Source organism: Nannobrachium achirus (assembly GCF_963921795.1).
Source record: "Nannobrachium achirus genome assembly, chromosome: 22".
NCBI lineage: Eukaryota > Metazoa > Chordata > Actinopteri > Myctophiformes > Myctophidae > Nannobrachium > Nannobrachium achirus.
Window position 1 is genome coordinate 35,038,086 of NC_137829.1, and position 72,089 is coordinate 35,110,174.

The following is a 72,089-nucleotide window of genomic DNA, read 5'->3' on the forward strand; positions in this document are numbered from 1 at the left end:
ATACTCTAGGAAGAGATTGGGAAGCCTGCATGAGGTGAAATTACACACCTGTTGGATTTTTGTGTAATTACTGTAGAGTACCTGGGAGCACGTACAGGCCAACTGTACGTGCATAGCTTTAGAATTCCAGTTGAGTTAAAGTTAAAAGTGCAGTGCTGACACAGCCCTGTTGACATGCGATAACGAGCATTTATCATGATTTCCTCCAAGTTTGTGTTTTACAATAACTTTGAGTTTAGTGTATACTTGCAGAATAACTAGGGGCATTTTCAGGCCACCCGTCCTGGTTAGTGTGGTTGAATCGAACCTTGCTGCGTTTAGCCGCTAAGCTTGCAAATTTGGGAAGACAACTTACATGTCGCAGTGGTTGGCTAATTGGTCCTTGCATCTCAAACCTTTGCGAGTAGAGCTCTGTTGCCCTGCTGGTTAAAAAAAACACCAGAAAACAGCATATAATGTTTGCTGGTTTTAGCTGGTTTTAGCAAGTCTTTGGCTGGTTTTGCTGGTTTACCAGGCTGGACAAACTGGTCAAGCCATCTTGCTGGTTTGGTTGGTCACTCAGTAAAGCTAAGCTGTAGTCTACTGGTCAAGCTGGTTGGCCAGCTGGCTGGCTGGGATGACCAGCATAGCCTGAATAAAGCCTGACAGGTTGCTGTGTACAAGTGTGTGTGGCACTGTATGTGTTTAAATATTAGGTAGGTGTGTAAGGATTGAGGAATGCTCTTTAAGATCTAAATAACTGCCTCAAACAGCAACCAGCAAGCAGGCAACATACCAGCCCAGTGGCCTTGTGGTTAGAGTGTCTGCCCTGAGAGTCTGAGACTTGGAGGTCGGAGTTCGATCGGGTCATACCAAAGACTAAAAATGGGACCCAATGCCTCCCTGCTTGGCACTCAGCATCAAGGGTTGGATTGGGGGGTTAGATCACCACTACTGATTCCCCGAGCGTGGCACGGCTGCAGCTCACCGCTCCAAGAGATGGATCAAATGTGGAGAACAAATCTCGCAATACAGCAATGTATGTGACAAATAGTACTGTAGGAATCTTAATCTATAGTATCAAAGAAATCGATAATTGCCTGATTGCCTTTGGGAATTAGATTTTCCAGAACTTACTGCTTTTGAATCTAGTCTTGCCGTTCAAAGACCTGATCGCCCGGAGGAAGTAGCTGTTATTATGGCTGTTCTGCCCCTGGCCTTCTGGATGTGGAGCAACCTGCCATGTGGTAGTATGTATCTAACCTTAAATAAAGTTATTGTATCAAACACATGTCTAACCTTTACTAAAGACAATTCATTAAAACCATGCCTAACCGTGTTTCCACCCCATGCCTCCTCTCCCCTCTGACCCTCATGCTCTCCTCTCGTTTACTGTCTCACCTCCTTCCTTAATTGGTTGCGTCTCAGGTCCATTACATCCTCATTTCCTACACTTCTATCCTTTCCTTGTATATGTTAGTCCTGTACAGTAGGAAACGAGAAGAGGAGAGAGGAAAGGAGGAACATTTGTTTAGAGATGTGGGACGGCAATTCCGCTGAAGTGTCTTGTCGTGTGACGTCCATTTCTGATGACAACTTCACAGATGATAGGCCAACTCCCTTGTAGGGGCGTTCTATTCTCAGCTAGAGGGGCGGGATCATCACACGTCATGCTGTTCAGCGTGTGTGATATTTTTTCGCAGCGACAATCGAGAAAGCCCCACCCTGCCAGGGTGTGATTGGCTGAAAGACTTGCATGCAGCAGTCCAACGCACTACAGTCCCTTTGAGCCGCATTTGGGCAGTATTTGAAATACATGTATTTGAAATACATGTATTTGAAATACATGTATTTGAAATACGTATTTGAAATACTTTTTTTGTATTTTGGAATACGTATTTGAAATACAAACAAAAAGTATTTCAAATAGTATTTCAAAATACAAAAAAGTATTTCAAATACGTATTTCAAAATACAAAAAAGTATTTTGTATTTTCAAATTTCAAGTATTTCAAATACTGCCCATCTCAGAAGCAGTCTCCTGGTCAATATTTACTATTCTGTCCATAACGGCACGTAACTCGGCGGCGCTGAGTCGGCTCATGCACCGGCTGCACCGTTCGTCACGGCGACTCGCTTGCTACCGCTCACTCGCCGGTGACTCACAAGGCTCAACGGCGCCTGAGACGGCGCGCCTCCACCATGGATAATAATTTAATAATAATAATAAGTTATAACTTTTTCAGCGCAAAAAGAAAGTTGTCCGCGGTGGCGGAAAAAAGTGGCACTAACGGGATGCGAACCCGGGGTGCACGGATTGGAAGCACAGTGTCTAGTCCACAATAAATAAGAGACTTGACACAAGGAAAAAGATGGCTGACCAAATTCTACTTCCTGTAGGAGCTAGGATGTAGGAGATAGGACAGATCAGAATAAGGACCTGCAATGCAGCCCTTGTGTCTTCGTCAGCCATTTCTCTACTTTCTTCTTCTCCTCTCCAACAGCTCACAGCTCCCCCCTCTTCTCTTCCATCCCCTCCACCATGTCATCCCCTGTCCTTATCTTCTCCCTCCCAGGGGTGTCAATTGGGTATGGCAAGGGTATGCAGCTGCCATACCCTGGGTCCAGGGGGGGAAATAAAAGTTACTTTTAAATATAAATCCATGAATGTCTCTTTGTCTATCTGTTCTGGTTATTATATTGTTAAATTACAGTAAAATAACTACAAATGCAAAATTTAACAAAATGGTAACTTTAACAAGGTATTATAATTATATTCTCCACTCTTGTATTCTCCCCATCTTGACAAAATGGTATATATTCCCAGGTTCCGCAGGTCAGCTGCACAGGTGCAATTCATTATTGTTAATTGTGGCACGTTTACTAACATGCCAAGTTTAGCTGCACTTGAACAACCGTTCCAGGCTGCCATATCCAGCCCAAGAAACCGTAGAAACGGGGGGAAAAATAGAATGTACATCTTAAAATAAATGTATCATGCCTGTTGCTAAGGTATGGCAACATGACTGGTGCTTCGTGCGCGTGCAAGACACCAGTCATGTTGCCATACCTTAGCTTTTTCTGAACTGACGCCACTGCTCCATACCCTCCTCCTCTTCTCCCCTCCTCCCCTCCACCCATCCACTCTCAGGTCTGTTCTTTTCTTTTTCGGTTATACCACCTCATGCTTCCCCCGTGGGAACGATGCACGACTGCTACAAACAGAAGCCTGAGGAGAAAGACAGCCTGGCACCTTGCTCTTTTTATTCGCTGACACGTTAGTGTCCTTTCAAAGCAGCACTACATATGTACATGCAGTGTTGGAAAAAGTACTAATTTTTTTTTGTGAAAGTATCAATACTGCAAAGTAGAAATACCCTTTTACAAGTAAAAGTCCAGAATTCTAAATGTACTTGAGTAAAAGTACAAACGTATTGGCATTAAATGTACATTTAAATTAAAAGTAGTCACTAGTCATTATGCAGAATGTCTCATTTCACAGGTTTCAAATGTATAAAAGGTTTTTGAAAATAGCTGATCTACAAGCTCACAATGTGTTGCATCGCGAGGCATTGTGAGCTTGTAGAGCTATTTTCAAATGGCCGAAATGTATATACTGTAGGGCTGAAGTGGTTAATGTATGTTTTGTAATAATAATCAAAATCTAAAAAGTAACTAGTAGTAACTAAAGTATAGTAACTAAAGATTTCTAATAATTATAGTGGAGTAAAAAGTACAATATTTGACACTGAGATGTAGGGGAGTAAAAGTAAAAGTATAAAAAAATGTAAATACTCCAGTAAAGTACCTCAAACCTGTACTTACAGTAAGTACAGTACTTAAGTAAATGTACTTAGTTACTTTACACTCTGTGTATGTATGCATGCATGCATGCATGCATGCACATTCCTTCTCTCTTTCTCTCTAACACACACACACACACACACACACACACACACACACACACACACACACACACACACACACACACACACACACACACACACACACACACACACACACACACACACACACACACACACATGAACCATTTCGTGTTTCTGTTCATATTAGTCCCTCTTATAATTTGAAAGATACAAAACTAAAAGTGGGTTGACCCACATACTGTAACATTTTAGTTTTCCAAGATATTGGGAAACACAAAAGTCATTGTTCCCTTGTAGTCCAGACACATACTGTATAGGCTATCAAATGCAAAAATGTCATCAGAAGTCATCAGAACTATGACTTCAGTGTATTGATGCATTGATGACACCCTTATCGCAGGTTGTGCGGGTGGGTCAACCCCACCCACGGTAGTTGATAAATACGTAATATTTTCAGATCAGGTGGTTCTGGTATAGTCTCTGATAATGGGTCGAATTTAAAATAAAACAACCCCCCCATCACTACTCCACACCACTTTTTCACAGGATGATCAAAGATGGACCTGATCAGCAGGAGTGTCCTCAATACTGGTGCCTCAATACTGGTGCATAGATTTGATTCAACAATCAAAATACATTTGGCATACAGTTAGTATTAGGTCTTCTTTATTTATGGTGTATTGATGATCTCTTTAATTTAACCAAACAGAAAACAACTTAACTTGCATCTAAACCACCCTGGGCCTCATTCAAACTAATCTGTCCCATGGGTCAAAATCCTTACGACAGTGATTGGATTTGAATACGAGTGTAAGGGCTTCATTTAGATGTAGAGGACGCCGAGCTTCTGAGTTTAAAACGCTTGTGGGAATGAATTAATGGACAGTGAAATAGATAGCCCAATAAATGTGACCACAACACCCCTATTTTAGCTGAACTTCATGGCTCCCAGTTGAGTTTAGAATATATTTTAAGGAGCTTTTATTATTCGTTTATAAATCTCTACCCGGGCTGGCCCCTTCATATCTACCTGAGCCTTTGGACTCCAGCCAGAGCATTGAGGCCTGCCAAGAAGCTGCTCTTGTCCATTGAGGCCTTTAAGTCTCTTTTCAATGGCCTTTGATAACACAGAGCTTTATTTTTAGACAGATCCCAATATCATTATTGATATTGGGATCTTGTCTATATTCAGTATTATTCTTTTGGAAAACCTGCTGTGTTTAACTAATAAATATGAGGCCTGCCTTTGTAAAGATCAACACACATGCACTCATGCACATAAGCGTGTAGCCTACATCCAAATAGGCTGTACACACACACACACACACACACACACACACACACACACACACACACACACACACACACACACACACACACACACACACACACACACACATCCATTTGTAGGCCTATATGAAAATCAAACACACACACACACACACACACACACACACACACACACACACACACACACACACACACACACACACACACACACACACATGCACAGCACGCAAAGACTCATACACTAGGGTAACTCTTCGGTATTTACTGTAACTCGTCCCAATGAGGGAGAATGAGATTATATTCTCTTCAGTTTCAGGGCTTTCAGCATGCTTGCCATGATGATAGGGTGCACTGTCGTTGTCTGACAGCCTTGGCTCTGCCCGTCTTTAAGTGCACAGACCTGACCCTGTCTTCTGCTGGTGGGACCCTCTGCCGGGGCGAAGGAGAATGATCGATGATTTGTCGTCAGGATGGCGCTGTGTGGCAGCAGGACCGTCCAGCTGGCCTCGCTCCCGCGGATAGCGTCCCTGTCACAGAGACGCACACCGACAGACGCCCCTCACCTCTCCGTGGACAACCCATTGTCCCGGAAGGTGAGAAAAATGTCCATGTTTCTTTTTTTGGAAAGCTGGGGTTATGAATTCCTACTGTCAGGTGTTTACCGTAGATTATTTACCCCATCGCTGGTGGCGGTTTCGGCAATGATGGATGACCACCGCCGCTGAGGATGAAGAAGCCGCCATCTGTACTCAGTGCTTACTTTGTCAGTGAATGAAAAGCCTTCAGAGAGAGCTGCACATTAACCACATGAACCCCAGCCTCCATATCCTAGGGGGGAGAACATTTGGCAAAAAAAAAAAACTCTGCTTCTGTGTACAAAAGTCCACACCATCTCCTTGTCTACGTTCAGGTCCAGGAAGCGGCTGTTTTCCTGGCACCACTGCAACACTTCCTTCAGATGAGCCCCCTCACTAGTTGCCATTTGAGATCAAGCCTACCACCACCTTGTCGCACACCTGGGGCTTCCCACTCTAAGGTTGAGGGGGTTTGAGAGGTGTGGTTGCACACCCTGGCCACCTGGGGTCTGGCAGGTAAGATGTCCAGGACCCAGTCACACACCGCAGGGTTCCAGTCCCAGTTCAGCCAGCCTATGGTGTTAAAGGCAGAGCTGTCGTCAGTAACAGCTTAACATATCTCCCCTCCCAGTTGAGAAGGAATGATAAATAATTTAAACAGCTAGTGGATCTGTAGTATGGAGGCATTTTAGGGCCAAAAGTTTTGATTGTGAAAAAATAAGAATTGAACCCGAATTTTGATCTTGAAGGCAAACTGCAGGGTGCTAGGAGAAGACTTTAGTCTTTTTACTAGCCTGCTCTCCATTCAGACATGCTGCCATTCAGACGTTGACTTCTAATTGTCTGAGTGGCAACAATTCCATAGAAGATAGGGTAACCCCTCAGCACTTCAGGAACACTGGGTGGTAGTCATTCGTTCCTCTTGGGTTGGGTATTTTATAGGTTATTCAGTATTCGTGTGAGCAGCAATTAGCCCTCTCTAACTCCTCGCTGTCGTTGATTTATCCATTTGTAACTCAGAGAGTGTACGTTTGTACAAAATTGATTGATTATTATTGATGTTACAGTGTAAGATTGGATCACCATGCGCCAGGGAAACAAGCGAAGCCCCTGATATCACATTACAGGATGAATGTGATTATGGCCCATGCACAGCCTTCCCCATTGTGTTGTGATCTGAACTGCAGTCTCCTGCAGGCTGTCTTATCTCCTGACACTTGCCAGATAAAGATGTTCGGAATATGACTTGTCAATTCAACAGCGAACATATACGGCTAAAAATAAGCAGTGAAAAGCGGTGATAAAGTGAACAGGGTACTTAAGGGAGCACTTCACCTATTTCCAACCATATCTTCGTGTAATTGTTCCTCACTGATGCTCATTAGTGACGCCAATATTTCCATCTGTTCGCTCGCCGTCTCATTGGTGGGCTGTGGACAGTTCAGAGACCTGCCTACAAATGACATCATCATTGGTGATTCCGAGCTAAATATAAACTACAACTTTTCTCTTCCTGGAAAGTTGGCATGCTGAAATAGAAGTTTGTTCTTTTGTTCTTGTATTAAAATAATTGAAAAATATGTTTCATTTCACTTGTTTGAAATGTCCAAACCTGCCTTTCCGATGATCTTCAGGTTCTTCAACTGTTCACTGCCTTCCTCTGACTGAGACACAGAACGAGTAGACAGAAATAATACCATAGTATGGTATCTTATTATGAAACACTAGTGAGGAGGACCAATTATGAAGATATAAACATTGAAAATTGGTGAAGCATTTTTCTCTGTGCGGTGAGTTAATTGCAGCTGACAACATGGCCGTACACTCTGAGAGTCCATTTGTAATAAAAACATTTATGAATATAGTATGTACGGTGTGTAGGCCTACTGTGCATGTATTTATTTGCATGCAATTCGGGTGTTTAGTGGCGCCTGGCATGCATGTGCGTTTGTTATGACTGTGGCATGTACAGGAAGGCCGCATAAGTTTGTGCTCATTGCATACATATTTTATGCACACATATATTATATACATATTTATATTAAAGCTGCATTCCACAATTTCCTGGCTTGGCTGGGGAGATAATATTGTGCTTATCAGCCTCATGCAGTAATAATTACCAACCAGTAGGTGTCCTATACCCAATGCCAGGGTCTAAATATCCACCTCTGTGCCTTATTATATTGTATTAACACTAGAGGTTCGCGGGCCTTCGGCCCGCTCACATCTAGTTAAAAAAAAAAAAAGTAAAAAAAAATTGGGGGGGAACTATTGTGGTGGAACTATTGTGCCGCAGCGCACGTTTCCGGTCTGCATGCAGAGGCCCGAGTTTCCAGAGTTTCCTGAGTTTAGATGAATTAGATTTGATTAAAAACAATACAAAATCGGATCGCCAATCCACCGAGCATAAGTGCCCCAAAGATGCTTCCGGTCTGTGTCCACTTCCTGGTTCGTTTACGTCCTTGTTACACAACACTGCTCCTAGCTCAGCAACGCTAGCATGGATCAAGATGGGGTCTTTTGTAATCGCAAACGGACCGGATCGTGCATGATCTGTGTACCATCTTGCACGATGGACACCCACGTTAAAAGGTAAGAAAATCATCGTTTTTTTTATTATTATTATTTCAACGCATTAAAAAACATTAAAAGTAATCATGAATAAAAAAAGATCTACGATTATTCATGAAGTAATTCATGAATAAATAAAAGATACAATCTAAGAAATAACGTAAATTAGAAAACAAATGATTAAGATGTGGTGACAATAGATCTACAAGCTCTCAACGCTGTTGTGAGCATGTAGATCTGCTATTTTCACTATAGTTTGGTTCCCGCGGCAATCGTCAAATTTCTCTTTTGGGTCTCGAGCCAAATTGTTTGGGAACCAAGTAACCACTGCTCTATTCTGCCATACGGTTGGTTTAAAATAAGGTTTTATTCATTAAAGCAGTTTGCGGATTGCAGCTTTAAGTATTTACATCTACTTAAACCCATAAGCGGGCTCTCAGAGGAGCCCGGTGATACAGGGTGATGGATTATGAATATCCTCGTTGTCGGGTGGAAACCTTGTACGTCCAAAAGCGTTCGTTTTGCATTTATCGTTTAAAAAAGAACTAAACTAGTGAAAACAGCCGATCTACAAGCACACAACGCCTCGCGGTGCGAGGCGATTTGTGCTTGTAGATCTGCTGTTTTCACTACCTTTGTGCGACGGCCTTGTGTGATGAAGCAGGGCTTTGCCTTGTGAAAAAACGTACACATTTGAAACTTGGAGATACGAGGTTTCTGCCCGACAGACAGTGACGATATCCAGCCTCAGCCAACGCCACTCAAAAAGGCCACCGTCTGCAGCAGGGGGGCGTCGCACACAGGTGAGAGGGACAACGAGGCCACGCTCATTATCCATTCCTTCACACACACACACGCGCGCGCGCGCGCGCGCACGCACGCGCGCACGCACGCACTGCTTTCTCTCTCTCTCTCTCTCTCTCTCTCTCTCTCTCATTCTCTCCCTTACTCCCTCTCCCATCATTTATTTATCCTTGCCCGACCTCAATTACGGCGCAAATGGTCCAGCGGGGGCAGGGAGCAGGGCCGGGGTGAACCCGGGGTTGGCCCCCGCTAATGAACGACGGAGAGAGAGAGAGAGAGAGAGAGAGAGAGCGAGAGAGAGAGAGAGAGAGAGAGAGAGAGAGAGAGAGAGCCCCTCATGTTTATTTCCAGCCCTCACCCAGAGCAGGGCCCGGGGGTCCCGAGAGAGAGAGACAGAGAGAGAGAGAGAGAGAGAGAGAGAGAGAGAGATTATAGGCTGGAGAATGATAATGAGGTCTTTGTAGTTTTAATATACCTTACTTCCTCACTATCCTCACTCCCTCCATACCTCCCTCCCTCTTTCCATTCTTTTCCTTCCCTTCTTCCGACCCTAAATCTCTCCCCTCCTCCCTCCATCCATCGGTCCGCCTTGCTCCCTTTACTGTCTCTTCCGCCACTTAACTGCGGCCGCATTCTTCCTCCCTTCCCACATAGACATCAAAAGTGGACTTGAGCCCCTGCCCTTCCATCAGTCTGTAAAAGTGCCCTCTCCAGACCACGAATGCAGTTTTTACTATGGTGAAAGAAATGCAGATGCCCTCTTTCCATGCCATACCTGAACTTGAAGGCAGCATTCAAGAGAATTGACTTGTCCAAACTCTCCTGAACTTGAATGCTGCATCTTATGTTGAAAGAATTGCCCTGTGTAGAAATCCATGTCGTTACGCTGCGCTGCGCGTTGTGAGCTTGGAGGTCAGCTATTTTCGATATTTTCACCAAAAGGCCCTTTTAAGACATTTCAGCCCCTGCTTCTCTAACATTCTCTGCACATCCCTGCCTCCCACAACCCCCCCCCCCCCCCTCTCAGAGAGTAACAGAGAGAGAGAGAGAGAGAGAGAGAGAGAGAGAGGGAGAAAGAGAGAGAGACATGTCATGTAGCGGTGAAGATGACGGCTGTGTGACGGGTGCTCCACTGCTCCAGTCCCCTGAAGGGGAGAGTGGGCAGACAGATGGGAGCCATGAATCAAGTCCCCCCCACCTCCCCTGGAAACGAGTGCCATTTTGGAGCCGCATACAGTAACGACCGCCTCGGCTTTCCCCGCCAGAGGCCCCGTCCGTGTCTCACGAGCCATCTTCAGCCAGATTCATACTCATGGTCCTATCATAGTACAGTCTGCAGTAAGAAAGGCATCACCACGGTGTAGTCTTTTAAAGTCAGAAAACTACAACATTACATCATTCGCCACGGTGAAGGGCTATCACCACGAACCCCGACATCTCTCCTCTGGTTTTACCTTCAGACATCTCCCCATCACCCCGTTCACTGATTGGTCGATCTAGACCAATCAGTTTCAGAGGCACAGAGGAAGCGGTGATAGGTCTTCACCGTGACTATGATGGCCTCCACTTGTTTCCACGTTTTTAGGTGATAGCTTATCACCTTAAAGTTGAGGTGATAGCTCTTCACTGCGGACTATGATAAAGCCTTTAGTTGTGCAACGGTGTCGTCGGAGCATAACATTTTTTGCAACATCTGCAAACCCCTACATCCTTTACTGAACCTGAATCTTTTAAGGCTTTGACAGTAATGGCAACAAGCAGGACAGTTTGCATTGAAACTTCTGTTCAATTAAGCACGCGCAGCTAAGACCTTGTCACAGTTTGTGGTGAGTGTCCACATGTCTATGAAGCCTGCTGCACACCTGTGTACCCTGCAGCGTGGACATTTCTTAACTGACAAAACGCTGGCTGAACCAGCTGTGTCCCAAAAGCATTTACACATTCAAAAGGATGAGCGGCGTCCAAGTAAGGTTTTCCAAAACTAAATGTCCATCATTTGAAGGGGAACATTTGTAGCAGGCCTTAATAGGCTCAGATTGGTGGCAAATTATGAGCATCTGTTGAAGTTACGAGCCAACCTTAAGCTAACATTTCCCTTTGAAGATGGAATAATCAGCATTTTGACCAAACAATATCTGACTGAAGAACTGACGATCGAATTGATCTGGCCGCAGCTTGTAGTCAACAGGTCTGAGGCCTGATCAACTGCGTTGCCTGAGTGAGAATACCTGCTACTGCAACACATGTAGCCTATATATACAGTACGTACATACAGTATGAACATCAAAATTATAAATGTTTAACAAGCAACATCATGTCCTTTTATTGCCGGATGGTCGAAGGACGGAGACTATGTTTTCGCCCCTGTCCGTCCGTCTGTCCGTCCGTCCGTCCGTCCGTCTGTCCATCCTTCTGTGAACAGCTAATCTCCGGCACTGTTTGAGCGATTGGCATGAAACTTTGCACCCACCCACACTCTCTGGCATTGGAGGCCAAAACCTCTGCCCAAAGTATTTCACACCGGCCTGTTATAGTGCTGCTATGGAGATTGTTGAAATTCAATGTGACATTGAATAAAAATGTAAGAGAAGATATCTGTATCAATTTATTTCATATCCCTGTGAGTTTTAATTTGTAAAAAAATAAAAGTGGAATCTTTGATTCTATTTAACATTTTGGCATTTTTACAAAATGTTTTCCTAATACTTTGGCATTGATAACACAGATATCCATATTGATTATTTAGACTACAAGCATTCTAGTATTGATGGTTAATTGTCTGAAAATTTACATTAACATGAATCCAACATAAACTGTAATGTGTAAAAAGAGATAAATTACACAACACTGATTATAGTGCTGTCAAACTAGTATACATGTACCATATGACACAATGACTACATCATCTGCATATATCTGGGCATGAACACATCTGGTAGGTCATTGACATACAAAGAGAACTAAATGGGACCCAGTATTGAACCCTGTGGGACCCCAACAGGGCAGGTGAGATAGGGGATTTAACACCATTAGTACAGACAAAATGTTGTTCTCTTTTACATTGACAAGGTTAAACCACTGTATAGCCTCATAAGAAAATGTAAAATGAATTAATTTGGACAACCTGATGGCTGGCTGTTTTGTGCCAAAGTACAAAAGTATCCAGAAAGAGCGAATACACTTCCTGGTACCGACACTTGGTAATGGTCCGGCACCTGCCGCGGCAGTGTCGCGGTAGCCGCCGGTGCCGGGAATTGTATTCACTGTCCCTCAACTTCTGGGCAGAGACAATTATCTCTGGGCCGGAAGTCAGCCCAGCTCAGAATCTGAGTGGCAGGAAGTTGCACTAGTATGGGTAACCAGAGGCAAAAATGGAGGAGGTTACCAAATATATTTAATTTATGAAGACAGCTCAACATCATTGGATCCACTAGAGTGCGACATGGTACACAAATCCTACAAAAAGCCTCCTAAGTGGGCGCCGGCTCTGACGGCAAATCTCGCGCACGTCCTGTTTACTGGTGCTATAGATCCCGCGAGAGTGTGTTGCTGGGACAGCTAAAGAGCAATAATAAAGTTGATTCTCTCCTTTGTTGTGTCGCTGAAAAAAGACACTATAGTATGACAATTTTGTTAATATTATGTGGCTTTTGAAGATCGGGTCCAATATTTAGTTCAGTGACCATAGCTTCTGAACTATTATTTTGCTCTGTGTTCACGTTAGCTCTCTCATTGTAAATGAATAGACTCCAAACATGCTTCCGCCTCCTAAAAAGGTATCCACCTACGTCATGCAGAAACGGGAAGTACGGGTCTGTTCCGCCCTCTTGCTATCGCCCTCTTGGAGGTAACCTCCAAGCCCACGTATCGAGGCAAATCCTCCAAGACAATGGGGGAGTGGTGCTAGTGAGGAGTCCAGTGATGTCATCAGTGATGTCACTGATTCTGATTCTGATTGGTGTAGTTAGTGTAGTTGAGTTCAATGGGGGAGTGGTGCAAGTGGTAGAGCTTTACATGACGTTGAGGCAACCACTCTTGCAATTTCCAATTACATCTTTTCTAGTTGCTATTGTTATTGTTATTGTTGTTGTGATTGTGTCAGACATCATTCCTCATCGAGCTAAGATAACTGATCCAGGGTCAGCTGGCCAATTTCTCGTCTCCTTACTGACCTATGCAATGTCATCTCGTGTCGCCAAAGGATAGAATGGCAAAGTGAAAGGCAGGGTTAGATGTAAATGCAGAGACAGGGAAAGGTTTTAGCCATGGGAGATGATGATGATGATGTCAGTAGAAGGGGTTCATTTCTGACATGAGTGTTTTTTTTTTATTGCACTAAAGTTTTGTTCAGCACTTTTACATCAAAACACAGAAGCCACACAAATACAAGGAAATTGTGCGTAATTCCATTCAGCTAATGCCTTTGGTAAATGAGGTGGAACGTGGCGCGGAATGCAGCTTCATACAGTAAAGTTTGGGGAATATGTAATGAGATCCAGCTGTGAATGTCATTAGTGGCATTTTTTGCGTATATGTGCACATCCTTGGTGATATGTTATTATCGCTGGCCGTGTGTGTGTGTGTGTGTGTGTGTGTGTGTGTGTGTGTGTGTGTGTGTGTGTGTGTGTGTGTGTGTGTGTGTGTGTGTGTGTGTGTGTGTGTGTGTGTGTGTTTGTTCGCATGTACATGCCTGCACGACTGCGTGCACCACGTGCATGTGCTTATGGATGTGATCTGTGTAGGCACACTGTAGGCAAGTCTGCTAGTACCGTATGCGTGAGCTTGTGTATGTACAATATCTCCAGTGTGTACAGGTACTGTACTGTATGTATCTGCGTGTTGGTACGTATCTGCTGGGATACATACATACGTACCGTAATTGCTGGACTATAAACTGCACCTGAGCCACACCAGCTAAATTTAGAACAAAAAACAAATGTGTACATATACACATACATATATACTTGACTATAAGCAGCAGGTGTCCTTCCTGCTTCCTGCAAGAGCGCCCCTGGTGGCTGTTAGCTGTAAAAATCTATAGATTAGACGCATCGTTGTATAGGCCGCAGGTTTCAAAACATGGGAAAAAGGTCACAGCCTATAGTCCGGCAATTACGGGTAGTATGTTTGCTGTGTGCATACAGTATGACAGTGTCTCAGTGAGCATATTTCTGTTCCATTTCATCAGTCTGGCTATGTCATCGTTCTACCTGTCTATACATCTATCTATCTGCCTGTGTGTTTCTAGGCAGTATCAAAAGCCAAACGACCAGGCTACTGGAACCTATGCTTCCAAATAAAAGAACAATGCCCTGTTGCCATTGTCAGTCCTGGTGACATAGACTGTCACACAGGCATTATCACTTTATGTATAATTTGTCGCTGTTTGGTAGAAACCACGTATGTCCAAAACCGTTACTTTTCAGAAATGGAAAAAATGACCTGTGTTCCAATGGATCCAGTGTTATGATTTAGTCACAATAATGATACTTTTGATCGGTTCAATATTTATAAAACCCCCAATTGACCACCTTCACTTTCGAAATGTTTCAAAGATAGCATAAATAGCAAAGCTAACAAAGCGGTACATCGCAAAGGGTTATGAGCTTGTAGATCAGCTATTCTCACTACCTTTGCACAACACTCATGTTCGATGAAGTACAGCATTCATTTACAAAAATCGAAACAAAAAAAGCTAGAAATATGGAGATACAAGGTTTTTGCCCAACAGTAACTATATGACTATGAATACATTACATTTCTGTTGCATCATCGCTATATAAGTGTTGTCTTGAGACTGTGATATTGTGCCTAATTTGTATCTCCTTTTTCTTTTTTTTCCCTTCTTTTTTTTGCACACACACCATAGGCTATATTTTATACTGTTATCCTGTTATCTGACCTTATTCTTTGTTTCTTTCTCAATTCTATTCTCAACAATATTACGTAACTGCAAATCATTGGAGCTGGCAGAGAAAACTTTTTCAACCACTCTTTTTACACCTGTAAACGTGTGATGTGACAATAAACTTGAACTTGAAGTTGACGTTAGGCACACTGCACCCCAGCGTCCTCTGCATGTGTACAGTCAGAAGTCTTGATGCCGCTGTGAGGACAGTCGAAGATGTTGGTCTCTGTCCCTCTGCATCGCAGATCATCCAGCAAGATATCACCTCTTCCTGAAAAGTGAATGAAATCCCCATCAAACAATGTCTTGATTGTTAGGGTCAAGTCAAATCAAGACACAATGTCATTGGTACATATTTTAATAACCGTTTCTACTGAATCTGTACTGTATATAGGCTACACGTGATTTTTAGTTTTGTACAGATCTCATCAAGTAATCTACCTAAGGACAGACCTCATCACTGAACAAGAACTGAATCCTGTTTCTCTCCAATTGCATATCGTCACCGTCAGGTGGAAACCTTCTCCAGAAAACTGAAGATAGCTGATCTACAAGCTTGTAGATATTTTCACTACTCTGTGTGACTCTCTTGTATGATGAAGTAGGCAGTAGGCAGGCATCAATTCACGTCAAGGTATGAAGTTACGGTAAAATACAGAGATAAGAGGCTTCTTAACTCATTTCTAGCCGATCCCGAGTATACTCGTGAAAAATACTCAAGTATTTAGAGTGCCGATCCCGAGTATACTCGCGAAAAATACTGTATATAGAGTAACGCCGGTTCTCCTACCCAATAGCCTGGCGGAAGGTCCTGGCACGATCGGCCTCGCCGATTCATCATCATCACGGATCCACGTGCACAAAATAGTAATCCCATAACATGGAGGCCGACGGGGAATCTCATCTTTAATGTCCATTTTCTCCAAACAACACTTTTAAAGCCAAGGATGGCATTAGATTCTCGCTACAAAAACATAACAACAAAGGCATCGATCGGCCATTTTAGAAACCACATGGTGTGACGACCGCTCCCGTTGTATGACGTCATGACGTCAACCCGGAAGTATTTACGCAATGGACTTCTGGCCTTCAAAATAAGACAATGGAGCGTAATGGAGCCCTGCGAGCGGCACGCTACACATTTAACCCGTTCATGTCTGGAGCACTAAATGGGTTAAAAACACTGATATACAGTATTTCCCCACTGCTCTATCCTGCTGTCTGTATCAATCAGGCTGGGACCCAACAAGTGGCTCTTGGGATGTTCCGAAAGTGTTGTTTTGAAGGTGATGCAAAATCACATCTCAATGTGAAAGCGCTTGAGAACCACCGTCAGTTCAGTATATTAACACATTCATCAGACCCACTTCTAGCCCGTGACCGTGACCAACTTCAGAAGCGGCAGTAGAGGCTACTGTACATGCACAGCATACATTGTGAAGAGAAGTTGGGTCTCTTTTCACTTCCTTCACAGGTGTTACCAATACTAATGAAGGCTCTGTTCCATTCTGGTCAAACAGAGTCAGGGTGCTGATATTGTGCATGTTGGCTCTCTGCCTGGAAACACTCTGCTACGCCAGTGGGTCTCGAAGTGTGGTCCATGGACCCTCATGGTTCCTTGGGGGTTCCAAATGACCCCTTAAAAGGTGTATAACTTGTACAAATGGACCCTTATGGCTGGGTCAAATTCCATTTGAGTTATGGTGGTCCTTGAAATAAAATGTTTGAGAACCACTGTGCTACATGAAATGGAACAGAGCCTTCATTAGTATCATTGGTAACACCTTTGAAGGAAACGAGAAGAGACCCAACTTCTCTCCAATATGGCAGTCTAGGTGTGTAGTGAAGGGGTCTTCAACGTTTTCAGGCCACGGACCCCTTAGTTGAGAGAGAGATGAAGCAGGGACCCCCACAACCCATAGATACCATATAGTTTCATCGTTTGACAGCACAATCATCAGTGTATTTTGGATTCATGTCAATTTGTGTTTTTTTTTTTTACCGTTAATACTTAATAAACTTGACCTTTCACTGTGTACTTAGTCTGCTCTTTTTCCCCTCTACACCAAACCTCTTTGCCTCAACGCCTCGTAGCGCGAGGCGTTGTGAGCTTGTAGATCTGCAATTTTTGGCTAAAGTTCTCAGAGTATGGAATAATTCAATGATTAATATAAAAGAGAAGAAGAAAAAAAGCTTCTATCACACAAAGATTTGGAGGACCCCCTGTAGTAACTCTGAGGACCCCCTAGGGGTCCCGGACCCCCTGTTGAAGACCCCTGATGCAGTGTATTAGCGGAGTTTAAGGTCCTCACCGGCAACCTGAGAGGTGAAGACCGTCGTGACCCTCGTGAAGCCCAGCATCCTGCAGACCACCGCGCCGTCCAGGGTGTCCCAGCTGTCGTCACACACCGTCCCCCACGCCCCGTTGTGCTTCAGCTCCACTCGGCCCCGAGATGAAGACCCCCCGGCCAGACGCACATTGAGCTCTGCTTTGAGAGAGGTAGGTAGTAATGTCTGTTTAGCGTTACATGGTTTCAGTGTTGTAAAAAGTACTCACATTTTATACTTAAGTAAAAGTATATCAATACAGCAATATAGAACTACTCCATTACAAGTAAAAGTCCTGAATTCAAAATGTACTTGAGTAAAAGTATGAAAGTATTGGCATCAAAATTAGTAAAAGTACAAAATGTTTGAAAATAGCAGATCTACAAGCTCACAACCGCGACGCGTTGTGAGCTTGTAGATCGGCTATTTTCAAATAGCCACGGGATAAAATAAGGCTAAAGTGGTTAATATATGTTTTTTTTATATATTATAATGTATAACTGCAAAGTAACTAGTAGCTAAGGTTTTCAAAAAGCGAAGTAAAAGTACAATATTTGGATCTGAGATGTAGTGGAGTAGAAGTAAAAGTATTAGAAATTGGAAATACTCAAGTAAGGTACAGATACCTCAAAATTGTACTTAAGTACAGTACTTAAGTAAAAGTACTTAGTTACTTTACACCACTGCATGGTTTGAAGAAATGTATAAAAGGAAACTTGTGAAAAGAAAGGCTTTGTGTAAGTTGATTGTGCGCGCGTGTGTGTGTGTGTGTGTGTGTGTGTGTGTGTGTGTGTGTGTGTGTGTGTGTGTGTGTGTGTGTGTGTGTGTGTGTGTGTGTGTGTGTGTGTGTGAGACATTTACCTTGTGCCTCTCCCCTGTCACCCTTCAGGCCTGGGACTCCAGCGGGTCCAGGGGGTCCTGTGATGAAGGAACAGAGATACAGAGATTCATTGTCATGTCATTATAATGTAGGTAAAAGGAAAACACATTGTGAGGTTGTAAATTTGCTACTTTTGCTGTTTAACGAAGAATATACTGTAGGGCTTAAGAGGTTGACAAGATGCACACATACAACTGTACATGGAAGCAAGACAGCACACAGACAGGGCTGCACATGTACGCACACACAACTATGCACGTACACACACACACACACACACACACACACACACACACACACACACACACACACACACACACACACACACACACACACACACACACACACACACGTGCATGTACGGTATAAGCCACTTCTGCACCCTTGCACAATAACGTTATAATAACAGAGAAAGGCTTTTGTAGTATGTACTGCAGAAGACTCACCTGCATCTCCCTTTAATCCAGGAGGTCCACTTGAGCCTAAACAAAACAAGACAAGACAAGACACCAAAGAAAAGTATTTGAAAAGTCATGCACCTGTGGTTTGAGGGCAGTAACATTAGTGTATCGGCAGTGAGTCAGAAAAGGTGGGTCTCATGAAACCTACTGTAGGTACAAACCCACCACAAGAACACTGGCTTTTATTGTATATAATTTATAAAAAGCAATATAGGCCTATAGGCAATAAATATATTCATAATGTGTCAAAACTCTATGTGCTGTGGACTTATAAATAGGCTATTTTGTTCAGAGGGAAAACATGAGGAGACCAAGTATAGACCCTAAGTAAGCAAGCCTTGCCGAGCCTTGTGACCCATAGGGCAGGAGCATATCTCCTGATAATGTAGCATGAGGCAGCTTGATGTACAAGTACTCCCCATGGACATGACGTTAGTATGTCACACTCGATGCCGAGTGCCAAGCAGGGAGGCATTGAGTCCCGTTTTTATAGTGTTTGGTATGACCTTGCCGGGGAATCGAACCCCCAACGTCTGAGTCTCAGAGCAGACACTCTAACCACAAGGCTACTAAGCTACAGTAGTCTAGTGTAGAACTCTGGTCAACTGAAAATTTACAAAATACTGACATGATACTGACATATGATACTGGCCGTGATACTGGCCGTGATACTGACCGTGATACTGACATGATACTGTCATGATACTGACCATGATACTGACCTGATACTGACCTGATACTGACATGATACTGACATGATACTGACCATGATACTGACATGATACTGACATGATACTGACCATGATACTGACATGATACTGACATGATACTGACATGATACTGACCATGATACTGACATGATACTGACCATGATATACTGACATGATACTGACATGATACTGACCATGATACTGACATGATACTGACATGATACTGACATGATAATGACCATGATACTGACATGATACTGACCATGATACTGACATGATACTGACATGATACTGACCATGATACTGACATGATACTGACCATGATATACTGACATGATACTGACATGATACTGACATGGTACTGACATGATACTGACATGATACTGACATGATACTGACATGATACTGACCATGATACTGACATGATACTGACCTCATGATACTGACACGATACTGACATGATACTGACCATAATACTGACATGATACTGACCATGATACTGACCATGATAATGATCGTGATACTGACCATGATACTAACATGGCACTACTGACCATGATACTGACATGATACTGACCATGATACTAACATGATACTGGCCATGATAATGACCATGATACTAACATGATACTGACCATGATACTAACATGATACTGACCATGATACTAACATGATACTGGCCATGATACTAACATGATACTGGCCATGATAATGGCCATGATACTAACATGATACTGACCATGATACTAACATGATACTGACCATGATACTAACATGATACTGGCCATGATAATGACCATGATACTAACATGATACTGACCATGATACTAACATGATACTGACCATGATACTAACATGATATTGGCCATGATAATGACCATGATACTAACACGATACTGACCATGATACTAACATGATACTGACCATGATACTAACATGATACTGACCATGATACTAACATGATACTGACCATGATACAAACATGATACTGACCATGATACTAACATGATACTGACCATGATACTAACATGATACTGGCCATGATAATGACCATGATACTAACATGATACTGACCATGATACTAACATGATACTGGCCATGATAATGACCATGATACTAACATGATACTGACCATGATACTAACATGATACTGACCATGATACTAACATGATACTAACATAATACTGACCATGATACTGACCATGATACATACTGACCATGATACTAACATGACACTACTGGCCATGATACTAACATGATACTGACATGATTTTAACCATGATACCGACCTGATACTGACAATAATACTGACCATGATACTTACATACTGACCATCATACTGGCATGACACTGACCATCATTCATTGTTTTGTTTAATTACTTCCAATTGCACTCGTTATCCTCCATGAATTCAATCCTGATCAAATTGGAACCTGAAAATGTATACCTGAAAATGTATAAGTCTATGGGTCAGTGTTTGTTTAGACTTACCTGCAGGGCCCACTATGCCAGGTGGTCCAACAATTCCGTTGTCTCCTTTGGGGCCAGGGGCACCAGGCACTCCTTGGCGAAGACAATAATGAAAAATATCACGTAGAAGCACAGAACATACTTGATACAAGCAGCTACACATAGTATGCTTATACTAACACACAGACACGCACAGTAGGGCATTCACGAATAGTCCTCAAAGTATTCCAATAGTCGAATATTCGACATGACTGGCCAAACGGTCAAATATTAAGTCAGCAAGAAGCGAACATTGTGAAAATAGCCGAGCCGATCTACATGCTCACAACGCCTCGCGCTGCGAGGCGTTGTGAGCATGTAGATCTGCTATTTTCACAATATTTATCTGCGGAACCGAGTCACATTAAATGTAATACCTACAATTCCAAGTGCTTGTCAGGGTGGGATGCCCAGTTCAAACATGTTTATTTTGGGGGTTACTGCCTAAAAAGGTTTGAGAACCCCTGGAATAGAGCATTAACAAATTCATCCACCAGGGGCATTGACAACTCATTCTTATGACTTCCTATCTAGCCAAGCTTTATAAACTATGTATATTTTTAAAGCGAAAACAAAAAAAAAACAAAAAAAAGCGAATATTCGACTTCGGTGACCAACGTCGAATAGTGACTTTGATATTAGAATATTCGAATATTTGGTGAATGCCCTAACACACAGCCACGCACAGATGCTCACACACACACGCGCACACGCACGCGCACACGCACACGCACACACACACACACACACACACACACACACACACACACACACACACGTATGCACACACACACACACCCCTACAGTAAATGCTTATTTTCTACCTGGGAAACCAGGAGCTCCCTTTTCGCCTATGGACCCATCTCTTCCAGGAGGCCCCTGGAAACCTGGTTTACACAAGACAAAGGAAATAAATGTTCAATATTTATAACACATGAATTAGATCAACTGATTATTTATGTATTATTGTACATAATAAATGATGCTGCAGTTCATCCCAAGTTAGAGTGGTTCCCATGACTTCACAGTATACAATCCCTTTTATGCCCATACATGGAAATCCCTATCTGACCCAGCCACACAGATATGGGCCATGTCTTGGCCATCTGGCCAGTGATGTATATCGATGACATCAGGGATCTTCATATATGGGCATAAAAGGGATTCTGGGGAATAACCATATATGGACTTTTACATAGGTGATGTCACCTGTGATATCAACTGTGATGTGTCAAGGGAACCACAGTGGCAGGCGTGACCTTCAGAGATACATGGATACGTGGACAAGATGTGCCGGATGTGTCATCACAGTGACATCAGAGCATGATGTCAGAGCAGCAAACCCATAGGCCGTAAAAATGTGTACACACACGGAGACAAGCTGTGACATTTCTCATGGTAAACTTAGACGCTTAAGGGCGACAAGTGAGCTCACCCTAAAGGGCAAGGTCGTGCCGTGTCTTGGCCATCTGGCCAGTGATGTATATGTATATCGGACCAGTTACCCATATATGGAGACCCCTGGTACCCTTAATGGAGATCTATGTACTGTATATGGAGACAGGCTGTGTGACCCCAAACATGCTCACTCGGTTATTCGTTATGTGAAAGTGACGTCTATAACATCTGACATCATACATACAATCCCTTTTATGCCCATATATGGAGATCCCTGTCGGTAGAACCAGCCACACACATATGGGCTGTCTTGACTCTTGGCCATCTGGGACATTCTGCATATTGAGCACTTTTTTTTGGTATTAAAGGAATATCATTCCAGACTTTTACTTGTAACAGATTATTTCTACATTGCCGTATTGATACTTTTACTTAAGTAAAATATTTGAGTACTTTTTCCACCACTGATGATAGCATAATACATACACTGTGAGGTCTATGTGAGCTTTTAGATTGGCTATTTCCGGCACAGGGACACCGGCACACAAGGGCGTGTGAATCAGTTTGAAGCCAGATCTGGGTCAAAGATGAGATCAGATAGGGGTGGGCGATATGGAAAAATACAATATCACGATATTCTTCCAAGCTGTACCACGATACACAATTCTTTTTCATGTTGGTTTTTATGTTACTTATTGTTATTTTTCAAGTTACTTACAAACACCTAAAAGGTAACAAAACCTAAAAGAGAAAGGAGTAACAGACCATTTAGACCAGTGGTCCTCAAAGTGGGGTCCAGGGACTAAATTGACCCTTACAAGTACATAAGTATGTCAGAGTTAAGGGGGAGACCTTGACATTTTAAGAACTACTGATTTAGATCAAAATGTAGGTTTAAATGAATTCTGCAATGAATCTCTGTATTAACAATTCAACAGGATTTTTTATCAGGCTCCCTCGTTGTATCACAATATTTACGATATCTCTGAAAAGGAATATTGTGGAGACATTGTATCGTCTCAATGATACTTATCACCATATATCGCCCACCCCTAACATCAGACAAGCATCATTCACTGCCTGGAAGAAAGTCTCACCTGGTGTCCCAGCGTCTCCCTTGTCTCCCTTTGCACCTGGTCCCTGGTCACCTGGACGTCCTGGCTGGCCTGGTGCTCCAGGAGGACCCTCGGGACCTGCATGGATACAAGCACACATAAACAAACAGACAGACATTCAAAGGCCTCTTTTGACTAAGAAGAAGTGCAACCCCCCCATTATAACCAGAAACAGGGAGGTACTTCATTAAAAAATAAAATAAAGAAACTAATTAACCCATTTAGAACGGGTACACATTATGTTGTATTGTTTTATGCTTTAACTATTGAAAAAAGCTCACAGCGCGGCTATTTTTTTTATCGTGAAAATTACAATTTTGACTCGATTCTATAAGTGTCTTTTGAATCCTTCTAAGGTTTTTTGAAAAACCCTATGTTTCTATGTCAGCAATCTGGGCAGCCATCGTCAAAGAAAAGGTCCTTTTCACTCAACTGGAGCTCAGTTAGTCTGTTCTTGAGAGACTACTATGTCAGTGGTTCTCAAACTTTTTCATGTGAAGGACCCCCAAAATTATATGCATTTGGCCACGGACGCGCATCTCAAAATATTTAGTTCCAGGGACCACCCAGAAGCTAAATTTGAGTTACAAACGTTCGCTTTGAAAATACATATATTCAAAGATTTGCACACATTTTCATGACTTTTTCAAAAATAGCAGATCTACAAGCTCGCAGCACGGCACTCGGTGCCGCGCTGTGAGCTTGTATATCTGCTATTTTTTAAATGGTTAATGGTTAATGGTTAAAGCATTCAATAATTATAGGCCTAATTAAAAGAAAGAAGAAAAGACATTTGTACAACTCCCTGAGATTGGAAACCGAGACAGAAACAAATCCAGAACCTGTGAAAATGCGTTAGATGGCACAACAAGGTTCACTTAGTTCTTGTAGTCGAAATGAGCCAAAAGGGAGCGTCAGCTAAATTCAGAAAATGTCCAAAGTACTGTAATAATAATTAGTATGAAAGCATTAATCAGCAATATAATATTGGCATTGATGGAAGTGAAACTCTGTGGTTTCACAACATTGATCAGCTGACATACAACGAGACTTTTCCAGAACCGCAACAGCTGCCACAGGACGTGAAACTATAAAATATTACACAATTCAACATAGTCCAACCTTTAGTCACTCAGGATGAGGTTGCTGTTATTAACATGCTTATTATGAACAGAAAGTAATATGATTTTTACACACAGACAGACAGAGAGGTGGACGGATGGACGAACTGACAGACGGACGGACAGATGAATGATTACATTATAGACCTTCTTGCATACATTTTTGCATGAATTGAGAAAAGAATAATATTGTCGGTATTCACACATGTTGCTCAAACAAAATAATCTCCAGACTAATCTCAGAATTAGTCAGTACTGAGTAGTGATAGGCGCGGCAGAGGGAGAGCAGAGCCCAGGATTACATAGGCAATTGGCACTGGGTGAAAAAATCACACTTGTGTGAACTGAGCGGTGGAGGCTGTGTGTGTGTGTGTGTGTGTGTGTGTGTGTGTGTGTGTGTGTGTGTGCGTGCGTGCGTGCGTGCGTGCGTGCGTGCGTGCGTGCGTGCGTGCGTGCGTGTGTGCGTGTGTGTGAATGTGAGTCTGAACAACAGCGCCCCTCCCTTAACATGTGTGGTCAGATGTTAAGGGAGGCAGGCTACAGACACGGACGCATACATACCCACACACACGGCCACGTATAGGAGCGTTGTGACCACCGCTCAAAAATGGGTTACAAAATTGTGGGATAAAAATTAAGGAATAAAAGAATTAGTCAGTACTGACAAAGGCTAATTAAAGAAAGAAAGTAAAAAAGCAGTAACAGCTTCAAATACCACAGTTTAGATGTTAAGAAAGAGTTGAGATATTGTTCTTGTAGAACAAAACATGAAATGAAACTCTTTGGTTTATTTTAACCACAGACCATATTTTATGCATGAATCAAAAACATTATGGGAAAATGTATTTAAAATATAGCACAGGGTAGGCCTACCACTGGATGAACAGGCAAGCAGACATTTGTACAGTATACAGCAAGGGTCTTCAACCCCTAGGGGGTCCTCAGAGTTACTACAGAGGGTCCTCCAAATATTTGTGTGATAGAAAGAAGGGATAAAAAAAAAACTCCTTTTTAGCCAAATTCTTAACCAGATTCTGAGAACTTAAGCCAAAAATAGCAGATCTACAAGCTCACAACGAGCTTGTAGATCTGCTATTTTCTGCAAAGAGGTTTGGTGCAGTGGGGAGAAGTAGTGACAGTTCAAGTGGTTAAATATCTGAAAACACAAATTGACATGAATCCAAAATACATGATTGTGCTGCTCAAACAATGAAACGATATGGAATCTATGACATGGTTGTGGGGGTCCCTGCTTAATCTCTCTCTCAACTAAGGGGTCCTTGGCATGAAAACGTTGAAGACCCCTGGTATACAGTGTGTACAGTGTGTAAGCTTCACTCTGGTGGTTAGATTATCTGTGCAAAATATTCATGATTCATCTGCTCTTAAGTAGGAGATGTAGCCCTGCGGTGCAGCACAGCACTTTTAATAGTGTACTCTAAGGAAGTTTAAGGGAAAAGCATTTATTCTTTCGACTTTATGAAGCGAAGACAGGATAGCCAGCCAAGCGGCAGAGAACTATTTCAACAACCCATCACCACGCACGTGGCGGACATGTCCGCGGTGGAAGCTGTTTTTCACCGCTCGTTTTTCAGCAATGAAAAATGCAAAGTCTGGGAGCTAAGTTCAGCCTATCTAATATGAATCTGGGGGCATATTTTATATGGATGTGACAGGAGCACGGCGCGCGTGTGCCGAAGCCCCCGCGCACGTTTCTGCACCGCAACGGGCGAGGTGAAAAGGGTGTGCTCGGAATGAAATGGAGCTCATATTGGGTATATTTCATGCGTGATTGCCTGTCTCAGACAGAGGCTGCCGCCTCTTTCAGTGTGGCAGTAATGTTGCCCTGCTGGTCATGGTGAAAAAAAAAACAGGTATCGTCAAATAACAGGATTCACACAGGTTTCCAAAGGTCACATTACGGCATATTTCAAACAACTTCCATGTAGATGAGTCACTGTCAAATTCATTGTGTTAATTTAACTCTGAGTGTAACAGGTGGATTAAATTACATTTGTTAAACACTGAAGATTCATTCTGTGATCTGGTGTTTTCCAGAATCTACCGTAAGTGTTTCAATTAAAAAAGATGCAGCTCTGTTTTTGAGCAGGGCTCTTGGAAGGAGCTAAGCTCCAACATCTGACTTTGTCCGGGCTCTGAAGCGTGGCCTACATCTGGCCTACATCTTGGCACAAAGCGCTCAAAGTTTGTTGTACGCCCAGGGTCACATTGGCCAAGCTTCGCATGGCGCTTAATTAAATTAACTCATATAGCACCGCTCACTTCACACTAGGTGTGATTTTTATTACGCTAGACTCAACTCTAGCATAATAAAAACACTCTAGAGTGACGGTCACAATACTTCTGTGGTTTTGTTTCAAACTGAATCCTGTGAGACTAAATGACAACGGCGCTACCAGAGTTGTCATCAGAGACTACTAAAATGGATGTTAGATAAAAAGACTTTAACATTAAACAGCTGTTGACGGAATTTCCAGCAAAGACAAAACAAAAAGAATTTGAATTGCACACACTTACCAGCTGCCCCATCAGGTCCTGGGGGTCCAGGGTCTCCACGTTGACCTGAAATGTTTTGTTCAATTACTGTTAATTATAGAGCTCCATTTACAATGAAAGAAAGCTGTGGGCACTGGGGGCGTATTCTCTCCTCTGTGTCATCAGTGCCCACACCCTAGGTGGGGTTGGCGAAATGGCCTTTCTGTGTGGAGTTTGCATGTTCTCCCCGTATTCCCTATAGGTTAAATACCCTCACAAAAACATGCAGTAATCCTGGTCTCTATAATGCCTCCCCCTGGCCAGCTGGTGCGCCTGATGGAGGGGAAAGGAACTCGTTGGAATGACGTGTTCCTTCCACGCGCTACGTCCTACCAGGGAAACTCCGCTCTGTCAGGTGATAAGAAGCGGCCTGCTCACTCCTCATGTACTGAAGGAAGCATGAGCTCAGGTCGGGGCTCTCCCCAGGCTGGCAGAGGGTAAAGGTAGTTCCCAGGATTACAGCTTAGGCATTGGCATTGGGTGAAAAATGCGTTACAAAATCGTGGGATAAAAATGTACGGGAAAAAAAGGTTTCAACATTCTTTAAAAGATATATGATCTACAAGTTTGCAACACATTGTGTCCTATCCTATTTTTGAACAGCCAAAGCATCAAATAGGGCAAGGGTAGGCAAGCTGCTGCCCTTCCCAGTTGCTTGGGCAAAGAAGTATGTAAAGGAATAAGAGGTTTCCTTTGTCTAAAAAAATAAATTACCACAAAAAGCATAAAATAATGATAAAATAATCATTTTGGCCATTGTAGGGCCGACTTTGTTTACATCCCTTATCAATCCATAGAAGAGGAATGTAAACAAAGTCAGTCTGACATGGCCAAAAGGATTATTTTATCATTATTTTACGCTTTTTGTGGTCATTTTTGAATAGAAACACATATATGAAGCTTAATCTTTTTTCTAAAATATTTTTCGAAACATTTTTATTTTAGCGTCCGTTTTTCAAGAAAAAGTTGACTATAGCTCCTTTAAATGTCTCCCGAATGTTGTGTTTCTCTGTCTGTAGCTAACCCCACAACTGTAAACAAATCATACCTGCAGGGCCAGGCTGTCCCTGTTCTCCAGCGGCTCCATGGGGCCCCATCTCGCCAGTGTCCCCCTTTGGTCCGGGGGGTCCAGCGGGTCCCTCTTTGCCGTCACCTAGAAGGAAGCAGATGATCTGTAGCTCAGCATACTATATACCAGGGTTCCCTATAGGCGGGCTACTGTCTGGCCCCCACCAACCCCAGTAATAATGGTGGTATAAGAGCAGCAACAACACTAGTATATCGTCGTTATCGGGTGGAAACCTTGTATGTCCAAAACCTTTCGTTTTGTATTTATCATCTAAACTAGACCAGGTCAACCTGGTTGTGCCAGACCCCGGTTCTGCCAACCCTCTGGGCCTATAAATTTAATGGTACATTTATAGGCTGTCTGTCCCTTTATAGGCTGTCTGTCCCTCCCTCATGTCATCATCATTTGTGACATCATTGTGACCAAATATGGAGAAAAGAGGAAGGGACAGACCGACAGACAAAGCCTTTTGCTTTGTCTGTCAGTCTGTCCCTCCCTCATGTCATTGTGATGACATGGAGGCTTTGTCTGTCGGTCTATCCCTCCCTCATGTCATCATCATGTCATCATCATGACCATCTATGGAGAAAAACCGGACAGACCGACATTTGCTTATGTAGGCCTACCCATTTCATGGGTCTGGCAAAAAAGTACTAGACTAGTGAAAACAGCCGATCTACAAGCACACAACTGTGTGCTTGTAGATCTGCTGTTTTCACTAGTTTTGTGCGACAATCTCGTATGATGAAGCAGGGCTTTGCTTTACCAAAAAACGTACACATTTCAAACTTGGAGATACGAGGTTTCTGCCCGAGAGTGACGATATCTGAACTGTCGCTGGAGTAGTGGAAACGCCACAATCGCCCCCTGCAATGTTGTGGCCCTCGGCTTGGTACCCTAGACATAATTCGGACCTTGGGGAAAACTATTTGGGGAACCATGCTATACACTATACTATTTTACTTTACTACTTTACTTCACTAATATATATATATATATTTTTAGTAGCTTGTGATTGTTGATGTGTTGTGTCTGCTTTGTCATTTTTCAAATTGTTGCTGTATTTTGACTATTTCCATTCCTGCTTGTATCTGTGTTGACCACTCAAATGTCAGTGGTGGACAGAGACAACATTTCTACATTTTTTGAGTACTGTACATTTTTTGAGTATTTGTTTACTTTACTTTTTGCAAGCTCACGATACATTTCCAATAGAAATATTGACTCCACTACATTGACAGGAAGAGACTCTTGAGACCAAATTATTATGAATTAACTACTTAAGCCCTGTTTCAAACAGGCTAGTGAAAATAGCCTTTCAAAAGGCTTACAACAGGGCCGCGTTGTGAGCTTGATGATTTGTTATTTTCACTCCTTTTTTTTCCATTCTTAAAATGGCAGACATGTATTATCGTTTATGGTATAATGTTCAAAATGCCAATACAACAATGCATTGATATTGAAAAGAAAATGTATTACTTTGTATACTTTTCAATACTTTCAATTTACTTTGTCCACCAAGGCAAATGATGACCAAGTGAAGTGCACCCCGGGGAATCATAAAATATTCATTGTGTAGGCTACAGCCTAACTCGCTCCTGGTGGAGAGAGAACAGTGGGCCAGCATTGTCATTCAATGTTATATGAGATACTTTAATGGTTTCCTGTGGAAATAAGCGTAGTCTTTTCTAGGATCTCCTTTTAGTAGACCTTATACCAGTGAGCTGTACCGTCATGAAACTCTACCTTTTCCTATGCAAACTTCTAATAAAGTCTTCAATCAATCAAGCATGTGCCACAGAGTGTGGTTTATATTCACAGTTCACACTAGTTGATTTCAGCAATTATTACATTAATCCAAAACCAAAAATCGTATATTTCAAAAACATTAACATTCGCAAATGTTCGCACAGTCGCGCAAGTGTATCCTAATAAATGTAAATAATCTAAGGATGCTTATTTGCAGAAATAGAAATATAAAAAATATATTTTCATGAACGTAAATGCCAGCTTCCGTTACTGGAATTTTGGGAGGTGTAGTTCTAGACTCGATACTGTAGCATTCTGAGATTGTGGAATAGTTGTCTGGCTACGCGAGACTACATCATTTACAACACGCTGTGAAGCTAAAGTGGTTAAACAAGGTGTGACATAGCATTCTGTTATGACTGTCTCATATGCACAACTGTATGTACTGTATGTACTCTATGTATTGTCCACTGATAACCTTTTTTGCCATGCTTTCTCCCGATAACTTGCTATCTATAATTTTTTATTTAGTTTTAGTCATAGTCTTTTGAATAACATTCCATTTAGTCTAAATTTAGTTTAGACTAAATGTTTATTTGGCAATGTCTGTTTTCATTTCGGTTTTATTTCGTTTTCGTCAGTGACAAAAGGTAGTCGACGAACATTTTTCGTCATAGTCTTAGTCGACAAAATCAACACTAGGCAAAGTAGGCCACAACCTCCTTTTAGCCCAGTTCTCACTCCACCACAACCTCCTGAAGTCTGATGTTTGAGACAAAGAGAATTGATTCGGTTTTCACAAGGTGTGTTAGATAACCTGTTACTAAGTAATCAACCACAAGCATCACAAGCTCATCAGTATTTTTTCCACTTCCAATTTGTCATCAGCGGCAGGGTATGCAAGCCTGTTCCCCTCATAGTTGCCCTCGACAGCATTTAGTGCAGTGGGAGAAAAGAAAACAAACTTTTTGCGGCGCAGAAGTGGGCTTGTTGACAAATCGCTTCTCGGGGCCCGTCCACGTGAGACGAGAATGTTCATTCAGCAGGAACTGCACGTTTCATACACAAACTGCACTTCCCCATTGATAGATCGCCGTGTTCTTTACAGCAATTATGACCTTAATCGTGGACACTGATCCGTGTTAACCTAGCTAAGCGCTAGCCCTTCAGACGCTAATGTAATAAAGGATGATATTTCCGTAGAGGTGGAGATGTTGTGGGGATAGGTGAATGACCTATTGGAAAACATCAGAGCGAGACTCACTGGGTGATTTGTTTTGCCTTGTGTAAAAGTCCACCCCTTGATTGAGATTTCATACAGGAAATGTCAATGCATTGACTATCGCCTGATTTCTTTTATACGTAGAGGCGTGCCGGTTTCGCGCACCAAAAATAGCGGCTCTACAAGCTCACAGCGTCACGGTTGGCGGTTTGCAGAAAAGAGAAGCATGGCTGCAGCGGCATTCATCCTGCTTTCTCATCTGCTTCTGACAGGAGATGACAGGGCATCATCAGCGGGGTGATCATCGCTGGAACCAGCAGCTGAAAGCCAAAGTTTGCTGCTACACTGGGGTTCTAACCATTCTATGGCTTACGTGCATTAAAGCACTGGGTCGGGACCCATTTATGGGTCGCGGGCACATTTTTATGGGTCCCTTAATTCTTTTTTTCCTACATTTTGTTTTTAATTATGATTGTTTCAAAACATTTTCAAAAAGCATTCCCCAAAAAGCTACGATTTTCATGCATTAAAAAAATAAATGCTATGATTTTCCCAAGTATTTTCATTAATAAATTAAAGAAAAATCTAAGAAATTCCATAAATTAGAAAACTAGACGATATACAAGCTCACAAGGCGGCGTGAAGCGACGCATTGTGAGCTTGTAGATCTGCTGTTTTCACTATTTTGGGTCCCGGGCAAACGTCAAATTTCTCTTTTGGGTCTTGAGCTAAACGGTTTGGGAACCACTGCATTAAAGGACGCAGTGCATAGCGTAACCGGTCTTTATGAATGATCACAAAAATGTACAAGAGTAGATTTCAGCTCTGTGATGTCGCCAGCAACAAGCACAAGGTCTGTTGGTTGATGCCAGTTTTACAGACATTTGAGCAGGCGACAAAAAAATATGAGTCAGTAGAGGTTGGAGTAGCAAGATCAAGCTTGAGGTTGAACTCACCGTTTTCCCCCTTCGGTCCGGCAACTCCTCTGTCCCCGGGACGCCCCGGGACGCCAGGTGGACCTGAGGAAAGAGGCGGACAGCACATAAGTCCGACATCTCATTACTCCGACGGTGGTTAGGGTTAGGTTTAGGCATAGTTTTACTGAGGTTAAGGTTAGGGTTAGGGTTAAGTTTAAGGTTAAGGTTAGGTTTAGGCATAGTTTTACTCAGTAAACCTTACCTGAAAGCCCCTTGTCTCCATTCGTCCCTGGTGGGCCAGGAGGACCTGTAAGTTCAGTCAGCCATGTTCAGCACCGTTGTCATGAAGGGTCATTTTTCCTCAACAATAGAATAAAATACACACACACACACACACACACATATGCGGGCAAACGCACACCCTCATACCTGGCGTGAGGCTAATTGTAGTCAGCTTCCCGTCCAGGAGGAAGGTGCTGGTGTTGACCAGACTCAGGTCAGCCCTCAGTCTGCTGATCTGGCCGCCCTCTCCGCACAGGTCACTGACCTGTCATTAAAACGGTCCCATTGCATAGCATTAATGTCACGGTCCCTGCCTGCAAAGTTCCTAAGCAAAGGTGATTTTATACTTCCCTGAAACATCCAGCGAAACGAAACTAGTCAAATTATAAAAAAAGGCCTAAACTGGGTTTTAATCAACTAAAACTGGCTACACTAACCCGCTTAAAGGGCCATGAAACACAAAATCACTTTTTCTATAAATATATATTATATCAATGAGTCACTTGTGATGGGGGGCAATGATATGGTTCATTTTGTCCATATGCTTGTGGATTCAGAGATTTCTGCTGTCTCTGTAGCTATTTCTGTGTTCTTCCAGTTTCAAGGTAGAAAAGAAATATTTCGCGCCACTCATTAAATATTTGCTCACTGTGTACCATTAGTACGGCTTGACGTGGCTTATCTAATTAATATTAATGTTTGTTTTATATAGATTTGTATCAATGGGGGGACGGGGGTGTGGTTTCACTGTAGGCTGCTTGCAACGCGAGGCATTGTGTGCTTGCAGATCTGCTTTTTTCACTATTTGTGCAACCCTCTTGTATGATGAAGTAGGGCTTTCATTTACGAAAGTACACACTAGTTTGAAGTTTGGAGTGACGATAAGGACAGCCGGCATACAGACCTGGCTCTGCAGCGCCCCCAGGTGGCCTCTCAGGGTCCTGGTCTCCTCACTGTTGTTCCGCACCATGGTGGGCAGGTCGGAGTCGTCCTCATGATCTCCCCCGATGTGATTGGATGTCAGCCGCTCCGTCCTGGAGGCCGAGGCAGGGGGCTCCAGCGTGAAAACTGGGATGAAGCGTGATAACAACATGGGTCAAGACAACACGGTTCGAGAAGAGCAACTTTAAAAGAGTAGGTCACCCCCAAAAGTACCTTTTTTCTATTGATTAGTCACGCCATGGAGACTTGAGTTCAATAATATTTTGTTTTACTCGTTGCATTCCCAAGACAAAAGAATATGTTTATAGTAAATTTGCCAGTAGAACAATAAAAGTCTGCACACCGATTTATGCTCCCAAACATTAAGTTTACTTGTGGTGTGGTTACCACAAGTAAAACTTAATGTTTGGGAGCATAAATCGGTGTGCAGACTTTTATTGTTCTACCTGTATGCACTGCTTTAGTCTAGCACCCAGCCAACTGTGGCTTTAGATGTGCGTGCCTTTTGGCTTCTTTGCGGTCACCTTTCTTATAGTAAATGTACCCCCATTGATTCTGGATGGGGACCAAAATGCATGGCCCTGGCATAAGGCCCTGGATGGGGACCCAAATGCATTTGGGTCAGAATCAATGGGGGTATATTTAGGGTCAAGGGTCAAGTAAATTTTATTCTCACCCAAATGCAATTGGGTCCCCATCCAGGGCTTTGTATTTGTGTCCCCATCCAGGCCCATGCATTTGGGTCCCCATTCAGAATCAATGGGGGTAAATTTACTACAATCAATATTTTTTCTTAGGAGTGCGACAAATACAAAAAAAATATTATTGAACTCAAGTCTCCATGGCGTGACGAATCAATAGAAAAAAGGTCATTTTGGGCGTGAACTACTCCTTTAACGCTGTCAGTCTGAATGTTCACTATCCAATACTGTTTGGGCTGAACATGAATATAAATAGAAACACAAAAGTAGAAAGGCTAAAACAGAAAGAAAGCCAAAGAGAGCAAAACACAAGATTCAACACAAAATGTAAATGTCTTGTAATGAGTCCATTTAACATGAGTCTTTATATTATAGACGTGATACATATTCATGCTATCTGTGATCAACTGATTTGTATAATGTCTAACCTTTATAGAATAGAAAGGCGTTGAGTCCCGTCAGCAGGATGAGATAAACGATGATCACATTCAAACACCACTGTCTTCTGGGCTTCTGTGGTTTTAAATCTGCAACAACATGGGGGATGAAAACACATTCAGCTGTTAGGCCTTATACTTGACACACAGTGACATGACATAATGTGTGTGTGTGTGTGTGTGTGTGTGTGTGTGTGTGTGTGTGTGTGTGTGTGTGTGTGTGTGTGTGTGTGTGTGTGCGTGCGTGCGTGCGTGCGTGCGTGCGTGCGTGCGTGCGTGCGTGCGTGCGTGCGTGCGTGCGTGTGTGTGTGTGTGAGAGAGAGAGAGAGAGAGAGAGAGAGAGAGAGACACCATGACATCTTGATGAGGTATGCGTTTGTTGTGTATTTGTATCTGGTGAGTTGACAGGACACTCGCGCGCGCGCGTGCACACGCACATGCACACGCACACACACACACACACACACACACACACACACACACACACACACACACACACACACACACACACACACACACACACACACACACACACACACTATAGGCCGATATCCACCATCTCAAGATCCTGTCACAGCTTTGAGAAAACGTTTTGGTTATCCTGAAGCGTGGCTACCATCTGCTGGTCATGACTATTATTGTATCATAAGCAGAGAAAAGTAACAATAACCCTTAATTCAAATAATGGTGACTCTGTCAACTGTAACTAATGTAATCTAATAACATATTTCTCAAAGGAGCAGCTCCCTGTAGCACTTGTCGACTACTTCTCCAGAGTAGGGGATTATAGGTATGAATGAAGCCTTGAATTCATGGAGATTTGTTTGTTTTTGTCACATTCCTAAGCCAATAAATTGATGACCGATCATCATTCAGTAGGAGACTCAGTAGGAGACTCTTTATAAACAGCGTTGGCCTACTCCCTCCATCCTCCATATGTGCCGTATACCGGGCCTGAATACATGAAAGGTCGACCTAAAACAAAGTCTGGGCCTCCACTCCCTTTTATGTCACACTCACTATCATGAATTTAATCTGTATTTCTTACATTTTCTATATATTTACATTTACTATACATGTTCTATTATATGTTTCCTTTTTTTGTGTCATCCATTTGGTGTATTTTTAAACCTTTAAGCCTGTTTTTTTCCTACTTATTTATAGACTTCAGTCTAAGAGTCTATAGCGGAATTGAAACTCTCAAAAGAGCAGCAAACCTTGACTCAGAAACGATCTTAAAAGATCATAATAGAAAACATTTATTTACAGCGCTGCAACAGTCACACACACATGTACATACAGTACGTCCTACACCAAGACACAGACAAAACAAGACTGAGTCCCTCTTCCTGACTGTCCGCGTATAATTGGCTAAAACATTTGATATCCTCTACTAAGCTGTGTGAATCATAAAACAAATAAAGATGGGATTTATGGTTCTTTGAAGTGAGACGGATCTCTGAGATCCGTTCCTTTCAAAGAGCTATTCAAAAGACTGTCATTTTAGTTACCATAGTTACTTTCTAGAGTTTGATTCTAATTTAATACAAATCACTTAGTTGCAACCCTATATACATTTCGGCCATTTGAAAATAGCCGATCTACAATGCAACGCGACGCATTGTGAGCTTGTAGATCTTCTATTTCTTTCCTAATTTGTTTTCATTGGAAACTTGTGGCAGAGTATTTCTACATTGCAGTATTGATATTTTTACATAAGTAAGAATGTTTGTAGTTTTTCCACAACTGTTCATTTAGAAAGGAATGGCTCCTTGCTGCGAACCGGATCCCATTGTTCATTTCAAAGAGCCGTTCAAAAGACTCGATTAGTTCACGAACGTCCCACCTCTAAAAACTATTCTTCTGCTAGCAGCTGTGTGACCTTCAACCTGTCTCTACATTCTAACCTTATCTACAACTTGTTCTCAGCGTTCAAACTCAATATAGCAACACATAGTATTCACAGCTCACAATATAACATATCATTCACATCAATTAATCAATCAACTAAGAAAATGCAACTGTCTAACATGTATCTGAATGAAAGCAGTGATATATAGCAGTACATTTTGAACACTTTCAAACTTTTACTCAAGTAAATTCTGAATACCAGACTTCTACTTGTAACAGAGTATTTCTGCATTGCAAGTATTGATACTTTTACTTGAAAAGCAAAACATGTGAGTACTTTTTCCACCACTGTCGGGTGTTGGGATGACGAAACAGAGAAAAGGTTTTGAAAGGCCCTGATAGGTTAGCCCAGGGGTTTTCAAACTTTTTTGACTCAGGGCACCCCTATAAATAACTGTTAATTTTTTGAATCTTACATCATATTGGAGAAATATCCGTTTCCATCAGAACTGACTGAAAATAACGTTATACTCCACCTTTAACCACTTGAACCCCAGCATGCTTATTCTGGGAGAATGTTCTCCAAAAATAACAGATCTACAAGCTCACAACGCGTCACAACGCGTCACAACGTGACACGTTGTGAGCTTGTAGATCTGCTATTTTTGGAAGAGAACTCATCAAGTACAGAGCAAATCAGGTCTGTTTTACTAACATAGCGAAGTGATATTGATGAAGTGATATTGACGAATTCCAAATATTATCAAATTAACTCCCGGCACCCCTGGACTGGCATCACGGCACCCCATGGTTCCCCGTCACCCACTTTGAAAACCCCTGATAGGTTAGCCACTCACCATCACTGTGGAAGCTGTAGAGCTCGCTCCTGCTGAGGTTCATGTCAAACAGCGGGTTGGTGAGGCTAGAAGAGGTGACGTGACCCTGGTCCACAGAGCTCTCCATGAGGTCGTCCGCTCCGCACAGCAGAGATGAACACTAACCTTTCCTCCTCCTTACAGAGCCCTTAAAATGGCAGAGACCAAGAGCTTCCCCAGATTACAACAGAACAAAGTATGCGCGCACATAGGCACACGCACCACACACACAGGCACATGTGCACAGCGCACACACACACACACACACACACACACACACACACACACACACACACACACACACACACACACACACACACACACACACACACACACACACACACACACACACTTGTTCACATGATTCACAGGAACTGACTGTACTGATATATTGCTGAGTGGTCCGGTTTTCAGGGGTTAACTAAGTGGTTGCAAAGGGTTCTGAAAGGGGAAGATGGACATTGGCTTATCATAGCCCATCTGTTGCAGTAACCCTGGGTTATACTGGGTTTCAGATTTGAGTAAACACAGAAATAATGTCGATTTAGCATAATGGTGTCTGACTGAGAGGTCATGACCTAAAACAATGATACATTTCATTTGTATACCACTTTTCCAAACATCTTTTTATATTTTTAGAGAAGCTATCAGTGAGCGGTGCAAACACAACACACGCTATCTCCTTGTATGGAACGTTCTGTCCGTGACGTGATGTCAGTTACTTTTTGTGTATGAGCATGGATCTCCATGTATGGAGAATTTGGAGATCCGTGCTAAAACAGTTTTGGGCTAATACACACAAAGTGAAACCTGAGAGCTGTTTGCACTGCTCAAAAACATAACCATTTAAAACAGTGCTTCTCAAAGTGGATTCCAGGGACTCTGTGCGTTCCTTTAGGGGGGTCTAAAATGACCCATACAAGTCTGTAAAGACTGTTCATTTGGTTCCATTTGTACACTGTCAGAGTTAAGCGGAGACCTTGAAATTTGAACGTTTGAGAAACACTGATTTAGAACATATATAGAACAAGTGTGTAATAAAAACAAGTAAAGTTTGTGAAGTGATTTAAACCTAGTTTGCCAACCTACAGTAAGTACTGTACCTCCGGCAGGGAGTTTCGTGGCTCCAACATAAAAAGGACATTAAGATTTTAAAGACCTTTTGTCCTTTTCCCTCCTCGTGAATATAATACTTTCTATTTACTTCCTCTGGGTGACACACACACACACACACACACACACACACACACACACACACGCACACACACACACACACACACACACACACACACACACACACACACACACACACACACACACACACACACACACACACACACACACACACACTCCACTTCCACTTCCACTTCCACTTCCACTGTTACACAAATGAAACCAAAGTTTACATCCCTCTGAAACTCAAAGCCAGAGAAACCCAGAAAGAATCGCATGTTGGCACTGCTATCATTACTAGACATACAGTACATTTCTCCATTTTGTTTTTGTGTGGGGGCATGTGAGGTTGTTTTGGGGTTGCATTATGTGTATGAAAAGTGAGAGGACTATGATGAATGGGAAACAATCAGGCAAGGTAGGCGAATGCCTGCTGTTAGAGTTCCCCAAATGACCAACTTTCATATAGGTATTTAAACAGTTTTTAATTCCAATTAAAGGACAACTTTAGTTTTTTACAACAAGGGTTCATATTTTAGATTGTAATTAAAGAATATAAAAGATGAGTGTTAAAATTATTTCATTTACTTCTTTCTATTGTTTTAGAGATTCTTATTTCAGTGTTTGGGGGCATGCGTACAAGTGGCTAAATATGTCATTTTACACAGAATAAGCCCATTCCCAAAATACAACGCAACCTTTCATGTTTGGATGTGACTTATGGGGGCTAGAAGTGTTACTGTAAATAGCAATTAAGAAACTGCTGGCTTATTGTGTCTAAAAAGACATATTTAGCCACTTGTACGCATGCCCCCATGCGTACACATGCCCCACATTTTAGCAAGGTAAACGTGATAAAACAATAGAACGAAGCAAATGAAAACATTTTAATACTCACTTTTTCTTTTCTCTAATTACAATCTAAAATATGAACCCTTGTTGTAAAAAAACAAAGTTGTCCTTTAAAGCCAAAATCTAAAATCATATGGGAAAATGCTAAATGTATATCCATGTAAATTTTGCCTACAAAAGCAGACTAAAGATTACCATATGCCTACTGTGAAGTCACATTCTGGGAAGTAAACAGCACTGAGTAGGCCTACACACATGTGTAACAAAGACATAAAACACGTGTATGCCAGAAGAGCACAGAATAGAAAGCATCCCAAAACGCAAGTCATAAAAAAACGCTAAATAGACTTAAAATGAGGGTGTCAGGCATAATCGCCTATAACATTTTCGCCAGGTCTTTTCGCGGGGCACTTTTGCCTTGGAGGAGAGTCTTTTCACCTACCTGTCTGAGCCATTTCGCCTACCCTCAATTCTGCTGTCAGACTGTCCATGTTTTCATATTATCTCTTTGTCATTTAAATATTATAGTGACTGTGACAGTGGTGTTACATGTCAAACCTACACACGGCTATCCTATGCACTCCATAGTAATCACATAAATACAGAGCTATTGGAATCAGGTGCGCCCAAATAATTAATTAATCCATGTCCCGATACTATACATTCTTTGGTGCAGTATTGAACAGTATTGTAAAATGAACAGTATTGTAGGCCTATATTGTTTTAACATTAGGCTATACAAAATATATGTAGGCTATTAGCCTATATAGGTCTATATAAGATATGCTACACCTAAATAGCCTATAGAATCAACCTTGTCTGTCAACAGGCATAAAAAACTATTTTGCCATTTTTTAGGAATAAAATGTGATGTAAATAATAAATGTCAAGTGTCAACTGTTAGATTCACTTGACACCACTGTCACAGTCACTATAATATTTAAATGACAAAGAGATAATTTGCAAACATGGACAGTCTGACAGCAGAATTGAGGGTAGGCGAAATGGCTCAGACAGGTAGGTGAAAAGACTCTCCTCCAAGGCAAAAATGCCAGGCGAAAGGACCAAATGCGTGTAGGCGAATATGTTATAGGCGAAAGTGCTGGTGACCAAAATGAGAGGCATCTGCAGATAGAACAGATAATTAGGATATTAGTTAATGAACCCGCTTTCCAATCAAACATCCCAAAATATGAGTAGAAAGTAGCCTACTGCTCTTAAAGGAGGCATTCAGACCAAAACACATATAGGATTAAATCTGCCTTTTATCATAGCTGCCCCTGTTGCTAGATTTTGGCTGCCCCTGTTGCTAGATTTCGTGGGCCATCTCATAACTAACACGGTGGATTGCCCTCTCGCTAGTGCGGTTATTTCTTTAGCTTAAAAGTTAGTATATTTTTATTGGATTGTGTTTACACAACGTCCTGAGACCAACCAAACCGCTGTTTTGACCTCACAGGCACCCTTACTTCAGTTACTTGTCAAACGGCTTCTGCTCTGCACCAGAGCAGAGAGAGGAGAGCCTAGAAAGGGAAGGGAGGAGCAGAGGATCTTCTCGTCTGTTTGACAAGTAAGGGTGCCTGTGAGGTCAAAACAGCGGTTTGGTTGGTCTCAGGACGTTGTATAAATACAATCCAATAAAGAAATACTAACTTTGAAGATAAAGAAATAACCGCACTAGCGGCAGGAAAATCCACCGTGTTAGTTATGAGAGGGCCCACGAAATCTAGCAACAGGGGCAGCCGGAATCTAGCAACAAAAAAAAGTGTTGGAGAAAAAATCAACTAAAGCGGGGTATGATAAAAGGCAGATTTAACCCTATATGTGTTTTGGTCTGAATGCCTCCTTTAATTGCACCTTTTAAAAGTTGAATTAAATGTAAACTTCAGTACACAAACAACAAATGTAGCGTCACGGCCGGGAGGCGAACCCAGGTATGCACGCTGACCAGTCAGCCAAAGTGCCAGGTACGTTGGCGAGAGCCAACGCACATACCGTATAGCCTACAGTCGTCCCCTCTACCTGGAAGCACGACCACGCGCGCCGGCCAGGATCTAAGATCGACTTTGAAACCGGGGGGTTCAAACGCAACTCAGGGGGGAACAGTCGTCGACTACTAGCCGGACAGGTCTACACCGCCGCCGGGGATGAATACTTCCCCTCTGTACCGCTGCCACCAATGTAGCGTCACGGCCGGGAGGCGAACCCGGGACCCCGATTTGCCAGGTATGCACGCTGACCAGTCTGCCAAAGTGCCAGGCACGTTGGCGAGAGCCAACACATACCGTATAGCCTACACAAATATGAATGGGTCTACTAAAGAAAATTGCATATGAACATTTCATATCAAGGAATTCCCATCAATTCACACAATACACTACTGATTATCACTCTAAAAGTGCCAACAATGTCGCATATAAGGCCCAGCCTTACACATGACACAGTCTTGTTTGTGTATTGAGTTTGACCATGCAGTAAAGACCTTGTATAATGAGCACACACCCTGTCAGAAAATCTCCAAACCATTTTTGGATCCTGGCCCATATTCACAAGATGCTCTAGAATAGATGGCAGTGTGCCAAAACACGTCTCTAATCGCTTCCGCATAATCTGCTGCTTAGTTTATTATCACATGGTACAAAATAGAAACAATACATATAGTAATAGAATACAAGCTATTGTGCAAGAAAAGGAAAAAGCCAGCAACAGGATTATTTGGAATCCTTTCTGGGCAGATTACAGCTGCACACAAAAACTTTCTTCACCAATGTGTTTGTAAAGGTCTCTAGTACATCTCATAAAGACTTAAAAGTTGGGGTCCCATTAATTAACTATTTTACTGCCAGATGTTTTATTTATTTATTGGGTCTGGCGCCAGCAAAAAGCGGCTTACCTTTGCGACGTTATAGTAGATAGATAGACATTTATTTATTTATTTTTATTTTTATTTTTTTGGATTGTGCAACATGCACTTTGGCAGACCAGGCAGCAGAGGGCGGCGTCATGCAAGAATTAATGTGAATTTGGCCGTTATGTGTTGCCATCCATTGAGACCAGTCTCTGGCCACAGAGCCACAGGGCCAGAGAAATCAACACGGAAGAGAATTGGTCTCCGTTGATGTTAACGCATAAGGGATTTTTAAGACCATCACTGCGGGCGATGTGATTACAGTACACGGCGGCGCGACCCCTCATCAGCTTACGGACATCAACAAGGTAAACGAACGAACGGCCGTATTGGCGCGACGCGACACAGAGAAATGGGGCGAACGGGAACGTCCGTAGTGCCTATCCCGAACTAGTTCGGCTTTATTATCGCATCCCAGAGTGCCAATCCCGAACTAGTTCGGCTTTTTAATTTATCGTCCTCTGTTTACAGAGGACGATATTTGCCGATATTTGCTGATATTTACCATCCACTCCAATGCAATCCAGGATCTTTAGAGCTCATTTTCTCTGTTTTTTCTCCCATGCATGAGGTGTGCAAGGTTTAATCATGGCTAAGTTGATGAAAATCTAAATCTAAAATGCTTGGTAGCCAATAGCTAACTTCAAGCTAACTTCATCCTCTTCCTGTACATGCAGAAAGGAAAGTGTCCTGGCAAGTCATGGATCCAGGGCTTGGGCATGCATTACCAGCATATCTCTATTATTCTCTGGTCACTGGGCGCCCTCTAGTGGTGATAGGCTGGCATTAAATGAGGTTAACTATACAGGATAAAACACACCAAAATAAATATGCTGTAAGTACCATGTGAGGGGTCAAACCTAGGGGTTTTTCATGATTTTGAATCCATTGCAAGCATTTGTTTTGCACAAAAAACATTCCTTGGGCTCCCACAAAACTGTGAAAAGTGATGACTCATCACTAAACCATAGTTTTGTCAGGATGTTTTTTTTTGGCCAAGGAATGTTTTTCGTGCAAAACAAATGCTTGCAATGGATTCAGAATCATGAAAAACCCCAAGTTTAACCCCTCACATGCTACTTAAAGCATATTTATTTTGGTGTGTTTTATCCTGTATAGTTAATTTAATGGGACCCCAACTTTCAACAGCTGTAACGGATTATCTAGGGAAACTGAATTTCAGTCTTTTTGAGATGTGTTACTAGAGAACTTTACAAACACATTGGTGAAGAATTTTTGATGATTGGATGATTAAAAATGTCCAATGTGACCATACTTTGAGGATTGGTCAAGCTTCAAATGACAATTCGGCCCTCCAGATAAAATCATTAATTCATTCAGAATTGGAAGAATGTATAGATCACAGAGTTCATAGCTCTAGAACACATAGAATAAAAGTTCAACTCTTCACTTCAACCGAGGTTTGATTTTTTTGGTAAGGAATGTATTCCAGGATTTGACACTATTTCTGAAGATATCCCCTTCCTACAAATATTTTCAGCATTTTCTTTGTTACAAAAAAACCTTTAAGACATTGGCTGGGTTTCCCAAAGCGATTTTAGCCCATCGTAGCTCATGCATGGTCGTAGAGACCAAGCCCCGACCGCCATGTTCCCGGGTTTACATGGGTTGGGCAGAGCGACTTATTTAGTCCCCTACAACTACACCATCATTCAGATTTCACAAACAAAGTGCTTAATAAAGTCTCACACCTGTCTAAATGCGGTACGGCATTCTATAATTACCCGTATCCTCCGTGTTCTTTGATAAGAAGCCTTATTATCCGATCGCTGTCTGTTTATCTCAATGGGGTTGGTGCGCATGGGGAACGCCAGGAAATAGATGGGAAAACAGATAGCGATCAGATAAAAAGACTTCTTATTAAAGAACACGGAGGATACAGGTAATTATAGAATGCCGTACCGTATGCAAGGACTATTGAACAATTACACATATATTAAAGGCAAAGAATATAAATAAAAATGTGTTACAGTACATGCATGACGAGAACCTCCATGAGGTCACGTGCAACCACACCATAATCTTTGCTGCTTTAGGGAGCGTGTCGATATTGCGACATAACACTTGTTTGACATTCCACTCTTTCGAGACAGGTGAATTCTAACCTGGTGAGTAGCTAACCTACCGACGCTGGTGAGTAGCTAACCTACCGACGCTGGTGAATGTTAACCTCTATGCCTAAACCTAACCCAAACCTAACCTCAGTAACCCTGGCGCTGATGAGTAGCTAACCTACCGACGCTGGTGACCCTCCTGTAGCCGAAGTAATGAAACATAGAAAAGGCTGAGATTTCACCCTTTAGGCTGCATGTCCACCCAAAAAAGATGTTACGTTATGTTATGTCGCTTTATTTTCCCTTTATCTCCCCAATACATCACCACATGGATCCTTTGTGATACACAGAGACATCAAACGTCACAACAAATCACTAGGAGTCGCCAGTGCAACGACAAGAACATAATCCCCCAAATGTTGGCCTTGGCCTTTCCCATCTCACCTTCTCCACTTTCGCTCACCCGTACCTTCATGCAGTTCTTCTCCAATGCCCTATTCCCTCTTCACCATCCGTCCTCTCTCTCTCTCCAACACTTCAATAATCCCCTCCTTCACCTTCCTCTATAATTCCTTCAGTCACTTACTTGCCATATTGTCTCCCGATCCGAGACACTTCATCCTCAAAAGAACAAAGGTCTTCCACATCCCCAACTACAGCTTCTTCTCTCCATCTTCCTCTCAGTGCAGTCGTCCAGCAGGCATTGCATTCTCTCTCTGAGGACGGCAGCAGGAACTTGCTTTGATCCTCTAGACACCTCTTATGTTTCCTCGCAAATAGCAGCCGTCAACTACTACCACCTTGCTACTTGCACCTCTTTTTCCAGTTAAAATCAACATCCACTTCTGATACGTTAATTATCTTCATGCACTAAAAAATTTAGTCCACTCGGATGTGCTCATGATGGATTGCATTTCGGGGGTTCTTTTTACTCTTCCATAAAGATTTTTTCGTCCATTCTACTTTCCTTTGTCTCTCCTGTATTCCCTGACTTTTATTCATTCTTAGATGTTTCATCCATCCTTTCCTTCTTGTCCTGAATAATTTTATACACAATCATGTACAGTATATGTGCCTAACAGACGACCGCATGTCCCAATAATCAGCGTCAAGGCTACAAGACTTTTCTGCATAATCTTTGCCGTTTTAAGCTGCCCAAAAAAACAAAAACAAAAAGATGACGCATTCGTTTCCCATTATTACTGCAGTCGATGACCAATCACTAGTCTGCATAAAAATTGCTGCTTTAGGCTTCCCAAATAAAAGATTACTTCATACATTATGCTCGACAAAAATGAATTAATCTCAGAAATGTTCCACACGCTTTTCCCTGGCCTTCACCATCTTGCAATTTCTCCACCTCTTCTTCCCTTTCACCTGCCAACACGACATCTTCATGCAGATGGTCTCCACCTAATATCCTGCTCCCTCCACCGTCCTCTCTTTCCTCCTCATCCATCCTTCACTTTCTCCTCCAACTCCTCCAATAGGCTGTGTGCAGAACTGTAGTTGTAGGTTTCCAGAAAGTGGCATAGCCTTCTCCTGTTCCGGATGAGTTTTTCACAGCTTCATTTGATTGGCACAGCAGCAGATTTGAACTGGAAATATATATAGACACCTTCATATATGTTTCTGGTTCAAATCTGTTGTTGAGCCAATTATGCAAAGCTATGACAAACTGAACAGGAAACAGTTATGCCACCTTCTGGAAATCGGGAACTCCAGTTATGCACACTCCTTCAGCCACTTGCTTGCCATCGTGCTTCATGCTTCATCCTGAACAGAAGCAATTTCTTCCACAGATCCAACTTCAGCTTTCTCTCTTCTACTTCTTGATGCGACCCATTAGAGTCGGAGATTGCACATTCTCCTTGAAGACGGAAGTGTTTAACTTGGTTTACTATTCCAGACACTTCTCATATTTCTGCACACTACCAGCTGGCAACTAAGTTACAGTTGGTAGTGGAATTTACATTTCAGCAACAACCTAATTTTTTATTAAAAAACTCAAATGGCATTTCTAATCAATGTATTTATGATGGTTCTTTCAACATTCTTTACTCTTCCATATTGTTATTTCATCCATTCTTTCCTTTCTAACTTATTCCCTTCCTTGACATTTCATCCATCCATCCCTTCCTTTCTCACTCCTTTCCGATTCTCTGCCTAACAGACGACCACATGCATCCTCCAATACACATTTCTGCACATGTCCCAACCCACCCCTAGGAGTCACTAATGGGGCAACGAGGACACTAATCTTTTCTGCATAATCGTCGCCGCTTTAGATGCCCAAAAAAACAAAAAAATATGATTTCATACATTATCTTCCTATTATCTCCCCATGACATGACGATCATGTGCATCATCCGATACACATGGTGTCAGCACATGTCCCAACCAACCTAAGGAGTTGCTAGGGTGGCAATAAGGACACTAATATCTTCTACATAATGATACCTGTTATAAGCTGGCCAAAAAAAACTATATATTCCCATTATCTCCCCAATAGACGACCACGAGCATCCTCCAATTTTACACACACATGCAATCACTAGAGTAGCTAGTGCAGTGACAAGGACATCATTCATCTCACAAATTTTAACTTCACAAATGTCCCACTTCTCCACACCGCCCTCCCTTCACTCATCTTCATGCGGTTTATTTCCACCTAATCTCCTACTCCCTCTCCTCCACTGTCCTCTCTCTCTCAACTACCTCAATCATCCCCTCCTTCACTTTCTTCTCCAGCTCCTCCAGTTCCTTCAGCCACTCGCTTGCCATCGTCTCGCACGCTCCAACACGCTTCATCCTGGTGAGAAGCAACTTTTCCCACAACTCCAATTGCAGCTTTTTCTCTTCCACATCCTTCTTCCTCTCGATGCGACCCAGCCGGTATCGGAGATGTGCATTCTCCTTGAAGATGGCAGTGTTCAACTTGGTTTGCTCTTCTAGCCACCTCTCATGCTTCTGCCTTTCCTCTTCCACTGTCTTTTTCCATTGAGCTTCACGCTGATCCATTTCTTCTTTCCAGAATTCATCTTTCTCAAACAGCAACCTCTTGGTCTTCTCTATCTGAAAGTAAAGTATCTCTTGCAGGATGGAGATCCTCTGGTCTTTCCTATTCTTTGCTTCCTCGTCTTCGTCATGCAGTGCCAGCACCTCGACCACCAATCTATTGGTCTCCTCTGTCTCCAGGTAGAGTCTCTCTTGCAGGGTGGAGATCTCCTTGTCTGCGAACATTGCCAGGGACGCCTCCTCTGATTCCTTTAGCTGTCTCTCAAGGTCTGCGATCTTCTGCTCTGCGGCGAGTAACTTTTCAGCCCAAGCTTCCTTTTCTCTGAGCAGTTCATTTCTTTCCTCCTCCCATTTCGCCCTCTCCATGATGAACTCCTCTCTTGCCTTCATCTCTTCCTTGGAAGCCTGCTTTTCGTTATCCCAAAGATTCTCTTTCTGTCGCTGATCATTCTTGGTGAGGTCTTGGGAGGCGCTGAACTGCTTGGTGAGTTTGGTGTTCACATCGCCCAGAGACTTATTATCGATCTCTAGACATACCCTATCAGTGTTAACCCGTAGAAGGTTCAACGCCAGACCATCTATAGTTGCTGCCAATGATGGTTCATTCTCAGTGGTGTCCAGTTTGGACAATGGACTTGAATCCAATACAGAAGGTGAAGATGTTTTATGTTCCATTCTTTAAATTAATTTTAAAGCTGCTTTCCTTCTGGGTTAACAAGGTTGTAGTGAGTAGAAGTGAGTCTGGCTCCTCTTTTATACTCCACAGTTCCAACGCAACACAAATATAACCTTGATGACATCGCCTACTTCAGATCCATGTGATTGGTTTGTGTCATGCAGAGTTGATTGGATCTTTAGCCAATGAGCTCGCTGCAGCTCACATTGTGTATGCCCACAAGAGGTCAGCCATATAGAACAGGGGAGTGTGTCGCTATTTCGACGTATCATTTATTCGACGGCCCGCAATTTCGACGCGCCGATAGTTCGACTTAGGGATCACGAGATTTCGGCGCCGCTGTTTCGACGGCACCCTTTTTCGAAAAAAAGGACGCCAATGTTTCGACACGACAACTGTCCGACACGACAACAGTTCGACAAGACGGCACAGTATTGCGACAAGGCAGCACGGTATTTCGACAATGAAAAAACAAGTCTCTCTTACACACACGCACAGACAGACTCACAATGACAACGCTCCTAACCCAGCCTTACCCTCCTCCGACCCTATCATTTTTCTTGTTCTCTTTCTCGTCTCTCGTCTCCCTCGCTCTCCCTCTCTTTCTCTCCTCACACACACACAAACACACACACACACACACACACACACACACACACACACACACACACACACACACACACACACACAGTCACACACACACCAAACGCTCTGAAAGTAGCCTATATAATCAATGCCAAATTGGGAATTATTTTGTAAAAAGGATATGAACATGAACTGTAGGCAGGGGTGCTGTGGCAAATTGTGGGGGAGTGGGTCTCCATTTAGAAGCCCCGTGGATTTATTAGCTGGAGTACGTGAGTGATCGCCGATTAGGCCTATAATAACCTCTTTAATATGCTCCAGACTGTCCCGACAGAACTTTTCACAGGGTGTTCGCGCATCCTCTGTCTGTCTGTCTCTCGCCTCCTCGCTTTCTCTCTCTCCTCTCTCTCTCTCTCAGGTTCATATGTGCATATAGGCCTATGGCATATGCCCACAGCTAGGGAGGAGAGTATATTTTACGTTTATATGGGGCTAGTACATTTTGCACCCATATTACTGTCATGTCTTAATTGCGACCGTCAGGTCGCACTTACTATCAAAACCACCACAAAGTGTAAGTAACTCCCTCCGTCTGTCTGTCACACCTAACACGTCACACTCTTGCCCTGCTCATATCTCCGCAACCGTTGCCCCGATCCATGCCAAATTTTGCACACACGTTCCTTGCCTGCCAAACTACAACCTCCAAGGACCCCCGGAGCTCCAGGGACCCCCAGGTCCCTGGGGGACCCCCAGATGTAAAAAATGACAAAATGTGAAAAAATGACCAAATGACCACCCCAACGGGGCTGCTCACAGGGAATTCCCGGGGACCACCGACTCCTGGTGCTCCAGAACGGATGCAAAAGTGGTGGCGCCCCCAGTGGAGGACCCCCTCCACTGCAGCTCACATAAAATGCCGTAACTCGGGCTAGGAGCGTCCGGGAGAGCCGGGGCCGGTACCTATTCGTCCGCCAAGGCAACGCGGAGACCCCACCCCTCATTTCTCACATGCCCCTCTTCTAGCGCCACCATGAGGCCGATTCTTGCAAAACACATTTTTGGACACTGCTCCTACAGATTTTGCCCTAAAATCACACAAATCGGTACACACTATGTCTACACGTCCCCCTACACCCAGGAACCAATGCGACTTACAGCCCTCTTTGTGTATACATGTCACCTGACGGTCGCTTATCTCCCGATTAGGGAGTTTTACTGGTAATATGTTGCTTTTAACAAGTAAGCTAAGTGATTGGTGGAGCCTGCTGCGCACTGACTGTGGCCATTCATTAGGCTACTCTCTTAAACAGGGCCGTGCAGTCCATACAGGAAAAATAGGCAGCCCCATACAGGCTGGGGGCCTCATGAGATTATTATAATTTTTTTAACCAACATGGGCATGGGCCCCCGTTGAGCTGTTGAACAGAGAACAGTTGAAGTGAGGGTTAACATGAAACAATTGCTTTGGACATATTAGCTCATTAGAATCTGAAAAGAGCTTGGCTCTCAAAGGTGCAGACCAGATAACAATGGCCCTAATCACCCAAGCAGTTCCTTCATGTGTGTTCTGTGATGTCACATACATCTTTAAAGTGATCCCTGACTAGTAAGCCATGTAGGCCTTAATATGTTATAATAACCCTCTTTAAAGTGATCCCTGACTAATACGACAAATATGCCTTAATACATTATAATTGTCCTCTATAACTACAATGTATAATTAAAAACACCTCAATTATTGTATTTCTTCTAGAAATAGCTAATCTTTCACTCAATAGGGGAAATGCCGTCGCAAGTTGATGATGTCATAAATGTCAAGTGTGATCTATCCCTATGGAATTTATGGCATGCATGTGAAAATAAAAACAAACTTAATACTTCCTATGGTTAATATGAGCATCAAATCAATATTTCAAATGTGTTTGTGTTTTGTTTTTTTGCACATGCATGCCATAAAAATGACACATGACATTTATGACATCATCAACTTGCGACAGGCATTTCCCCTACTGAGTGAAAGATTAGCTATTTCTAGAAGAAATGAAATATTTAAGGTGTTTTTAATTTTACATTGTAGTTATAGAGGACAATTATAATGTATTAAGACATATTTGTCGTATTAGTCAGGGATCACTTTAACCAAAATATACCATTTAAAACACTTACAATATATTCCTTTGAGAGAAAAAAAGTTATATTTTCAACCCATGGGGGGAGCCATTGCACTGTTCGTCGCATGTAGTGATGACGTAGAAGATGGACGGGCCAATTTAAAATGGCGGTGTAAACAAGTTTTAGATGTTGAATTAAACACTTTACTAACCCGGCAAAACATCCTACTTGATTGAACAGAACAGAAAAGCACCACACTACTAACTACAGTTAATCTGAGCTTCAAGACAATGTTTTAAATATTGTAAAGAGAACGTTGTTTTGACGTTCCATATTAACCTTATGGGCCCGACCAGCCAAAATGTATCTTCTACGTCAGGGGTGCCCAACCAGTCGATCGCGGTCGACCGGTAGATCGCGGGCTGGTTACCAGTGGACCGCGAGATGATTTCAAAGAAATAATTTATTAATTCGGGGGGGGGAGGACATACATCGGGCGTTTCAGTGAAACGACTCCGAGCGAGTGGATGATGTTGACTGAACTCAACTCAACGTGTAGCAGAGCATGTGAGCGGAGTGGAGCGGCTCCAGAGGGCTCTTGTCCCGCTCGCTCATCGCTCTGGTCGGCCACCGCACCGCTCCGCTCCCCGCCGCTCCGTCGCTCACGTTGATTTTCGCATTTCTCGCTCCGCGCTCGCTCCACGCTCCGCTCAGGGTCGTCAATCAGAGTCACCAGCCAAAATAAAAAAAGGATTTTGCTACCATATGCGAAACACTTTCTCCTTTGCTTTGCACAACAAGTGTTCCCAACACAAATGCCTGCGGTAACGTTACGTGAGCCTCGGCTTGATGGAGACCTGCGTTCACTGTTACAAAAGACGCCATCTAATCTAAGGCATTGTATTTTTTAATAAGACGGGCAATATTAAATCCAGCTGGTTATTGATTAATCACCACAACCGAGAGACGGAGGCGAGTCGTGGCGTGTGTTTTTCAATCAGTCTCACTTGAATTCGTATCCGTTGACTGGCTGGTGATATATAGCCTAACTTAACTGACACAAGGTAGGCTATGTATTATAAACATAGCCTACGTGTGTGGATGAGTGAAATCGTGATAAAGGGAATTCTCTGTCTGTTCTCCTCTCCATCTCCGCGGTGCCAACAAGGCTTCACTGCACTAGTAGGCTACTGCGCACGGCTCTGTTTTGTTGGAAACATGCGGCGCGCGGCCCCAATAGGGTCGGCTTGGAGCGGAGCGGAGCGGAGGAATGGAGCGGAGGAAATTCCTCGCTCCAAAGCCGCTCAGACCCATTTGAATTTGGATCAACCTACCTGTGTGAGTCTGCTTTTTCTCACATGAAGTTCATCAAGTCAAAGTACAGAGCCACAATGACAGATGAGCACCTTGTGGCCTGCCTAAAACTTGCAACCAGCTCATACAACCCTGACTTTGACAAGCTAGCCTCCTCTTCCCAGTGCCAGGTTTCCCACTAAGGTAGAGAGACTGACATGGAATAAAGGACAAAAAAAAAAACTATAAAAAAACTATAAAAAAAACTATAAAAAAAGAAGAAAAAAAAAAAACTAAACTGTGTTGTCAGTGCATAATATGCAGAGTGTGCAATAAATGGTCATGCTGTCTGTATGCCCAATGTGAGAAGTTGCAATCGTTTCATTCAATTACAATTCCTACTATACAGTATGATTACAGTACAGTACAGTGAGTACAATGTTATAATATCTATTAATATTTTATGTTTTTTACATGTATATTGAATGGGTGTTACGGTACATTTTGGGCTGGTAGCCCTCAGCTAGGTGGCACATTTTCAAAGTAGACCTTGGGTCAAAAAAGGTTGGGCACCCCTGTTCTACGTCATCACTGCATGCGACGAACAGTGCAATGGCTCCCCCCATGGGTTGAAAATATAACTTTTTTTCTCTCAAAGGAATATATTGTAAGTGTTTTAAATGGTATATTTTGGTTAAAGAGGGTTATTATAACATATTAAGGCCTACATGGCTTACTTGTCAGGGATCACTTTAAGAGGCAGGGGCGTGCAGAGACATTTTGAAGGGCGGGTGCTCAAGTGAAAAAAAAGGGCACCTTGTGTAACCATCGACTACCTAGTAGTTGCATTGGTAATTCAGTATTTGGGGGGGGGGGGGATTTGAATGATGTCAAGTGGCCGGCACTTACACATACATTACATGAGTTAACAGGTTCAGACAATGGTCTATTGATATGCATACATGCCCTGCTGTGACATATCTAATAGGTATTGATATGCATGTATAAATTCATTGAATAACCGATTAACCATTTAATCTACTATAGTCCCTGAAAATCGCAGGCCCCCCCCTGCAAGTGAAAATCGCAGGGCCCCCCTTTTGCAAATGATGGAGTTCTATCCGTCCGTCATTCAAGGTTATATGAGATACATAAAGGTTTCCTGTGTAAATAAGCCGAAAAGCTTACTAGGATCTCCTTTTAGTTGACCTTTATGGAATCAAATCAGTCTCATTAATCACAAATGCGTATCTCCAGTTTTGTAATTTGTGTGCCCACATTTTGAACTCACATGCCCAGATTTGAAACTCACAAGGTCAGATTCTTGTGTGTTTTGTATCTGTGATTTGTGTTTGTGTTTTGTGTTTGTGTTTTGTATTTGTGATTTGTATCTGTGATTTGTATCTGTGATTTGTATCTGTGATTTGTATCTGTATCTGTGATTTGTATCTGTGATTTGTATCTGGGATTTGTATCTGGGATTTGCATCTGTGTTTTGTGTTTGTGTTTTGTAACTGTGATTTGTATCTGTGTTTTGTATCTGTGTTTTGTATCTGTGTTTTGTATTTGTGTTTTGTATTTGTGATTTGTATCTGTGATTTGTATCTGTGATTTGTATTATTATTTGTTATTTGCATCTCTGATTTTTATCTGTGATTCAAATCCACAAAATACAAACACAAAACACAGATACAAAACACAGATACAAAACACAGATACAAATCACAGATACAAATCACAAATACAAAACACAAACACAAAACACAAATCACGGATACAAATCTTTTTGAGACTCATCTGACTGTGGGCGTAGACAAACGTCATCATTGGCTGAGGAACCCAATTCCTCAGCCAATCACACCTTTTGCCTCCTCCCATTGGCATGGTTGCCATGTTTGCTAAAAGTAAGTTATCTGGACTTTCTTATCTATAAGTTCAGCTATACATGAATATATCCATCCGTCAGGTCGCAGTTACTATCAAAACCTCGACCAGGTGTCCGTCTGTCAGTCTGTCAGTCTGTCAGTCAGTCCGTCAGTCTGTCACACGTCACACTTTTGCCCTGCTCATATCTCTGCAAACGTTGCACCGATCCATGCCAAATTTTGCACACACTCCTTGCCTGCCAAACCACAACCTCAATTATCACATGGCCCTCTTTTAGCGCCACTATGAGGCCGATTCCTGCAGAACCCATATTTTGGACACTGCGCCTACAATTCTTGCCCTAAAATCACGCAAGTCGGTACACAGTATGTCTACACTCATATCATCAACATGGATCTGTCCCATATAGTGCCACCATCTGGCCGATTTTTTCAAACACATTTTTGGACACTACTCCTACAGATTTTGCCCTAAAATCACGCAAATCGCTACACAGTATGTCTACACTCATGTCATCAACATGGATCTGTCCCATATAGCGCCACCATCAGGCCGATTCTTTCAAACACATTTTTGGACACTGCTCCTACAAATTTTGCCCTAAAATCACACAAATCGGTACAAACTTGCTCTACACTCATGTCATCAACATGGATCTGTCCCATATAGCGCCACCATCTGGCCGATTTTTTCAAACACATTTTTGGACACTTTTTGGGTAAAGTGGTGATAAAATTGGAACGATACAGAGAAGATTAGCATGGTGCCTTCATTATGCTAATCTTCTCTGTATCGTTCCAATTTTAGCCCAAAGACAGTGCCCCGTTGCCAACAAAGGGCATTTTGATAGTGCATTTGAAACGGCTTGGAATTACAGACAGACAGAACATGACATTTAAATATCCGAGTGGTTGTTTTAAGGCTAAAACCTGTATAAAACCGTATTATGGACCAATATTTATATAAGATATATATTTTGAAAAACATGGTGGGGCCCCTTGAAAAACAAATCAAATATGAATACTGTATAGCCACTATCATTGCTGCCACCGAAACGGGAGTGCAGCAGCGGCCCATAAGAGTTATCTGCATATAGCCTCTACAACGTCTGTGTGCATATGTATTTAGTACATAAAAATAATGTACCAGTAAGACTCCCTAATCGGAAAATAAGCGACCGTCAGGTCGCAGCGTGATTTTAGGCCAAAATGTGTAGGAGCTCAGTGTCCAAAAATGTGTTTGAAAAAAATCGGCCTGATAGTGGCACTATATGGGACAGATCCATGTTGATGAGATGAGTGTAGACATACTGTGTACCGATTTGCATGATTTTAGGGCAAAATCTGTAGGAGCAGTGTCCAAAAATGTGTTTGAAAAAATCGGCCAGATGGTGGCGCTATATGGGACAGATCCATGTTGATGATATGAGTGTAGATATACTGTGTAGCGATTTGCGTGATTTTAGGGCAAAATCTGTAGGAGTAGTGTCCAAAAATGTGTTTGAAAAAATCGGCCTGAAGGTGGCGCTAAATGGGACAGATCCATGTTGATGACATGAGTTTAGAGCAAGTGTGTGGTGATTTGTGTGATTTTAGGGCAAAATGTGTAGGAGCAGTGTCCAAAAATGTGTTTAAAAAAATCGTCCTGAAGGTGGCGCTAAATGGGACAGATCCATGTTGATGACATGAGTGTAGAGCAAGTGTGTACCGATTTGTGTGATTTTAGGGCAAAATTTGTAGAAGCAGTGTCCAAAAATGTGTTTGAAAAAATCGGCCTGATGGTGGCGCTATATGGGACAGATCCATGTTGATGACATGAGTGTAGACATACTGTGTAGCAATTTGCGTGATTTTAGGGCAAAATCTGTAGGAGTAGTGTCCAAAAATGTGTTTTAAAAAATCGGCCTGAAGGTGGCGCTAAATGGGACAGATCCATGTTGATGAGATGAGTGTAGACATACTGTGTACCGACTTGCGTGATTTTAGGGCAAAAATTGTAGGCGCAGTGTCCAAAATATGGGTTCTGCAGGAATCGGCCTCATAGTGGCGCTAAAAGAGGGCCATGTGATAATTGAGGTTGTGGTTTGGCAGGCAAGGAGTGTGTGCAAAATTTGGCATGGATCGGTGCAACGTTTGCGGAGATATGAGCAGGGCAAAAGTGTGACGTGTGACAGACTGACGGACTGACTGACAGACTGACAGACGGACACCTGGTCGAGGTTTGGACCTGACGGTCGCAATTAGTCCATTCACCATTGACTGATTGTGTAAGACAAGATATGGTATGGATATATTCATGTATAGCTGAACTTATAGATAAGAAAGTCCAGATAACTTACTTTTAGCAAACATGGCAACCATGCCAATGGGAGGAGGCAAAAGGTGTGATTGGCTGAGGAATTGGGTTCCTCAGCCAATGATGACGTTTGTCTACGCCCACAGTCAGAAGAGTCTCAAAAAGATTTGTATCCGTGATTTGTGTTTTGTGTTTGTGTTTTGTATTTGTGATTTGTATCTGTGATTTGTATCTGTGTTTTGTATCTGTGTTTTGTATCTGTGTTTTGTGTTTGTATTTTGTGGATTTGAATCACAGATAAAAATCAGAGATGCAAATAACAAATAATAATACAAATCACAGATACAAATCACAGATACAAATCACAAATACAAAACACAAATACAAAACACAGATACAAAACACAGATACAAAACACAGATACAAATCACAGATACAAAACACAAACACAAAACACAGATACAAAACACAGATACAAAACACAGATACAAATCACAGATACAAAACACAAACACAAAACACAGACACAAAACACAGACACAAATCCCAGATACAAATCCCAGATACAAATCACAGATACAAATCACAGATACAAATCACAGATACAAATCACAGATACAAATCACAGATACAAAACACAGACACAAATCCCAGATACAAATCACAGATACAAATCACAGATACAAATCCCAGATACAAATCACAGATACAAATCACAGATACAAATCACAGATACAAATCACAAATACAAAACACAAACACAAAACACAGATACAAATCACAGATACAAAACACGCAAGAATCTGACCTTGTGAGTTTCAAATCTGGGCATGTGAGTTCAAAATGTGGGCACACAAATTACAAAACTGGAGATACACATTTGTGATTAATGAGACTGATTTGATTCCATAGACCTTGGCTTGTACCAGTGAACTGTAGTGTCATGAAACTGTACTTTTAATAGTCTTCAATCAATCAATCAATCAATCTATCTGGAAGAAGTTGCACATGAACTCTGCAGCCGCACAGAGGCACTCCAACAAGACCACTCTGACAAGCTAAATGCTGGGTGCAGTAAATGTATTTGTCTGCATAAAGGCAATAATTGAAGTAGCTATGAATTGAAATATAATTAACAGGCTGCCTGTGGACACACATCCATTTACATGTATTTATTGTGAGACAAAGGTTGAGAACCACTGCAAAACAGGCACTTAAAAGTTATTCTTGTTCTTATTATCATTAAGGTAGTTAGTTATTTGTAGGTAATAACTCTGATATTCCCATTATGTTATCTTGTAGCTATAAAAATTCATGTGAGAGTGAAGCACAATTGCTTTTTCTTATTTTGTTTATATGGAATTATTTTTGAAAAAATGCTAGTTTGCATTAAACTCATGATTTATTTTCTCATATCTTAATTATTTGAAAATATTTTCAAATAATTAAAAACAAAAGTTTAGGAAACCAAATGTAAACAGGCATTTACTTGCGACTCCTAGAAATTGGTCCGCAACCCACACATGGGTCCCGACCCAGGGGCCTCAAACTGGGGTTTGCCTGGGTCCTCCTAGGCCCTAAGCACGGCCCTGCTTATCCCGTCCGTAAAGATTATTTTACCCCACGTCCTCAGGTAATGTTGAGAGAGAGAGAGAGAGAGAGAGAGAGAGAGAGAGAGAGACAGACAGACAGACAGACAGACGAGAAAGAACAAAACACTATAGGGTCGGGGGAGGTAAGGCTGGGTTAGGAGCGGTGAGCGTGTGTGTGAGAGAGACTTTTTTTTTTTTTTTTTGGTCGAAATACGTGCAGCCTTGCCTTGTCGAAAGACCGTGCCGGCCAGTCGAAAGACCGTGCCGCCCTGTCGAAAGACCGGCGTCAGTTTTTTCGAAAAAACGTGCCGTCGAAACAGCGGCGCCGAAATCTCGCGAACCCTAAGTCGAACTATCGGCGCGTCGAAGTTGCGGGCCGTCGAACATTTGACACGTCGAAAAAGCGAGATTTCCCCATAGAACAGTGTCTGTCTCTGTCTGTCTGTCTGTCTGTCTGTCTGTCTGTCTGTCTGTCTGTCTGTACAGTATATATATCATTTATTGAGACCGTAGGTCGCAGTTAACTATGAAAACCGGCACATCTTGTCAGTGAGTAACGCCTCAATGTCTATAGCTGCTGACCACATTGTTGTGACATCACCTCATCAAAGATCAAACCCTGGATATTCATACATGGAGAGGACTGGATCATCACCTAGATCTCCATATATGGAGCTGACCTCTACATCTGTTTCCCAGGTGATTCCCACGGCACTAATAGAATCCCTTTTATGCCCATCAATATTAAGCCCATATCTGGGAATGCCCATATATGGACATATTGTGTCAGTTTAACCAGTGTGGTTGCCGCGACAGTCATACATGCAAATGAATTACGTACTTGTCCCTTTTATGCCCATGGAGATCCCTGCCCTCTTACTGGTATGTATGGTATTTATTGCGACCGAAGGTCGCAGTATACCATGAGAAATATCGCAGCTTGTCTCTGTATCAGTCAGAGAGTCAGTCAGTCAGTCAGTCAGTCAGTCAGTCAGTCAGTAAACATTTTTACAGTCTATTGGTTGGTTCCCTTGTCACTGTGACATCACAGGTGATATCACAGGTGACATCACCTATAAATATATGGGTATTCCCCAGAATCTCTTTTATGCCCATATTATGAAGATCCCTGGTGTCATCGATATATATCACTGGCCAGATGTCCAAGCCATGGCCCATATCTGTGTGGCTGGTTCAGATAGGGATCTCCATGTATGGGCATAAAATATATTGTATGTATATGGATACATATTATTATTAATAAAGGATGAAATAAAATGAAAAGTCCATATATGGGCATTCCCAGAAACAAAATCCATTTTATGCCCATGTATGGAGATTTCTGATGTCATCAATACCAGGCCCTAACTGGCCCAAGAGCCTGCTTTACTCTGATTTACACCCTTTCTTCCCCAAAAACGTTAATATTAAGTCCATATATGTATATGGATCTATGTTAATAAAGGATAAAATAAATAAAATGTCCATATACAGTATGGGCATTCCCAGATGATGCCCTGTTAGGGTACCTACCCCTTTATGCCCTGAGGTGTCTTAATAGTGTACCGGTATGTATGCACTGTAGTCAGTCAGTCAGTCAGTCAGTCAGTCAGTCAGTCAGTCTGTCTGCACTGTATGTATTATATTTATGAATGTACCGTATGTATGTACTAAATGTTTGTAGGTATGTATGTTTATAGTAGTAGGGTCTCAAACCAAGGTTCTGTGACCATCCTCTGGCAAGGATGTTTTGATGATTGATTCGACCTCTATGGACCCTTTATAAAAGATTTAGCTCCCAGGTCCCTCGCAAAAATCCCAGGCTTTTTTGCTAGAAGCCGCTAGAGTTGGTGTCCCATTGACTTTACATTACAGGGAAAAAAAGCAAAAAATTAAACTGCTTTAAGTAACACATCAAACTAGGGGTTTTTCATGATTCTAAATCCATTGCAAACATCTGTTTTGCATAAAAAACATTCATTGGGCTAAAACGGCCCCCTCAGAAGTGTGAAAAGTGATGACTCATCACTTTTCATCACTAAACCATATTCTTGTGGGGCCGTTTTTAGCCCAAGGAATAGTGCGACGATTCGTAAGGATCAAAGCTAGTTCAGGGGGCGGTCCCAAGGGAGCGCGCGCGCGGAGGGGGGTGGGTCACTAGGTCCTGCCCCCCCCTTACCCATAGTTCTTAGGGAAGTCAGATGGTGGGACTCAGTCTTGTTGCATAGCACTGCTGCTGCTACCACGCTGCAGTACACACACAAGTGCCACACTTGTTGCTTGCAGGTAGCTGTGCTGTTGCCCACCGCTTGGAGAGGGTGCCTAACTGGGCTGAGTATTTCTGGCTGTTTCTGCTATTTTACTATCGCTCAATTCATATTCTTAGCTGCCAAACTAAGAAGCTGTGTTATTGGCCAGGTTGTATGGGAAGTTTGAGATTGTTGTTCTGGTAATCGCTTAATTCTAAACTGCTGTTTCAAGGTTCAGATTGCTTGCTATCGTTGCTGGTGCCTAGCTGATTTCTGTACTTTCAGTTGTTTGTTGCTAAAGCTATTTCAAAGGTGCTACAGGCTTGCTAAAGTTGCTAAAGGTAAACTCAGTATCATAGAAGTTGGCTGTGGCTACGGGCTAAATGCTAACTTATTTCGTGCCCTGGTGGGCCTATACTGGGCTACCATGAGTTAAAGTAATCTCAGTTGTTGGGTTGTCGATATGTCAGTGCTTTGCAACGGCGCGGGCCGTATCAGCTAGCGCGGAACAACAGGTTTAATGTACAGTCAGCTAGGAGCTAGGTGGCTATTGCTAGCCGGCTATTTCGGTAAGGATGCTGTTAGCTGGTAAATAAATGGTTTCTGTCGCTTCTTGGACCACAGTAGGGCTGCTGCCAGTTACCGTGGCGTAGAAGCCCTCGCGGGATGAATTATTAAATACAGTAATCGCCTCTTTGAGAAGCCTATAAAGGATGTCTGTCTGCGTGGGCTCCTGAGAGGAGGAAACCCGCAAGCTCATAGGTGCCACAGTTTACGTGCAACAATGTTTTGCTTCCGCTAACGCAAGTCGTGCCTGTCTGTCCTGACGTCACCAGTTGAACTCGCTAGTGCATGCAGGGAATAGTAGTCTTCTCTATATGCTCGGTAGCTCCAGCTAAATATTCTCTTCTGCTACGGTAGGAGCCATCGTTCATTCCAGCCACGAGCTGTCTGTTGATGGTCGGCTAGCTTGCAACTCAGAACTCATGTAGCTAAAGAGGTTTGCTAACGTTCCGTAATGACTCTTCAAGCTGCCTATTCCATGGGGGTTGCGTGTGTCCGTGGTCAGCAGCTACCTAGCATACAGGCTAGCAGAGGGTAACGTCACGAAGCGAAGGGTGGCGCACGGTCTGCGCATTCTGAGCACATGGGTAATGTGGCTCTCTCTAGCATTTAACCTCCAGGTCATCTGGTCCGTTACGATTCTTTTTCGTTATTATATTATTTGTGTGCACGCGCAGTTCATAGGGCAGGGATGCGCATGTATTATCAATGTCTATGCTTCGCTTGTGCGCACTGTACAAGCTTAGCATACAGGCTTCGTTTGCTGTTCATGAGGATCTTGCCTGGTCTCGGTTAATGCTAGCTTTGCCCAAGCTGCGGCTGCCTGCTGGCATAGCAGCTGATGATGGTTGCCGATGCTACTCTGGTGAAAACGCTAACATCTGTTTATGTTTGCAGCTCGGGCCAGAAACTGCCGCGTGTCTGTTGGCATCAGGGCGGCGTCGAGTGTGGCAGCGTTGAAGTCATTGGATACTATCCTCTATCGAGCTGCCGTATTGTTTCAATCTAAGGTTATAGTTCTGGGTCTCTGCGTATCGCACTGTATGTCCTTGCGGTGTTTCCGTAGCTGCGGCACTCGAGCTAATAATTACAGCTAAGGCTACTGCTAGTGAAAAATGACGAGTTGTTTATCTTTACAATCACATTAAAGCGGCCACAGGACTGTTGCATCATGTTCACCATTGCAGCTCCAGGATAAAGGCTGCTAACGCCATGCTTTCTTTTCAGCTCAGGCTAAAGTGCTACATGTCTGTTGCTGCAGCTCACGCCAAAGCGAATACTTGTTGGTTGCTAACATTCTGTTTGTTATTTCAGCGCCAAGCCGGAGTGGCTGCAGGCCCACTGCTACGTCATCAGGTTATCATGGCAGCTTTATGCTAAAGCGGCTACATGTTCCACTAATCGTGTTTTACTTTTTAGCTTCTTGCTGCGGCTGCTACATAATTTCTATCCTTTCAGCTCATGCTGGAGCTGCTGCATAGCTGCTACTACAGCAGGTCGCCATAGCAGCATGGCGCTGCAGCTGCTGAGGTTTTCTGCTAACAGATTTATCATTACAGCTCCAGGCCGGAGCTGCGGCATGCCCCCGCCACGGCATCAGAATAGCATGGCAGCGTTATGCTAAAGCTGCTACATGTTCCACTAAATCGCGTTTTTCTTTATAGCTTCGGGCCACGGCTGCTACATGTTGCTGCTAACATCAGGTTTGTCCTTTCAGCTTCTTGCCGGAGCCGCTGCATAGCGGCTGCTACAGCATGCCATCATTGCAGCGTCGCGCTGCAGCGGCTGAGTGTTTTCTGCTAACATGTTTATCTTTATAGTTTCGTCCACTACTGCATAATTCCATGAGACCAGTCAGGAGTCGGTTAGCACTGGAGAGGGCATTGCTACTACAGCTTCCGCTACTTCTGCCGCTACCATGAGCTGCCAGCCTGCCCGCCCGCATGCCTGCCCGCCTGCCCGCCCTCCCGCCCGCATGCCTGCCCGGCTGCCCGCCTGCACGCGCCATATTCAGCAGACGGAAGTGGCCTACCGCCAGCCCGCCGCCGCCTGCCTTCCCGCCCGCCTGCCTTCCCACCTGCCTGTCGGCCCTCCCGTCCGGCTGCCCGCCCGCCCGCTACAGCATCAGTTAATGCTATTACTGCTGCTACCATGAGCATGATCCAGCGCTGCGTCGTGCTGGAAGCCTGTGGTGCCGGCCCATCTTCCGGAGGCGCTGTCAGGCTGCGACCGTCGTCGCCACCGCCAGGTCGCAAGGGAACATGGGAAGCTGCAGTTCCAGCACCAGCGGTGGGAACTCCATTCCTCTCGCCAGCTGCAGCTTTCCCAGATGCCCTGAGGAGCCACACTCTAGCAGGTAAATAGCAACGCATTTGCTTGTTCGATTCTGTGAGCGTTCAGCCGCTCTCTAAGCTTGCTAATAATAGGCATCCATAGTTGGATAGCAGCGACTTACTTGTACTGAATGTTGGGCTTTAGCCGCTCTCTAGGCTTGCATAGCTTGCCTTTAAAGGTCAAGACGGGTATCTCGTGGAGATTCTCATATGTGCAGCAGCAGACTCTGCAGCAGAGCGCTCCGTGGGCTGCGAAAATCTTCTCTGTGATCCTAAAAGTCAGCGACCTTAGGCGTGGTTTCATTGTTATGGTCAGCTAAAGCTAAGATGGTTATTTCTGCGGCAAGCACATGCGGTCACCAAGGCCAGGCTTAAGATGCGACTAGCACATGGCCTCTGAAGATTGCAGCTCGCAGTTTAAGCAGGGAAGGTACACCAGTGTCAGTCGCAGAACTAACTCTCCTTTCTGTCCTTTCATGTCCATGCTGAACACCGGGCTGTCTGCCCGACGTCCTCGTCTCACGACCCCCGGAGAGAGCTGCCAGATTTGCGGCCCGCCCCTCTTCACTCTGCATTCTCTCCGGATCGGAGCAGCCACACCACCAGCACTTCTGGTGCCCTCAGCTAACTCAAGATCCTGCACGCCAAGCTATCAAGCACACACAACACAGGACTGACCGAAGCGTAATGGTTCCAAGCTGGAGTTGGACGCGTTTCAGTTAACGCTTCTGCTGCTGATGCTAATAGTGCTGCAGGCACTATTAGCAGGGTTGTTCCATAGGGTTCATTTTGCTGCTTCTGCTGCGTTACTCGGGGCACGCGCCCCTGATAGGTTGCGTGTTTTATTTGCTGCTTCTGTTGCGTTACTCGGGGCACGCGCCCCTGATAGGTTGCGGGCCACGATAAATATTACGCTTTAATATTTCAATCTTGCAAAAGCTAGGTGGTTGCTGGGGTGTTAGTTAGGTAGGATGTGAAGCTGTATGGCGCTGTAGTTATATGAATTAAAGGTTTCATCACTGCTTCTGGTTCTGCTGTCTATATATATATACGTCCATGTTGCTGCTCCCGCTTTTCTCTAGGGTGTTTAGTATGGCTTCAGTCAGATTGCAGTATATCGTTATAGTCAGCAGTACCACCTTCCTCACCGTTGGTTCGGTCTGCCAGCTGCTAACATTCTTAATTATTAAATTGCTTTAGCAGTACTTATAGCGTTTTTGGCAAGCTGCCAATATCATTGCTTAGTATTTTGCCTTAGTAATATTCGCTCTGCCAGATGCTAATATGCTTAATTATTATATTTTTGCGTTAGCAGGAAAGGCAGTTCATAGTTTGCCCCGCAGTAATGATAACTTAATCGCTAGAGTCACAGCAGAGCTGCCTTCCTCGCAGTTGGCTAGCACTGGCATGGGATTCTGAGATTTTGGCGTGCTTTGGGGGTTTGTAGTTTTGGGGGGTATCGGGCCAGGGCTCGCTGTAACTAAATTATGCCCTCGATGCTCATGGTAACATGAGGATCGTGGGTTCAGCGAGCCATGGCCCGAGGCAGAACCCCATGCCAAACCATGCTAACTTAGGCTATAGATTCTATGCTGTCTTATAGTAGAGCTAAGGTAGGCTGCCAATACTATGCGCTTAGATATAGGCTTAGATTCTATGCTGTCTCTATAGTAGGGTGCTCAATATGCCATGCTGTGTGATGCTTGCTTTCTGCCTTCATTCTGGTCAATAAAGTATATCTTAACCCAAGTGATCGTCTCCTGAAATAGTGCGACGATTCGTAAGGATCAAAGCTAGTTCAGGGGGCGGTCCCAAGGGAGCGCGCGCGCGGAGGGGGGTGGGTCACTAGGTCCTGCCCCCCCCTTACCCATAGTTCTTAGGGAAGTCAGATGGTGGGACTCAGTCTTGTTGCATAGCACTGCCCCGCCACCACCCCAGCGCCACCTTCAGGTTCTGCCTTTGATCCCCCTCGGGGGGTATCGGGCCAGGGCTCGCTGTAACTAAATTATGCCCTCGATGCTCATGGTAACATGAGGATCGTGGGTTCAGCGAGCCATGGCTCGAGGCAGAACCCCATGCCAAACCATGCTAACTTAGGCTATAGATTCTATGCTGTCTTATAGTAGAGCTAAGGTAGGCTGCCAATACTATGCGCTTAGATATAGGCTTAGATTCTATGCTGTCTCTATAGTAGGGTGCTCAATATGCCATGCTGTGTGATGCTTGCTTTCTGCCTTCATTCTGGTCAATAAAGTATATCTTAACCCAAGTGATCGTCTCCTGAAATGTTTTTAGTGCAAAACAGATGCTTCTAATGGATTCAGAATCATGAGAAACCCCTAGTTTGATCCCTCATGTGTTACTTAAAGCAGATTAATTTTTTGCTTTTTTTCCCTGTAATGTAAAGTCAATGGGACACCAACTCTAGCGGCTTCTAGCAAAAAAGCCTGGGATTTTTGTGAGGGACCTGGGAGCTAAATCTTTTATAAAGGGTCCATAGAGGTCAAATCAATCATCAAAACATCCTTGCCAGAGGATGGTCACAGAACCTTGGTTTGAGACCCTACTATAGTTGTAGGCGGTGAGAGGACAGAACTCGGAACTCTTGAGACCATTGTTGATGTAATACTAAGATTACAGATCTTTATTCCATCCATCTTCCCATCTTTCTTTCCCCTCCTAGATAAACTTCCGTGCTACTCCTCCCACAGTTTTGGTGGCACGCTCTTGGGCCATGTCAAATCGTCCAGCTTCATCGGGAATCAATTCCTTGCATTGCCAAATTGCCAAGAGATATGCAACATAGTTTAACTTATTTATTTGTGAATTGATTTCTCCATTGAATTTAATTAAAATTTTAACTTTTCCCAAATATCATAGATGATGACTGACATCATAAGACGTCTGACGTCATAGACCACATGAGACAGACACAGTATGCCCATATATGGGCATTCCCGCAGGCTTCATATTGATGATATCAGGGATCTCCATACTATGGGCATAAAAGGAACAAGGAATGGGGAAAATTCAAACGGTAAGTGTGACTCGCTTCACGGCAACCTCACTTGCAATTTCCAATTGCATCCTTCTAGTTACAACTTGACTTCAGGTCGGTCTGCCACTGAGGAATATTATGCAGTGGTGTATGAAGTAATGGGGCGTAATGTCAGTTTACCAATTTAGTATTTTCTCATATCATCGTTTGTGACATGATTAGTATAATGATTAACTTTTAGATCAGTTGTCTTTACTTTTAGCCTGAATTAGAAAAGGTTTACTGAAAGCAAATAACTGACATGAATCTAATGATTCTCACATCATCCAGGTTTGTGTACATCGAATACTCGATGGGAGTTCAGGTTGTAATGGTTACCATTGTTTGTTTGTTTGTTTGTGGGGGTATTTGTTTTAAGCAGTTCGATTTACTTTGTCTTCTTGTCTCCACAGAGAAAGAATCTCTCATAAAATGCAAACAGCAGCAGTTACCAGTAACAAGAGAAGGCCGGTTCCAAGTGGTCTCCGTATATGGGCATGTCACATCTGTGACGTAAACCAAGGCAAACAATGCGTCCTATAAATGTGACATTTCCACTGACATACACCTGCTAATATTAAAGCATGTGAGGAGAGTCCAAAGCAGGTTGTTGTGTGTACGACTGGTGTCGGAAAGTGTTTGTCTGCTGTGTCGGCTCCCCCTCTCTCACATGCTGCAAAATAGATGTGTAATTTATTCCCTTTTTCCTCCCGGTATCTAAACTAGCTTTGTACTCTTCTACATTGAATGCCTGACCATCCAGGGAATTATGATTAGGTACCCTATTCATAATTCTCTGTAGGCCTACCTGAATTTCCCTTGTGGGATCAATAAAGGTCTATATCTATTACACGATGCCAGTGAGGAGCCCCCATTATGCTGACATTTAAAAACAATTTCCTTTACTTAATAAAGCTGTCACATTACACATCAACACACAATTTAAACATTACCGTATTTTCCGGACTATAAGGCGCACTTAAAAGCCTTTAATTTTCTCAAAAAACTACAGTGCGCCTTATAGTCCAGTGCGCCTTATATATGGATCATTCATTGACATTGACATTCCCTTTAGCACAGCTCCATCTGTTGGATGCATAACGCAACGATAGCGTCTATTATGTGGGCCTTATAGTCAGGTGCGCCTTATATATGAAAACAGTTTGAAAATAGACCATTCATTGACAGTGCGCCTTATAGTCAGGTGCGCCTTATAGTCCAGAAAATACTGTATATTATTATTAATTATATTATTATTACTGTATATTATCACTATATAGTACTTGTTCGACGTTATTCCTTGCATCCATCTTTCCATCTTTCTTTCCCCTAGATAAACGTATATACATTTGTGAATTAATTTTCTCCATTGACTTTAATTAAAAATCTAACTTTTCCCAAATATGGAGATGACTGACATCATAAATGTCTGACATCACAGACCGCATGACACCGAAACAGTATGTCCATATATGGGCTTAATATTGAGAGAGACATGAGACATGAGAGATCTCCATATATTCATTTATTATATTCAAATGGTAAGACGGAATTAATTTGCCAGTGTGACTCGTGTCACCGCAACCACACTTGCAATTTCCAATCGCATCTTTCTTGGTAGTTGTATTCCAGGAACGGGTGCAGATCTCGACCAATAAAAACGGTTTGGGGTTGGTCGGCAGAGCCGTTAAAAACAAAGCGACATTGAGGGGTGAGCGTCATCGCTGTTCAGAGTGCTGTCGTTCACAGCAGTTCAGGAGAGTCTCATTGAAACAAATGTATTTGAATCACTTTTTCTTGCTTGCTTGCTCGCATCGCCGTTATGTCAAACAAAACAAAACAAAAAAAGACAACCACGTGCATCCTCCGATATACATGGAGTCGCCATACATCCCAACCAGCCGACAGACGTTGATGGTGCAGTGAAAAGGTTCTCTTACCAAATGTTCCCCGTTGGCCTTCACTCCTCATCTCCCAGTTGTCCTCCTCCAGCCCTTCCGCCCAGCGGTCTGTCTCCACCTAATCTCCGACTCCCTCTCCTCCACCATTTTCTCCCTCTCCTCCACCTCAATCAGCCCATCCTTAACTTTGTTCTCCAATTCCTCCACGCGCTTCAGCCATTCGCTTGCCATCGTCTCCCTCACTCCGACGCGCTTCACCCGGGAGAGAAGCATCTTCTCCCACATCTTTTTCCACTGAGTTTCACGTTGATCGATTTCCTTTTTCCAGGCTTCGTCTTTCTCAAACAGCAACTTCTTGGTCTCATCTGTCTGAAAGTCGAGTCTCTCTTGCAGGGTAGTGATCTCCTGATCTTTTCTATGCTTCGTTTCGTCCTCTTCCTCAAGCGTTGCCGGATGTGCCTCCTCTCTTGCCTTCATCTTTTCCTCAAAAGCCTGCTTTTCATCTGCCCAAATAGTCTTGATGAGACCCAGCTGGTATCGAAGATGTTCATTCTCCTCTGTGACTCGCAATCGCTCTTCTAGAAACCGCTCATGTTTGTGCATCTCGTCTTCTAATATCTTTTTCCATTCGCCTTGCCAGTAATCAAGCTCCTCTATCCAGGTTGTGTCTTTCTCAAACAGCAGTCTCTTGGTCTCCTCTTTATGAAAGTAGAGTTTGTCTTGTAGGGTGGCGATCTCCTGGTCTTTCACATTATTCGCTTGATCATCTTGCTTTGCCAGAGCCTCTGCCAGCAATCTATTGGTCCCCTCTGTATCAAAGTAGAGTCCCTCTTGCAGGGTGGAGATATCCTGGTCTTCAAGTAGTGTGGATGCCTCCCTTGATTCCTTGAACTCTCTCTCCAGGTCTTTGATCTTCTGCTCTGCAATGAGGAACTTTTCAGACAAAGCCTCGTTTTCTCGAAGCAGTTTGATTCTGTCCTCCTCCCATTTCCCCATCTCTATAATGAACTCCTTCATTTCCTGGAGGTCCTGCGAGGAGTTGAGCTCATCCGTGAGTCTGGTGGTCACATCTTTCAGGGCCTTATTCACAGCCGAAATGATGTCTTTCTGTCGCTTTTCGTTCTTGATGAGAACCAGTTGGAGGTCTAAGGAGGTGCTAAGCTTCTTGATGAGTTTAATGTTCACATCTCTCAGAGCCTTATTATCAGCCTCTAGGCACAGTCTATCAGTGTTTACCTGCAGAAGGTTCAGTTTCAGACCATCTATGGTTGCTGCAGTTGACTGTTCAGTCTCAGTTTCCAGTCTGGACAATATCTGTGAAGACTCAAAACCTTCCATTCTTTAAGCATAAAGGTTTTACCTTCTGGGTTAAAAAGGTTGTAATAAATAAGAGAGTGTCTGGCGTTCTCTTATACTCAACAGTTCAACTGCTCTAAGGTATAATGAAGAACTTTGATGACATCACCCACCTGGAAATAACTGTGATTGGCTGTTGTCAGACCAAGTTGATTCAGCCTTCAGCCAATGAGCCTCTAGAATTCACAACAAGGCTATTGCAAGGCTATTTTTGTTGAACATGAGTAGCAGAAAACATGTAGCCTATTAGGGTTACTAAGGTGATGCCCTTTGGGTAAGCATGCCCGTCTGGCTATTTAATACCCATTGGGTATTGAAAGGCTTCTATTCAAATGTATAAACTACTTAATACCGTGGAAATAACCACTTCAGAAGGTAAAGCCTCTGCAGTGCTCAAGAATGACGCTTGTTGCACAAAGGACGTCTGTTTGTTGAAAGACAATATTTATTCTACTTAATTAAAAATAAAAACATTACAGCATATGCAATTATCATTATCTTATTATTATCTACGAGCCTAAATTAGCTATAACTGACACACAGATAGCACGGAGGACCGAGATAAAAAATACTGATCAGTAGTCCATATATGTTCCAGCGTAGCGGACACACGAGTGTGAGGCGACGAGAGAAAAAGATATGGCACTCTTCTTTAGTCTGTCAGGCAGTGATATTCGTTCTTATCTTCATTTTGTCTGGGAGGGGGCTGGTAGCTGGTCAACGATGTGACATTTGGGAGACACAGTTCATAGGATTTCGGTGGGGTGGATTTGTAGCCACGGGAGGGGCTGAGTGAATACTCCCAAGCTCACACCTCCCACCTACAAACAGTTATTGTTGATGTCTCATGCTCTACCCCTCGCCAAAACAAAACTCGGTTCTCATGGGAAGCTATTCGTTTGCTCCCTGAATGTACAGCTCCTGCTCCAGTTCTTCACCTTTAGACAGACTAATACGGACACCGTTATCAGCTCGGAATGTCTGACAATCCTCCAGGACCTAGAATAGAGTGTTTCTTCGTCTCTCCTTTCCACAATTGTCTGCTAGCCGTAAGAACATATAGAATACTACAGTAACCAATAAAAACAGGATCACATATATCGTCCAGTCCCCCTTTGGGATACCTTACTCACAGGTATTCCATCAATCAGATATGTGTGTCAGTATCAAAATACATAGTTTATCAATGTTGTTTAATATAAGACATCACTTAAGTCCTTACTGTGCTGTATATAAAAAAAACGTATTCATTAAACATTGTCCAACAAACAAATCAATACATCCTGCACCAGTCCATGGCTTTAGACCATGGTGGTGTCAATCTAGGTATAGAAAATAACAAAGATAGATTGCTTACTAGAGCAGTGTTTCTCAAATGGGGATATTGCGGGGGTACTACAGAGGCACTCAAAAATAAAATGGCCCAAAGCAAAACACGATACTATTCATACTTAAAAAGTTAAAAAAATATGTAATAAAAAGGGGAAAAAACATGTAAAAATGGGGGTATATCATAGCTTGGATTCCCAAATCAGGGAAATTGGGTTGGAAATAACCAAAAAGATTGAGAAGGACTGCTCTAGAGTATTTGTGCGGGGCCCCTCGAATAAATCTCCTCTGACCTGACGATTTCTAAGGACAACAGAACGCATGGCTCTTGGGTAAGAAGTACAGTACTCATCTGGAAATCCGCTGTGGAATCAGGCATCTAGGATATTCATTTTCTAATTTTGTCTAGGTTTGTCTCAGTTTCTATAGAGCGCTTTGCGCGGGACTCACCTGCCCCCTGGGTGTCTAGACGGCGTACGACCGGGCATACATCAGTACCACTGTAGACTATTCCTGCATAACCACAGCCATTCCACCTGGCTGGAAGAAAATGCCTGGCCGTCCGTCCACACACCCAGAGGACAGCAGAGCTCGAGTGATCCACAGTCTCTTTGTTGTGGGAACATAAACAGAGAGGGGCTACCGTTGGGATGACAGGTAGAACATAGGTTCTGGTAGGCATAGATTCTCCTGTGTCACAGGAAAGGGCTGGATAAAATAATAAAAAAAATAAAAATAAAAATACATTTTCAAACCCACAGATATCACAGTTCTTAAATTATTTACACAACTTTCAAAACAAAATAAAAAATCGAACCTCGGTACGAAGTGGAGCTGTGAATTTGAGCAGTTCCAGATCTATGTTTTGATCCTATGTGTTTTAGATCTTTCTTTTTTAGATTGACTCTGTCTTCTAGATATGTGTGTGTGACGGGAGTAGACAAATACTTGCTTTATGTAAATGTAGCATATTTACTATTATTTAAAATAATAACAAATACAGTACTGTCCATAATAGGCCTAACAAACATATAACTTGAGAAAACATCTGCTTCTATAGAACAGATTAAAAATAAACATTTATACTTGGTATTCAATCAATAAACCCCAGCATCCCTATTCTAAGGGGATATTCACCAAAAGTAGCAGATTACAAGCTCACTAAAATGTTACTGTTAATTCCTTCCAGTCTGGAAGGAAAACAAAATACTGTGGCCACCTGGAGGAGTACAAAAGTAACCAAGTATCTTTACTCAAATAAGGAAATCTCAGAATCCAGTCAAAACAGAGTGAGACTCAAATGTCAATAAGGCAAGGGAAAAGGGGAAAATAACCAGACGTTTCCCAGGTCACATACACACAGAGCTGGTTAAACATGTTGCCTCATGCTAGATGCAGAATAAATATAAATATACCATAAAATGCTAATATACAGCATATGATTTGTGAAAGTGACAGCCTGGCTTTTCTATTTCTCTAAATTCACTTAAAGGAAATCAATATTGTCATGAGCTTAAAACTTCCTGTCTCCCTCTCTCCATGTGAAAGAAAATAGCAGCTCTACAAGCTCAAATAATGTATTCTCAAAGTCCACTTGAGTCGCAGACATGTCTGTGCCTTGTTTACATATTTCAAAAGAACAGTTTCCAAAACAACTTTTCTACCAACATCTCCATTATTTCTTGTCTACAGACACAGTTCTCTTTAATAACGC

At 42.8% G+C, this 72,089-nt stretch overlaps 1 protein-coding gene across 2 annotated transcripts; it reads right to left on the reverse strand.

Moving 5' to 3' along the window:
* Positions 1 to 13,300: 13,300 nt before the first annotated feature.
* Positions 13,301 to 37,257, reverse strand: marco (macrophage receptor with collagenous structure). Of its 2 annotated transcripts, none has more exons than XM_080753255.1 (15): positions 37,120 to 37,257; positions 34,403 to 34,501; positions 33,236 to 33,399; positions 32,479 to 32,596; positions 32,312 to 32,356; positions 32,089 to 32,151; positions 28,141 to 28,245; positions 27,075 to 27,119; positions 23,398 to 23,493; positions 21,727 to 21,789; positions 20,885 to 20,956; positions 18,669 to 18,704; positions 18,204 to 18,260; positions 17,327 to 17,500; positions 13,301 to 15,285 (listed from the first exon to the last, which is right to left on the reverse strand). In XM_080753255.1, exons 1-15 carry the CDS (start codon positions 37,223 to 37,225, stop codon positions 15,155 to 15,157), a joined length of 1,374 nt encoding a protein of 457 aa, XP_080609381.1. In that variant the 5' UTR covers positions 37,226 to 37,257; the 3' UTR covers positions 13,301 to 15,154. The 2 variants fall into 2 exon arrangements, with proteins under 2 accessions (XP_080609381.1, XP_080609380.1); XM_080753254.1 differs by having other exon boundaries at positions 17,327 to 17,503.
* Between the last annotated feature and the right edge of the window lie 34,832 nt (positions 37,258 to 72,089).

Excerpts from the sequence above, each read along its gene's own strand:
- marco (XM_080753254.1), bottom strand. The coding sequence starts at position 37,225 with ATGGAGAGCTCTGTGGACCAGGGTCACGTCACCTCTTCTAGCCTCACC. Across the intron at positions 32,152-32,311 it reads TGGAGACAAGGGGCTTTCAG|GTCCACCTGGCGTCCCGGGG; the intron begins GTAAGGTTTACT and ends CTCTTTCCTCAG. Across the intron at positions 15,286-17,326 it reads CTTCACCTCTCAGGTTGCCG|GAAGAGGTGATATCTTGCTG; the intron begins GTGAGGACCTTA and ends TTCACTTTTCAG.